Source organism: Salvelinus namaycush, chromosome 31, assembly GCF_016432855.1.
Source record: "Salvelinus namaycush isolate Seneca chromosome 31, SaNama_1.0, whole genome shotgun sequence".
NCBI classification, from domain to species: domain Eukaryota; kingdom Metazoa; phylum Chordata; class Actinopteri; order Salmoniformes; family Salmonidae; genus Salvelinus; species Salvelinus namaycush.
Genome location: NC_052337.1, coordinates 34,022,746 through 34,094,834, shown reverse-complemented (window position 1 = coordinate 34,094,834; position 72,089 = coordinate 34,022,746). Strand labels below are relative to the sequence as shown.

Below are 72,089 nucleotides of genomic sequence, written 5' to 3'. Positions count from 1 at the left end.
ACAAATAGCAACAAGTAGCTTTCTTGATTCATGTTTTTCTTTTTAATGCATTGTTTTTACTAATTCACGATCTCAGTCATGAGTTGGAGAGGTTGACACTCACACTACACACCAAAGCAAGTGTTGTCCAGACTATGGCAAAATCATTTCCTGCTCAATCTTTCGAGGGGTGCTACAGTATCTCTTTCACTTGACTGGTGTGAAATTGATGGGTCTTTCAGATGTCGAGTGTCTCTTTTAAGTTCCACTTTTTTTCAATTGAAAGGAAGAAAGAGTAAGACTGCTCAGTGAAAGTCATGACCTTACACTTCAAATGAGGGTGAACAGCACAACAGTAATGTCAAAATGCCTCCAACTGTATGTCATATATCAGTGTTGGTCTGTCTGTATACTCCTTCTGGACACTTAGTGCAGAAGGGAACAGGTCTGCAGTTTGTCTTTGCACTCAACACATTGCACCATGTAAATGAAGACTCCACGATAAGATGGACAGAAATCACCCAAAAAGAGGAAGGGGTCAGAACTTATGAAATGAATGTAAGTACACATCCTCTGCCAATAGCAGGGATATAGTGACAGATATTAATGTCATTCACCTACATTAAGATGAGTTCAAGAATGCTAAGTTTGCATGGAAACATTTGTGCTCCTGGTAATGACTGAGAAAAGAAAAAGATAAGAATATTTCACATTGTTTTCTTCTGATGTGAAGCAATGATAAGAGCCAAGACGATGAGTCCTACAGTAACGGTGGCATGATTTAGTGCTTCCTAACCCTTTTAAACATTGTGTGTTTGAGCTACAGACTGCTGTTTAATAATCTTGACAGCTAGTCTGTGTAGATGCAGAGAGCGAGTGCCACCCTGGCGGTTGATGTATGCCACAACAGATGTATTGTCTGTCCTGACTGGGATGTGACAATTACAGAGGAAGGGCAGAAAACGTCTTAGTAAAAGGAACACTGTCAGCAGTTCGAGGTATTTTATATGAGCGAGGCAGAGTTGTCGGGAACACACGCCGTTTACTGCTCTTACCTTGTAGACTGCACCCCACCCTGTGAGGGATGCGTCTCTTGACACGAACGCTAGAAGAGTGCCAGAAACAAAGATTGAGGGGCTCTTCTAGTGACGAAGACCCGAGAGACATTCAGAGGTTATCGTTATCTTTTGAGCGAGGTGATGTCGTGTACACAGACGATGGGCTGATAACCAATGATGGAAGTCTCTTGTTCGCAGAAGAACTAGTGATACAACTGAGATAGTGGACGCCATCAACCCCAACACTCGGAGACACGTTCGGAGCCTGAACCACAGTGCCTCTCCCTGTGGAACAGTAGCTGTCCGTGTAGCCGTCCGTCTGTGTAGCCCGATAAGAGAGAGAATCCAGCCGGATGCCTAGGTATTCTATTCTCTGTGTGGGCTCGTTATCTGGTTGATCTTGAGCCCTAACTCGGTGAGGTGGGTCACAAGGGAAGCCGTGTCTCGCACTGCTTGCTCCTGTGATGGGGAGCAACGTAGGTAATAGGCTGTTTAGTTAGTTATTGTCTTGTCAAGTGCCACTGAAAAATAGGTGTTTGACTAACATTTTTGTTGACGAAATTAACATTGAGCAAAAAAATACAACAAAGGGCAACTCGGTACAATGCTGCCAGGGGGAATTCTAGGACCACTGGCGAGCGAGAGTCATCTAACGTGGGCGACTCGCTACAATGCTGCCAGGGGGAATTCTAGGACCACTGGCGAGCGAGAGTCATCTAACGTGGGCGACTCGCTACAATGCTGCCAGGGGGAATTCTAGGACCACTGGCGAGCGAGAGTCATCTAACGTGGGCGACTCGCTACAATGCTGCCAGGGGGAATTCTAGGACCACTGGCGAGCGAGAGTCATCTAACGTGGGCGACTCGCTACAATGCTGCCAGGGGGAATTCTAGGACCACTGGCGAGCGAGAGTCATCTAACGTGGGCGACTCGCTACAATGCTGCCAGGGGGAATTCTAGGACCACTGGCGAGCGAGAGTCATCTAACGTGGGCGACTCGCTACAAGAGCAGATGGCGCACATGAAGCCAACCGTTTTCAACGGGATTCTAGCTTCAATAGCAAATGGCGACTCAGCTCGCATGCTAGAGCTGGAAATCTCTCATCTATTGAGCAAGGGCGCAATCAGAGCAATACCAGTGGAAGATAGCCATTTCAGCTTCTACTCCTTGTACTTCTTGGTTCCCATGAAGGAGAGGGAGGGTGAATGGGGCGTGCGCCCCATACCTCGCTGTCCCCTTCGGGCTAGCACTAGCTCCTCTGACATTCTGAAACTATGTGGTGGCAGTTCTAGCATCGCTGAGAATCAGGGGACTGAGAGTCTCCGCCTAAATAGACCAAGAAAAAACTACAACTAAACAAAAAATATTTTTCATTTCGATTGACGAAAACGAGACAAAATTATCTCTGTGACTAAAGTCCGACTAGTAAATGGACTGAACAAGAGTTCTTTGGAGAGATTGAGAGCTTTCAATGTTATTTATTTGGTCCAATCAAAAGCATGCATAACATTAGTAGAATTGTAAGGCTTTCTCATTGCAATGTTGCAATAGTGTTATTGGTGGAAAATAAATTAACCATGCCCAGGTCATTCATGAGTCACCTCTCTGCCCGGCAAACCGTTCTCCAATCTGGCGGCAACAAATTATTGATGCAAATAAGGCACAAGCCATGGCTACTCTCCTGGTTGTACAAGCTTCTGGTAGAAAAAGGGATGATGTTTGGAGCCACTTTTCCTATTGTATCGATACAAACAAGACCGAACACAAGTTAATGGGGAAAATTACTACCAACCTCAAGAGACATCTAAAAGCGCATCATCCCAATACACACTGAGTGTCACGACTTCCACCGAAGTTGGTGCCTCTCCTTGTTCTGGCGGTGTTCGGCGGTCGACGTCACCGGCTTTCTAGCCTCCACCGATCTACATATCTTTTTCCATTTGTTTTGTCTGTATTGTACGCACCTGGTTCCCATTACATTTGAATTATTTCCCTATTTAACCCTCTGGAGCCATCATGGTTTTGTGCGTGTTTATTGTTGTCAGTTGTCTCGTTTATGTGATTATGGATTTTCGTTCTCCTTGTTGGAAGATTATTTTGAATGAAGTTACTATTATTACTCATCTCTGTGTCCTGCGCCTGACTCCGCCTTACCCACATCACCTAGACTCTGACAGAAACACGCACCTTCAATGGAGTCAGCAGGTGCACACAGCCCTCCTCTACCTATAGAGGAGTGCGTCCAGCAGCACGCGACTATGCTGCAAAGTCTCGGCACAGCCATGGATCGCGTGCTGCAAACCATGGAGCGATGGGAGAGAGGGGGTTTTCCAGCAACCCCATCATCATCACCCCAGCTCCCACAACAACCCACACCCGGACTGGGCACCGGCGCCGAGGAAGACTCCGGCCATGGAGCTGAGTTAGCCGCCATGCCTGGACTGGGCACCGGCGCAGAGGAAGGCTCCGGCCTTGGAGCGGGACTGGACGCCGTGCCTTGACATCGGCGCAGAGGAAGGCTCTGGCCATGGAGCGGGTCTGGACGCCGTGCCTGGATCGGACATCGGCGCAGAGGAAGGCTCCTGCCACGGAGCGGGACAGGACGCCGTGCCTGGACTGGGCACCGGCGCAGAGGAAGGCTCCGGCCCTGGAGCGGGACTGTACGCCATGCCCGGACCGGGCACCGGCGCAGAGGAAGGCTCTGGCCCTGGAGCGGGACTGGACGCCGTGCCCGGACTGGACACCGGCGCAGAGGAAGGCTTCTGCCCTGGAGCTGGACTGGACGCCTTGCCGGGAAGCTCCGGACCGCGGACCGTCGCTGGAGGTTCCGGACCGCGGACCGTCGCTGGAGGTTCCGGACCGTGGACCGTCGCTGGAGGTTGTGGACCGTCGCTGGACACGCACTTCAGGGCACAGGCGAGGAGCAGGCACAGGACGTACCGGACTGGGAAAGCGCACTGGAGGCCTGGTGCGTGGAGTCGGCACAGGTGGCACCGGACTGGGGACACACACTTCAGGGAGAGTGCGAGGAAGAGACACAGGACGTACCGGACTGGGGAAGCGCACTGGAGGCCAGATACGTGGAGCCGGCCCAGGTTTCACCGGACTGATGACACATTCCTCCAAACGCCTGCGTTGCCGCATACTCCTAGCCAACTCCTTTCTCCGGTATCCCTCTTCACACACAAAAATGTTTGGGGGCTGTCCTTTGGGCTTCTGTTGTGGCCGCGAACCCCGGCGTCGGCGCTGTCCTCCCTTCTCTCCTTGCGTCTGCCTCCAAGGAAGGCGATCCTGTCCTGCCAGGATTTCCTCCAAAGTCCAGGATCCCTTCCCATCCAAGATCTCCTCCCAAGTCCTGGTCCTGGAGTGGTGGGATCTTCTGTCACGATCGTCGAAATAACATTCGGACCAAGGCGCAGCGTGATATGGGTTCCACATCTTTTATTTCATGAAACGCACAAAAACAATAAAAAAACAGCAAACGATACGTGAAGCTCTGGAGTGCTCACAGGCAGCAACACAAAAACGAGATCCCACAAAACACAGTGGGGAAATGGCTGCCTTTATATGATCCCCAATCAGAGACAACGATAAACAGCTGCCTCTGATTGTGAACCATACCAGGCCAACATAGAAAAAAACGACCTAGATTACCCACCCTAGTCACACCCCGACCTAACCAACATAGAGAATAAAAAGGCTCTCTATGGTCAGGGCGTGACAGGTAGAGTTAGACCCCTCAGTCTTCCCTGTGAGCGGATGCATAGAAATTTGCTGCTGCACGAGGTGTAGGGTTTTAATAACTCATTTATTGACGCTAGCTACCTTTAGTATCTTTAGTATCTTCTGGCTGGAGGACTTTTGTTAAGAGCCCTGATGAGGTACGGTTTTGTAAAACTAAGGAATGTATCTTTCATATCAGCAAGATTTTTTTTCAAAAAATGGCCGTATGTCCATGTTACAGTGTTTGTTTACGTAAGACAAAGGCGTACCTGTGCTAATTAGCTATCTGCGTCGCCGAACACCTGTGTATAAGCGTAAACAAATGTATCATCGGGCAATGATGCTCTGCCGAGGGCGGCAGAGGGCCCTGAGCTGCTGACTTAAGCATCCTCTTCCTCCTCCTCCTCTTCTAGGTGGAAGAGATTAGCCATGCCCCCGCCATGCCTTTCCCACCCCGCTCACTCGTTGCTATATCTTGAAACAGTGGGTGGAAGTCCTCGGGGTACACATCCATCACCTTGGCCCAGGTGAGTTGTGGTTTTGGGGTAGCCTCCTAGCCCGAAGGCTGTGAGGAAGATGAGCCTCCGGGAGGGATGCTCTGCACATTCTCCTTCTGAGGGTGGTCGGGGGAAATTCCCTACAGTGCACACATGGTTAGCAAGTACTGGCTTAGCATGCTCAAGAAGCCACAAGCAGGCAGTATACGCAGTTTGTGTGTGTGTATCCTTTCCTGCTATCATAGTCCCGCATGTACACAGGTGTGTCGGTGCTGGGGCAGGAGCCCTGCTCGATTCTCCCTGTGCAGGATCAGCAGACTCCATGGCTTCAATAACTGTATTCCTTTTGCAAAGCATAAGTTAGCTAGCGTTCGCCCCGTGGGCTAATAGCCTAGCTAGTTTTCAAAATGCTAGCCTTAGAAAGTGTGTTTTCTTGGTCTCTCGACGAATTAAGTGTTTCGACCGTCAAGCTGTGATGTAAGGGCAGTCAGTCTAGTCAACATGGCATGAGGGAACGTGGGTTGAACTAAACGAGAGAGACAGTACTGTTTTGCTAACACAGACTGGAATATGTTCCGGGATTCATCCAATGGCATTGAGGAGTATACCACCTCAGTCATCGGCTTCATCAATAAGTGCATCGACGACGTCGTACCCACAGTGATTGTACGTACATATCCCAACCAGAAGCCATCGATTAAGGCAACATCCGCATCAAGCTAAAGGCTAGAGCTGCTGCTTTCAAGGAGCGGGACACTAATCCGGAAGCTTATAAGAAATCCCGCTATGCCCTCAGACAAACCATCAAACAAGCAAAGCATCAATACAGGATTAAGATTGAATCCTACTATACCGGCTCTGACGCTCGTCGGATGTGGCAGGGCTTGAAAAGTATTATGGACTACAAAGGGAGACCCAGACGCGAGCTGCCCAGTGACGCGAGCCTACCAGATGAGCTAAATGCCTTTTATGCTCGCTTCTGAAGCATGCACAAGAGCACCAGCTGTTTTGAATGACTGTCTGATAACTCTCTCGGTAGCCGATGTGAGCAAGACCTTTAACCTCTCTAGGGTACGTGAGACGGTAACGTCCCACCTCTTCAACAGCCAGTGAAACTGCAGGGCGCCAAATTCAAAACAACAGAAATCCCATAATTAAAATTCCTCAAACATACATGTATTTTACACCATTTTAAAGATACACTTGTTGTAAATCCAGCCACAGTGTCCGATTTCAAAAAGGCTTTACGACGAAAGCAAACCAAACGATTATGTTAGGTGTGAGTGCCTATTCACAGAATAACACAGCCATTTTTCCAGTCAAAGAGAGGATTCACAAAAAGCAGAAATATAGATAAAATTAATCACTATGATAATCTTCATCAGATGACACTCATAGGACTTCATGTTACACAATACATGTATGTTTTGTTCGGTAAAGTTCATATTTATATCCAAAAATCTGAGTTTACATTGGCGCCTTACGTTCAGAAGTTCCAAAACATCCTTTGATTTTGCAGAGAGCCACATCAATTTACAGGAATACTCATAATAAACATTGCTAAAAGATACAACTGTTATGCATGGCATTTTAGATGCACTTCTCCTTAATGCAACCGTTGTGTCAGATTTCAAAAAAGCTTTACGGAAAAAGCAAACCATGAAATAATCTGAGTTGACGCTCAGAGCCCAATCAAGACACAAATATATCCGCCATATTATGCAGTCAACAGAAGTCAGAAATAACATTATAAACATTCACTTACCTTTGATGATCTTCATCAGAATGCACTCCCAGGAATCCCAGTTCCACAATAAATGTTTGTTTTGTTCGATAATGTCCATCATTTATGTCCAAATTCCCCCTTGTTGTTCTAGCGTTCAGTACACTTTCCAAACTCACGACGAGCGGGCAAGACCAGCGGAAAGTACGGACGAAAAGTTAAAGTTATATTACAGTCCGTAAAAACATGACAAACGAAGTATTGAATCAATCTTTAGGATGTTTTCAACATAATTCTTCAATAATGTTCCAACCGGAGCATTCTTTTGTCTTCAGAAGTGCGATGGAACAGAGCTCGCTCTCACGTGAACGCGCATGGTCAGCGCATGTTCAGGTCATGATAGACCTTACTCATTCCCCTCTCCTTCGGCCCCACTTCACAGTACAAGCATCAGACAAGGTTCTAAAGACTGTTGACATCTAGTGGAAGCCTTAGGAAGTGCAACGTTACCAATATCCCACTGTATCTTCAATTGGAGCTGAGTTGAAAATCGACCAACCTCAGATTTCCCACTTCCTGGTTGGATTTTTTCTCAGGTTTTTGCCTGCCATATGAGTTCTGTTATACTCACAGACATCATTCAAACAGTTTTAGAAACTTCAGAGTGTTTTCTATCCATATTGACTAATAATATGCATATTCTAGCTTTTATGGCTTTGTAGCAGGCCGTTTACTCTGGGCATGCTTTTCATCCGGACGTGAAAATACTGCCCCCTACCCCAAAGAAGTTAAACAGGTCAACATTCACAAAGCCGCGGGGCCAGACAGATTACCAGGACGTGTACTCAAAGCATGTGTGGACCAACTGGCAAGTGACTTTTCTGACATTTTCAACTTCTCCTGACCGAGTCTGTAATATCTACATGTTTCAAGCAGACCACCATAGTCCCTGTTCCCAAGGAAGTGAAGGTAACCTGCCTAAATGATTACCGCCTCGTAGCACTCACGTCGGTAGCCATGAACTGCTTTGAAAGGCTGGTCATGGCTCACATCAACAGCATTCTACCGGATACCCTAGACCCACTCCAATTCGCATACTGCCCGAACAGATCCACAGATGACGCAATCTCTATTGCACACCACACTGCCCTTTCCCACCTGGACAAAAGGAACACCTATGTGAGAATGCTGTTAATTGACTACAGCTCAGCGTTCAACACTATAGTGCCCACGAAGCTAAAGGTCCTGGGAATAAACACCTCCCTCTGCAACTGGATCCTGGACTTCCTGACGGGCCGCACCCAGGTGGTAAGGGTAGGCAACAACACATCCACCACTCTAATCCTCAACACTGGGGCCCATCAGGGGTGTGTACTTAGTCCCCTCCTGTACTCCCTGTTCACCCACGACTGCTTTGTCAAACACGACTCAAACACAATCATTAAGTTTGCTGACGACACAACAGTGGTAGGCCTGATCACCGACAATGATGAGACAGCCTATAGGGAGAAGGTCAGAGAACTGGCAGTGTGGTGCCAGGACAACAACCTCTCCCTCAATGTGAGCAAGACAAAGGAGTTGATCGTGGACTACAGGAAAAGGCGGGCCGAACAGGCCCCATTAACATCGATGGGGCTGTAGTGGAGCGGGTCGAGAGTTTCAAGTTCCTTGGTGTCCACATCACCAACAAACTATCATGGTCCAAACACACCAAGACAATCGTGAAGAGGGCACAACAAAACCTTTTCCCCCTCAGGAAACTGAAAAGATTTGGCATGTGTCCCCAGATCCTCAAAAAGTTCTACAGCTGCACCATCGAGAGCATCCTGACCGGTTGCGTCACTGCCTGGTATGGCAACTGCTCGGCATCTGACCGTAAGGCGCTACAGAGGGTAGTGCGTACGTCCCAGTACATCACTGGAAAGCCCATAAAATTGTTAGAGACCCCAGTCACCCTTGTCATAGACTGTTTTCTCTGCTACCACACGGCAAGCGGTACCAGAGCGCCAAGTCTAGGACCAAAAGGCTCCTTAACAGCTTCTACCCCCAAGCCATAAGATTGCTGAACAATTAATCAAATGGCCACTGGACTATTTATATTGACACCCCCCCCATTTGTTTTGTACACTGCTGCTACTCGCTGTTTATTATCTATGCATAGTCACTTCCCCCCTTGCTACATGTACAAATTACCTCAACCAACCAAACTGTTCTTGAACTGCACTGTTGGTTAAGGGCTTGTAAGTAAGCATTTCACGGGAAGGTCTACACTTGTTGTATTTGGCGCATGTGACAAATAAAGTTTGATTTGATTTGTTTTACTGTACATAGAAGCGAGTATTTGAAAGAGAACGTCTGTAAAGTCTGAACAGTTAGAAGTTTGTTAGAAGGTAAGGGTTCTTCTACATAGAAGATAATAGGAAATCCCAGGACAAAGTGTCTATAATACTGTAATAAGTTCACATAGTAGCTGTCACAAACTCCAAATTCCACACAGTTGTCACTGACAAGATGGATATTTATTTCCCACTGTGCATTCTTATAAATTCCATTTTTAACAGGTTTTTGCTTGGCAGACATTTTTTTTACTGACATTTGTCAATAAAACTCATGAATGCAACTGTTTATGTAAAACTGGTTTGTGTTGCACTAGTAGCCCTGGGTGTCCTGAAAAGAAAATGGTTAAACACTTCAATGTGAGGATAAATATTAGGGCGTAACAAGCAGATAAATGAAAGTAGTAAAAGAAAATGCAATTGGTTATTTAAAGGCAACATCCTTTTAAAGCTGAACTAGCTAACACCCGCGGTAACCACACATTCCTAACATAGAGACAGTTAAGAAAAAACAGGAACCAACTCTCTGCACTACATGCAGGAAGAGTTCAAACCAAAGACATAAAGAAATGGTATCATCGTGGATATGAGTCTCCTTGCTTTGTCATGCTGAGTTTGACTGCACGCTACAGTATTTCAACTTCAAGGTATCAATTAGCATCAGGTAATGTGCTATTATCTATTCACACACTTCTATTTTTCCAGTCATTACCTTACCAAGTTTGGTTGGGGAATTTGATCTAATGGCACCAGACCCATGTCTGACCTACAACTAGCATGAATACAATAAAACAATGTGTATGGAGAGAAACTGCAGGGTTTTACTATTTGGTTTATTCACTACATTTGCATTTTATGTTTCCCAGTCAAATCTCAAATCTTGCAATGGCAGCTTCCACATGGATTGGCCCAGTTTAAAGGCCTTCGAGTATGTAAAACTGTCCGACACTACCACCTGCTGGAGACATAATATCTTACACCAAATACCACAGACATCCATATTTGGGTCTCATAAACCACATTTCAATCCAAAGTTTTCATATGAGTAGTGGTGACCAGTCAATCAGGGCATGGTCCAAACACCAAGACAGTCGTGAAGAGGGCACGGCAAAAAGTATTCGCCCTCAGGAGGCTGAAAAGATTTGGCATGGGTCCTCGGATCCTCAAAAGGATTTACAGCGGCACCATCGAGAGCATCCTGACAGGTTGCATCACTGCCTGGTATGGCAACTGCTCGGCCTCCGATCGAAAATATTGATATAATAACCATCATATCAAAGTAAACATGCAGTTTATTAGGCTTCAGATGAAATAAATTATAACTGCATTGCTGGGTTTAGAACTGGCAAGAAAGGTATTTCACTGTACTCGTGCATGTGACACTAAAACTTTAAATGAAAATTAAATAAGTTATGATGAACTTCACAGGGTGGTGAAAGTGCAAGTTGATGAGCTTGATGCTCCTTTCCAATAAATATTGAGGGTCTTATTCTGGTGACATGATCATAGATGCTTGGCTGCTGTTTAACAAATAAAAATAATCTCACTCTTTTGTCCAAAATAATCTCATGTAGGCCATCTGCGCAGTGTGCACACTATCTGCATTTGTCAGAAAACCTTCAGTTAACTTGTATTTTTTATTCAGTACATGGGAATTTAGCTGCAAAATGTATTCTTATGCATACCCGCGGGAAGTAGGTGTGCTGAGGGTGCTGCAGCACCCCCTGAAAAATAGGGGGGAAATGGTGCATGTTTTTATATGGATTTTTTTTTTTTTTGCATGAAAATCTGTTGCCAATTGGATGGAAACCTAGCTAATGTTACACATCACTATCGACAACTCAAGTCAAGAAAGATGGAAAGGAAAGCAGACAGGCAGAGTAGAGAGATTAATGCGATTGAAAGAAACAGAATTTTCATCAGGATATTTTCTACTGTTTTTATTTGTTGGCTTTAGGCCTATGTATTTCACTTAGTTGATGATTGGCCTACTTCTGCATTGGCCTATAGGCTATCTCTGAATTCAATGTAATTTATTTGCGGATAATGGATAATCCTGGAAATGGTGGATAATCCCGGAAATAATGTGGAAGTTTTCCTGAGACATTGTTGCACGGAAAAGTTCTCTGCCAGTTTCTGCATCCCACAGGGATTCTGTGGATTCCCCATTGGATCTGAAAACACCAGCAAGGATAAGAACCCCAAAGTATGCATGTAAATGAGTTTGATCCATCTCCTTCCATCTCTCTCCAAAAACACGCCTTCCCTCCAAATTAGAGCTGTTCAGAATGATTTTATGGATGGTGTCTGGGATGAACAGTTCAAAACAAGACTATGTCCCGCACCTGAGTAACCACCATCCACGCCGGCCCTGGTTGCATCCTTATCACATTGGCAGCAATGGAGGGGTGGCTCATTCCTTGGGCAATAAGACCATTACATTTCACATTCTTTTTACATCCATATTTCTCCTCATGCAGGCTGCTGATGAGCTGGTTGCTGACGGGCTGGTCCTGGGGCTGGCTGAGGGTCAATCTCATCATCTTCTGCCAACTCCCTATCAGACTCTGAATTGACAGAGACAGTCTTCCACACTAGCTTCTCTCGCCGCAAAAATTATTTCTAAGGCCCTCAGAGCAGAGATAATTTTTGCCATACTGATTGATTGTGGTAAGGAGCCACGCATGCAAACCTATTTATTTGTTGTGTCCCCCCCACAATTTGCACCTGGCTGTGGTAGAGTTTGGGAAAATACAGATTTTTTTTACAATATATTGAAATAATGTATTGTAATAACATTGTGCAGGTTCCCGCAAGACATTGTGTAGTTTCACACAATACAAAGGGTACAGAGTGCGAGAAAAGCGGAAGACAGGCAGGGAGACAGACAAGTTCTTGGTGCTATGTTGAAACAGCAGGATCAGGGAGGAGGAAGAGAGTGGCACACAGCAAACCTTTTAGTTAAATTTTTACTGGTTTTCATCTACACACACACTTTTATTACCCTCGGGTCTAGTGGACCGAACACTACATATGTAATATAAATGTGTAGGAGGGTGCACTCAATGAAAACATGTTCTTCACAGAAAATGAGCAAAGACCAATGAGTCTCAGGTTGAAAAAAAGTATTAATTGTATCATTTTTCTTTTAGTAAACATTGAAAATGGGTCCCACAGACCCGAACCCAACACGGCACTGCTCTCCCTGGTACTCATGTCTGGAACCTTCTTCATTGCATTCTATCTGCGCAAGTTCAAAAACAGTGCCTTCTTCCCTGGCAAGGTAAGACACTGATACACTTTATGAGGTGAAGGGGCGCATTTCATTCTCACTCTAAGCACAATAGGGTTATCAGGGTGTATTTCAATTCAATACAAACTTAAAGGGATACTTCAGGATTTTGGCAATGACACGGGTTAAAGTCTACTGTACAATACTGTCATGAACGTCGTAGAGAGGAGACCAAGGCGCAGCGTGATTATAATACATACTTCTTTTAATAAAGAAATATACTGAACAAACTAATACAAAACAATAAAACGACCGTGACCGATATAAACACTGAGTGCAGACATGGAACATCACATAGACAATAACCCACAAACCAAACTGGAAAATGGCAACCTAAATAGGATCCCCAATCAGAGACAACGATAATCAGCTGCCTCTGATTGGGAACCAATCCAGGCCACCATAGACCTACATATGCCTAGACTACACACACACACCTAGACATACATAAACCCTAGACAATACAAAACAATCATATCCACTCTCGTCACACCCTGACCTGATCAAAATAATACAGAAAACATAGAATACTAAGGTCAGGGCGTGACACATACTGTACAGCACTCTACTAAATAAAACTCTGTCTGGTTCTGTACCGTACTGTACTCTACTATGCTCAACTGGACTGAACTGTGCCGTACTGTACTGTGTTGTTCAAACTTGTGAAACATAGCCTAGATGTCTATGATTCGTTCATGAGATTTGGTCTGGTCCGGACCGACCAAATGTGTAATTGTTTAGGGGCAGAGCTCATAATAATAATACCCAGTATGCTTTGCAAGTGTTTGTTTTCACATTTAGGTAATTAAGCAGATACTCTTATCCAGAACAACTTACAGTCACACTGGGCAAAAAGGGTCAATATCAACTAAGGTAGTTTCTCCTACCAACTGTGCTTGTTTTTTTGTGTATAATGTGCAGCACAGCTGGTTGGAGAAACCATTCGAGTTGCACAAAATGGAATATAACGTTGCAGATAAAGTTAGGAATTACTCAATTTCATTTTCACAACATCTAAAGACCTACATCACTACACTGAGAGCTTTGCTGTTTCTAAAATGACCTATTTGTTCATGTTTTCCATAGCTCTCATACTGCAGAACGAGCAATGAGGAAGTCTATTGCAGGTGGTCTAAGTGTCTCAAAACCAAGTGAAATCCCTTCTATAACATGCCATTTGCATCAAAAATAGTGAACCAATCCTTTAATGAGATTTGAAAGTGTGATGTAGCTAATTCTCCAGATGGTGGCAGCAGCTGCATTGAGAATTTGAAGCAAATGTTCTTGAGGACTGTAGATTCCTTCCATTTAATTCAAAGGGTGGGATAATAGGACAAAGCACTGTTTCTTCATTTTCTTCTCTCCAGATTCAAATATTTAAATCTCACCAGCCCAACCATTGTGTAACAAATTGTTTACTACCTGGATATCTTAAAACAATCATAGATATAGCCTAAGCTCCTGCAGTGATGCTGTAGAATGTATCAGGGGCTTTCATTAAGCGCCCTCACACCCTACTGCCAGTGCCCCCATGACGTCCCATGTGCCCCTTCCCAGAGTGGCAGCCCTAGAGCAGTTCAAGTTGCTGGGAGCTCAGACTCTGGAGGTGGACATTAAGGAGGCCGGTGACGGCCAAGGCGGCTACTCTAAGGAGATGTCCAAGGAGTTAATCACACACCTCACTACCGCTATCCCCTCCCATAGAGACAAATCTGTATCTCTTTGTCCTCTTCGACTTGCTTTACATCCCCTTTATATCTTCCTCTGCACTGCTGTCCTCCTAGTCTGATCTGTTTGTGTTCTGGCCTACTCCATTGTCATCATCAAGCCATAAGGAGTTGGCAAGAGAGCAGAAAGACTGGCAACCAGTCTGTTGTCATCCCTGATTTCACCCCTTCTTTGTTCTTCTTCAATCATGTACGAAGTGCATGTACTGCTATCATCAGCTTTTATCTGTCCAATCCTCTCAGGTTCTAAGCTGCTTTAAGGCTTCATCAGCTCAGTTACCTAGTGTAGTTAAGGTAGTGGTTAGGCCCTATCCATCTGGTTAACTCTGCCCCTCGAGGCTGAGTTGGTATTATTCCCTTCCTTAATAGTTTTTAACATGATTTTTAACATGATTTTTGAATTACTTCCTCATCTCTGTACCCCACACATACAGATAATTGTAAGGTCCCTCAGTCGAACAGTGAATATCAAACACGGATTCAACCACAAAGTCCAGGGAGGTTTTTCAATGCCTTGCAAAGAAGGGCAGCTATTGGTAGATGGGTACAATAATGTAAAAAGCATATATCCGTTTGAGCATGGTGAAGTTATTAATTACACTTTGGATGGTGTATCAATACAAGCAGCTACTACAAAGATACAGGCATCCTTCCTAACTCAGTTGCCGGAGAGGAAGGAAACCGTTCGCAGATTTCACTTTGAACCATTGGTTACTTTAAAACAGTTAGAGTTTAATGGCTGTGATGGGAAAAAACTAAGGATGGATCAACAACAATGTAGTTACTCCATAGTACTAACCTATTTGACAGAGTGAAAAGAAGGAAACCTGTACAGATTAAAAATATTCCAAAACATGCATCCTGTTTGCAACAAGGCACTAAAGTAATACTGCGAAAAATGTGGCAAAGCAATTCAGTTTTATGGGTGTGCTTGTAATCGACTGGGGAGTTTCAGGATAAAAAAAACTAACGGAATGGAAAACCTGGTTTCCACCAGACACTGGGAGATTAATTCACCTTTCAGCAGGACAATAACCTAAAACACAAGGCTACAGTGAATGTTCCTGAGTTGGCCTAAGTTAGTTTTGACTTAAATCTGTTTGATAATCGATGGCAAAACCTGAAAATGATTGTCTAGCAATTATCAACAACCAATTTGACAGAGCTTGAAGAATTTTGAAAAGAATACTTGACAAATGTTGCACAATCCAGGTGTGGAAAGCTCTTAGTGACTTACCCAGAAAGACTCACAGCCGTAATCGCTGCCAAAGGTGAATCTAACATGTATTGAATTTTTATTCTGCTTTGACATTAAAGTATTTTGTTTAGATTGTTGACTAATCAAAAGAGAACCATCGTACTCTCCCAGAAGCTTGCTGATGCGTAAAACCCGCAAATTCAGACAAACAAAAATGATTTGTCGTGGGCTATCTCATGAATTGATATCATGTATTTAGGTGAGTGGACACCTGGGGCAGTTGATTTGTGAGTTGCCTTTCGTGCCCGCTCCCATACCCTACAATTCTATATTTCTTTGTAACTCATTTGTGTACAGGTAGACCAGAAAAGCCACATCCCTGATTGGCAGAGGAGTGGCAAACCTGTTTAGAAGCACCTACTGCTCATCGGTTGTTCTGTACAAGTGCTGTTTTGAATTAAACAAAATTGTACCTAGAAGGCTGTAAAGCCGAAACATCTGTGTACGTAATCCCTGATGCAGTGAAAATAATTTTTAAAAATGTAATAATGAAGTAAGCTTTATGCGACATCTTTTAGAGTGCCAAGCCATTACAACTTTTTGTGTGTAGATCATTGACAAAAAAAACATAACAACATAACGTAACATAACAAAATGTGGAAAAAGTCAAGGGGTGTGAATACTTTCTGAAGGCACTCTCTTTTGTCATACGTTGTTTACATTGGTAGACGGCCTTGATAAGATATGCAGCTGTAGTTGTGAATGACATTTTCCTTTCTACTGACATGGCATGTGGTGTCAAAGTCATTGATGTTGTGTAATGGTCCCGTGTCTAGGACATGTATAGGGGACAGGATAACTAGCACTACAGGTCCTGTTAGGTGGGGAGCAGTGATGCAGTACTCAAAACCGGTTTTGGTTCCGAGACCACATATTGAGTGTCTCTGTGTCAGATACATTTTTACTCGGTCTTGACTCGGTCTCGGACAGTGAGGACTCGTAATTTCTTCTCGAGACCAGCCAAGACCAGCGGAGTAAAAAACACATAATTATCAGTTTCTATTCATTCAGCGCAAAACAAATGCTTCGCCAGGCCAAATATATACACTCCTTTCTTGAAATATTCATCTTATGGCCTATTGAAACCTGGGATTCCTACTTTACTCATAACTTCACTTTAATTTACTTTCGCTGAAAAATATCCTCAAACTTTGTCTGAATTTCCTTGACTCGTTCGTAGGGAAGAGTGGGGGAAATTCTGAGAAAGTTGCAGGTTCACTATTAGTAAGGAGAAACGGGGGGAAATTGTAACAGTATTTATATCTATTATAGACAGATTTGCGCAGTGCTGAGGCTATTGGGCCTTCTGTGTGTGACAGGCTCGTGATGCTGAAAGGACATCAACCGTAATACCAGTGCACTCTCAACTGGTTGTCGCATGGAGCAGCTCACAGAAGAATGGCATCGGTAGGAAAGATGTTTGAACTTATATCTACCAGTAAATGCTAACTGAGGCAACAATGGGTATGCAAACCAGGTATTGAAAAAGTTTTGTATGTAGTCTTGGTTAGTAGGTTATTTGCGATGCGCAATTTCAGTAATTTCAGTCATCATGTACTGTTTGCATGAGCATTTCTAAAGGCCTTGCCCAAAAAACCTTCCCAGTTAAATGTTGACCGCAGCGTAGGTCTACCAGACAGAATATACCATGCTGACTTTTATCAATGGGGAGGGCATTTGTTTTGCTCAATTGAATTAAAAAGGAACACTACACCATCCAAAAATATTTTCTTCGATTTTTCCCAGAACTCAAAAATTGGCTGCTGATGTGGTTTAAGGATTTTTGTGGACTTAGAACAACAAAAATGTGATGTTCTATTTTTATTTTAAAAAGTGTTATTTTGAGAGTGAAAATTCCCTTCACACAGGACCCACTTCACCACTGCATAGGGCCGATGGAAAGACAGCAGTCACACACGGCATGATGTTAAAGCACCACTGCATAGGGCCGATGGAAAGACAGCAGTCACACACAGCATGATGTTAAAGCACCACTGCATAGGGCCGATGGAAAGACAGCAGTCACACACAGCATGATGTTAAAGCACTACTGCATAGGGCCGATGGAAAGACAGCAGTCACACACGGCATGATGTTAAAGCACCACTGCATAGGGCCGATGGAAAGACAGCAGTCACACACGGCATGATGTTAAAGCACCACTGCATAGGGCCGATGGAAAGACAGCAGTCACACACGGCATGATGTTAAAGCACCACTGCATAGGGCCGATGGAAAGACAGCAGTCACACACGGCATGATGTTAAAGCACCACTGCATAGGGCCGATGGAAAGACAGCAGTCACACACGGCATGATGTTAAAGCACCACTGCATAGGGCCGATGGACAGACAGCAGTCACACACGGCATGATGTTAAAGCACCACTGCATAGGGCCGATGGAAAGACAGCAGTCACACACGGCATGATGTTAAAGCACCACTGCATAGGGCCGATGGAAAGACAGCAGTCACACACGGCATGATGTTAAAGCACCACTGCATAGGGCCGATGGAAAGACAGCAGTCACACACGGCATGATGTTAAAGCACCACTGCATAGGGCCGATGGAAAGACAGCAGTCACACACAGCATGATGTTAAAGCACCACTGCATAGGGCCGATGGAAAGACAGCAGTCACACACGGCATGATGTTAAAGCACCACTGCATAGGGCCGATGGAAAGACAGCAGTCACACACGGCATGATGTTAAAGCACCACTGCATAGGGCCGATGGAAAGACAGCAGTCACACACAGCATGATGTTAAAGGATAAGCAGTACATTCACTCTGACAAAATAAGCCAGTAGGTCCCAATCATAAAAACACAACCATTAGGCTACGCATTTCCCAATTGAAATGTACAACTATTACTTCCCATTGCAAAAAAACGTTTCACATTTACAGTAGCTCACAAGGTAACAGTGATCTAAAGTTTGAATGCAACAACGTTTCAGAGATTGCTAACGGCATGCGAGCATCCACTCACCAGATGATGATCATTTGAAACTTATTGAAAGTTAATCTTGAAAAGGGACAAGCTAACAAATTAGCAACAACATCTTCTTCGATAGCACCTGCTACAGCCGCTGCAAACTATCCTACAAAAAAGCTAGCTAGACCGTGGGAAAACTATTGCTCGCTATTGCACAATGGTTTGCTGGCCTTAGAGAAGGCAGAAACGTTTGTAAACATGGTCCCACCCCATTACAAGTCAATGTGATTGGTTGATTCCACAGTCACTCCAATAAATTGCCCTAATACAATTCATTGGCAGATGGTTTTATATCAAGCGTCTGATGGCCTAGCCAATGGCTGACTTAGCTAGCTAGCTAGATTTATCTCCCCAGAGACCACCAAAGAAAAATCCTGATTGGATATTTTTGGGATATTCTTTTTCTTCAACTGAAGAGATAAAATCGGAACATCATTGAAAATAATAATATTATTATTTTATAAATCCTTAGCCTTTCTCTGAAGGCATAGTAAGCCCACATTGTTCCCCACTGTGTTTGGGTTAGTAATAATGTGTAGAGTGGCTCTATTTTCCCTCAACATCTGTTATTTACTATTCTGAATGTCTAAAGAATCCATATGTTGTTCTGAAATATGAACACAGAAATACTGGACATTTTTTTTATTATGGTGGTGATTTGACAATTACAATTGGACTCTAATTTTTCTGGTCTTGGTCTTATCTCGGACCCATCGTCTCCCTCCCGGTCTCGGTCTTGACTCGGTCTCGCTTTAGGTGGTCTCCAACACAACACTGGTGGAGTGGCTGACTCCTTTGGTCTGGTCTACACAAGCCTACCCTAGCCTGATCAGTACTGCTGTGTCATATTCTGCCCAGTTCAACTTGACCTTGGAAGAGTTTCTCTGTGTTCTCATGACATCCGTTTACTTTGAAGCTAGTTTAAACTTCAGAAAGAACCCGAAAACATTGCCTAGCATAAACCGAGAACAACAAATTGCAATTTGTTTATTTGCCAGGGTTTGATTAATTGTCTTTAAATCTAGACTTTAAGACATTGTTGTACAAAATGCTGACTAAAAATAGAAAAACTGCTGTGCTGATTGAGCACCCTGCTGGCACTGCAGACAAGAAGCTTATTCAACATGGTGTTGACCTCTCTGACCATGGTGCTGTGTCCTCAGGTCGCAAGGCTCCCATCCTGATCACCAAGAACATGGCGGAGAGCATGAAGGATGGCTCTGTGGTGGTGGACCGTGCCTGGAGAACTCTCTGTACACAAGGTCAGTCAAGAGAATCTATTGTTATTCTCATCTTCAGTTTCATCATTTGTTTCTCTTTTGACACCGTGGTGAACCTGCTTATGCCCGTATCATTTGGATTGCCTAGACCTGGTACCACAAGGTTACCTACTAAAATAGTGTAAATCCTTTTCTAAAAGGTTGATGAGAAAAGAATCCACAATTTGTCTTTCAGTAAAATAGCTGCTTCTGTTATTTTTAGGGTGTGACCCACATAGGCTACGCTGACCTGCCCAGCCGCCTGCCTACCCAGTCCAGCACCCTGTACTCCAACAACCTGACCGGGCTCATCTGTGCAATCAGCCCTTCCACTGAGAACTTCCACTATGAGGTCAATGAGCAGTTTAACTACGCCACTATGGACCACGTCATCAGAGGATCCGTTGTCATGCAGGTGAGGTGAAGCAGCTGGGTTTGGTTACATCTGTTATTAGCACAACGAGGGAAGACTGGTTAATCAGGGAATCTATGATGAATTTACTTGCTCTACCTCTGCAGTTGGCAAATGAAATGGGTCTCAATGTTTGGTTATGGAAATTATTTTGGAAGATATTGGTCAAATGTGACTTTTAAACCCATAGGCTCCCTTTTGTTTTTTTTGTGATTGTTGGTAGTTCTAACAATGTTGTCCTCTCTATCTGCTGCAGAATGGAAACAACCTCTTCCCAGCTCCTCTGCCCGATAATATCCCAGTGGCAGCCCCTCCCAAACCCAAGAGTATGCAGGAGCTGGCCAAGGAGAAGGCTGCTGCCGTGTCCCCCGTCAAGGCTACCCTGACCACTGCTGGCATGTACTCTTTAGGTGAGACATACCAGCACTGACTGCACTGACTGCCTAGACACTTCATTAATTTATACTTACATTGCCTTCCAGGGTCATGTTCAGGAGGTACCAAATGGAGGAAAATGTAGTAAAATGATTAGACGCTACCTGGACTTAATGCTCATTTTCATTTTCTGTTCCACAATTTTTGCTACGGTGTGCCCTAATGAACACCACCCGGATCTAAGTCAGTTGTTTACTTAATTATAACGTAAGGGGAATAAAATGGCTGACACAGTAGAAAGCAGAGGATCCAGAGCAACACTGCTGGCTGTCAGAATAATGGCCTCCTAAACCGAGCCATGTCATGAGTCTCTGTGAGCTCGTATGGTGGTCTCCCTCTCTCTCGCTCACCCTGACCTGGGTTAACAGGACTATCGTGGGGGGTTAAAGCAGCCTGTTAGTGTTTTATTACCTTTCACATTCATTACATTGTTCTATTCTCTACTAACACTAGCAAGTCATCCGCATAGCTGACTAATGTGGGAAAGGTGAGCTGTAACCCCATTCTGAGAGCAGCACCAGCCGTGATTAGATATAAACGCTACCCTGAACTGAAATCTGTGCAGATTATTTCTATTGGTTACAGGCGGAGGCTCAGAGGTTAGTCTGTGTGTGTGTGTGTGTGTGTGTGTGTGTGTGTGTGTGTGTGTGTGTGTGTGTGTGTGTGTGTGTGTGTGTGTGTGTGTGTGTGTGTGTGTGTGTGTGTGTGTGTGTGTGTGTGTGTGTGTGTGTGTGTGTATGTGTGTGTGTGTGTGTGTGTGTGTGTGAGAGAGAGAGAGAGAGAGAGAGAGGCAGGAATGAACTGTCTTTTCTATTCTGGAATCAGATCAAAGAGACCCAGAGAACACAGCCTTCTTCCCCAACATTCAGATAAATGAGCCACAAACTGGGTTTGTATAAATAAATAAACACCCTGAGATAAACAAACAGGCACATTTATCTTTATGTCCTTTCATGAGTTAGTTCACTCCGTATCTCTGTCCCCTTCCTATGAAGCCAAGGAAGGAAGGTGCTGCTGGAACATCTTGATTTCCTGACCACCGGATCAACCATGCGAGAGGCCAGAAAGGCAAAATGGCGGTGAGCTCCTTTGAAATGAGGATTGGTCACCTAATTAGAGCTCAACCTAACCTGCCCCCCCCCCCCCCCCCCCCATCCCCTAAACTACCACCAGCAGCCTCTTAGTGCCAGGAAACTAGGAATAATAAAATGTGAGATGACGAGCCCTCCCTCCCCCTGCTGTGTCTGTCTGAAGTGGTGCTGTAGCTGTTTCCCACAGACCCCTGCTCTGGTAGTGGAGACTGTAGATGGCAGGCCTGTAAACCCCGTTCACACATTCCCCCCGAGCAGCTCGTTCTGGCTTGGCTGTGGTCGGCGCGTCGCCACCACTACAGTTTGGTTGCTGTAATTGCTGCCTAGCTGAAATGCTAATGGGATCATATCTGTCTCTTGTCCTCACTTAAGAAAATTAGCAGGCGATAGAAAGAGTCAGCATTTCTAGTGTGCCTCGCAGGCCTCATTAAATTCATGTCAACACCTCATGGGGTTTAGAGACCTGCTATTCAGTATGGACATTGGATATGTGGTGTGGTGTAGTGTTATTAAGTTATTAATTAACTCTCTCCCTCCTTTCCCCCTCTCAGGTCTTGGCACCCTTTAAGGCCTGGGCCTGGCTGCCCCCAATGCAGCCTTCACTCAGATGGTGACCACCTTCGGCCCTGGCTACCATTGTGGGCTACCACATGGTGTGGTGGGTGAGCCCAGCAGTTCACTCCCCACTCATGTCCGTCACCAACGCCATCTCTGGTCCGTGTTTACGAAGACTAATCTTAATGAACTGGATACAGAAGACTAAACAGATGCATGTCATTATTTTGTAATGTAGTATATTCAGGAATGTATTTATATATATATATATATATATATATATATACAGTATATATATATGAGGTAAAACTACTGAAGTAAATGCATCCAGGCCTAAGATGCATCACTTAGGATTTGGTTTCAAATGAGAATTTATCACATTTTAAAACCCAGATGTTATTCATTTGATTTACTAATCTCTCAAAGGCATTGCTGTAACTGTGCAGAGGAGATTCCTTCACAGAACTGGCAGCTGATTCTCCCTCCACCTCCACACCTGCAGGTGCTCTCCCCTCAGTGATGAGTAGGACCTAGAGGGAACAGGAAATGATTCATGCTCCTTGTAGTCTGGGTGATGTTAAAGTACTACTCTGGAGTGTGGAACCTCTTCAAGCAACTAGGTCTCAGGTTCCACTCTGTGAATGCAGAAGAACATGGGCTAATAAATTATAGAAGAGGAATCTGTAATTGAATATGTACTCTGCAAATAAAAGAGAGACTGATTATTAGGCTGATACAATTGTAAATCAATGTTTGGATAGTGGCGAGAGGAAATTTGATGATTACTTAGTCCTAGTTGCAAAAGACATTCATTTGCCACCATTGCAAATGAATAGTTCCTGATCACTATTAGTTGCCCTTTTCCCCCTTTCCCACCCTCCACATCTACTTCATTAACAGGAAGTGTTACAGACGGTGTGTGTGTGTGTGTGTGTGTGTGTGTGTGTGTGTGTGTGTGTGTTCGCAGCATGTTGATTACTCTTGACACGGGCGGAAGTGACACGCTGGCTGTGATATCTACTGCTTTCAAGGGTGATGTGCCTCATTAAGCTTTTTCTTGTTCCTCCCGGCGGCGGTAGGGCACTGCAGTCAGGGCAAGGGTCTGGGTCCAGGAACCAGGAAAGGCTTGAATGTCTTAATGAGCCCATGGTGGTCCAACATTAAAGCCTTCATGTCGCCCCAGATGCTAACTTCAGAAGAGGCATGGTGGTGGCATCCAATGGAGCAATTATCCTTCTAGACCTACTGCACAGTTCCTGTGCACCACTTTATTAGTCCACACTATACATACAGTGGCAAGAAAAAGTATGTGAACCCTTTGGAAATATCTGGATTTCTACATAAATTGGTCATACAATTTGATCTGATCTTCATCTAGGTCACAAAAATAGACAAACACAGTCTGCTTAAACTAATAACACACAAACAATTATATGCTTTCATGTCTTTCTTGAACACACCGCGTAAACGTTCACAGTGCAGGGTGGAAAAAGTATTTGAACCCTTGGATTTAATAACTGCTTGACCCTCCTTTGGCAGCAATAACCTCAATGAAATGTTTTCTATAGTTGCGGATAAAATCAAATTTTATTTATAAAGCCCTTCTTACATCAGCTGATTTCTCAAAGTGCTGTACAGAAACCCAGCCTAAAACCCCAAGCAGCAAGCAATGCAGGTATAGAAGCACGGGAAAAACTGGCTGGGAAAAACTCCCTAGAAAGGCCAGAACCTACGAAGAAACCTAGAGAGGAACCAGGCTATGAGGCCAGTCCTCTTCTGGCTGTGCCGGGTGGAGATTATAACAGAACATGGCCAAGATGTTCAAATTTTCATAGATGACCAACAGGGTCAAATAACAATAATCACAGTGTTTGTCGAGGGTGCAACAGGTCAGCAACTCAGGAGTAAATGTCAGTTGGCTTTTCATAGCCGATCATTCAGAGTATCTCTACTGCTCCTGCTGACTCCAGAGAGTTGAAACCAGCAGGTCTGGGACAGGTAGCACGTCCGGTGATCAGGTCAGTGTTCCATAGCCGTAGACAGAACAGTTGAAACTGGAGCAGCAGCACGGCCAGGTGGACTGGGGACAGCAAGGAGTCATCAGGCCAGGTAGTCCTGAGGCATGGTCCTATGGCTGAGGTCCGAGAGAGGAGAGAGAAAGGAGAGAAAGAAAGAGAATTAGAGAGAGCACACTTAATTTCACACAGTACACCGGATAAGACAGGAGAAATACTCCAGATATAACAGACAGACACTAACCCCCCGACACATAAACTACTGCAGCATAAATACTGGAGGCTGAGACAGGAGGGGTCGGGAGACACTGGCCCCATCCGACGATACCCCCAGACAGGGCCAAACAGGCAGGATATAACCCCACCCACTTTTCCAAAGCACAGCCCCCACACCACTAGAGGGATATTTTCAACCACCAACTTACCATCCTGAGACAAGGCCGAGTATAGCCCACAAAGATCTTCGCCACGGCACAACCCAAGGGGGGCGCCAACCCAGACAGGAAGATCACGTCAGTGACTCAACCCACTCAAGTGACGCACCCCTCCTAGGGACAGCATGGAAGAGCACCAGTAAGCCAGTGACGCAGCCCCTGTAATAGGGTTAGAGGCAGAGAATCCCAGTGGAGAGAGGGGAACCGGCCAGGCAGAGAGAGCAAGGGCGGTTCGTTGCTCCAGTGCCTTTCTGTTCACCTTCACACTCCTGGGCCAGACTACACTCAATCATAGGACCTACTGAAGAGATGAGTCTTCAATAAAGACTTAAAGGTTGAGACCGAGTCTGCGTCTCTCACATGGGTAGGCAGACCATTCCATAAAAATGTATCTCTATAGGAGAAAGCCCTGCCTCCAGCTGTTTGCTTAGAAATTCTTGGGACAATAAGGAGGCCTGCGTCTTGTGACCCTAGCGTACGTGTAGGTACTGTATGTACGGCAGGACCAAATCGGAAAGATAGGTAGGAGCAAGTCCATGCAATGCTTTGTAGGTTAGCAGTAAAACCTTGAAATCAGCCCTTGCCTGGAGTAATATGATCAAATTTTTTGGTTCTAGTCAAGATTCTAGCAGCCGTGTTTAGCACTAACTGAAGTTTATTTAGTGCTTTATCCTGGTAGCTGGAAAGTAGAGAATTGCAGTAGTGTAACCTAGAAGTGACAAAAGCATGGATACATTTTTCTGCATCATTTTGTACAGAAAGTTTCGGATTTTTGCAATGTTATGTAGATGGAAAAAAAGCTGTCCTTGACACAGTCTTGATATGTTCGTCAAAAGAGAGCTACGGGTCCAGAGTAACGCAGAGGTCCTTCACAGTTTTATTTGAGACGACTGTACAACAATCAAGATTAATTGTCAGATTTAACAGAAGATCTCTTTGTTTCTTGGGACCTAGAACAAGCATCTCTGTTTTGTCCAAGTTTAAAAGTAGAACATTTGCAGCCATCCACTTCCTTATGTCTGAAACACAGGCTTCCAGCGAGGGCAATTTTGGGGCTTCACCATGTTTCATCGAAATGTACAGCTGTGTGTCACCCGCATAGCAGTGAAAGTTAACATTATGTTTTCGAATGACATCACCAAGAGGTGGAATATATAGTGAAAACAACAGTGGTCCTAAAATGGAACCTTGAGGAACACCGAAATTTACAGTTGATTTGTCAGAGGACAAACCATCCACAGAGACAAACTGATATCTTTCCGACAGATAAGATCTAAACCAGGCCAGAACTTGACCATGTAGACAATTTGGGTTTCCAATCTCTCCAAAAGAATATGGTGATTGATGGTATCAAAAGCAGCACTAAGGTCTAGAAGCACGAGGACAGATGCAGAGCCTCGGTCTGACGCCATTAAAAGGTAATTTACCACCTTCACAAGTGCAGTCTCAGTGCTATGATGGGGTCTAAAACCAGACTGAAGCATTTCGTATACATTGTTTGTCTTCAGGAAGGCAGTGAGGTGCTGCGCAACAGTTTTTTTTTGTTGAGAGGAATGGGAGATTCGATGTAGGCCGATAGTTTTTTATATTTTCTGGGTCAAGTGTGAGTTTAGTGTGAGTTTGGTGCACATCCGGTGGCTAGAGAGCCGTTTATTATGTTCAACATAGGAGGGCCAAGCACAGGAAGCAGCTCTTTCAGTAGTTTAGTTGGAATAGGGTCCAGTATGCAGCTTGAAGGTTTAGAGGCCATGATTATTTTAATCATTGTGTCAAGAGATATAGTACTAAAACACTTGAGTGTCTCCCTTGATCCTAGGTCCTGGCAGAGTTGTGCAGACTCAGGACAACTGAGCTTAGGAGGAATACGCAGATTTAAAGAGGTGTCCGTAATTTGCTTTCTAATGATCATGATCTTTTCCTCAAAGAAGTTCATGAATGTATCACTGCTGAAGTGAAAGCCATCCTCTTAAAGAATGCTGCTTTTTAGTTAGCTTTGCCACAGTATCAAAAAGACATTTTGGATTGTTCTTATTTTCCTCAATTAAGTTGGAAAAATAGGATGATCGAGCAGCAGTGAGGGCTCTTCGATACTGCACGGTACTGCCTTTCCAAGCTAGTCGGAAGACTTCCAGTTTGGTGTGGCGCCATTTCCGTTCCAATTTTCTGGAAGCTTGCTTCAGAGCTCGGGTATTTTCTGTATACCAGGGAGCTAGTTTCTTATGACAAATGTTTTTTGTTTTTAGGGGTACGACTGCATCTAGGGTATTGCGCAAGGTTAAATTGAGTTCCTCAGTTAGGTGGTTAACTGATTTTTGTACTCTGACATCCTTGGGTAGGCGGAGGGAGTCTGGAAGGGCATCTAGGAATCTTTGGGTTGTCCGAGAATTTATAGCCCGACTTTTGATGATCCTTGGTTGGGGTCTGAGCAGATTATTTGTTGCGATTTCGAACGTAATAAAATGGTTGTCCGATATTCCAGGATTATGAGGAAAAACATTAAGATCCACAACATTTATTCCATGGGACAAAACTAGGTCCAGAGTATGACTGTGGCAGTGAGTAGGTCCGGAGACATGTTGGACAAAACCCACTGAGTCAATGATGGCTCCGAAAGCCTTTTGGAGTGGGTCTGTGGACTTTTCCATGTGAATATTAAAGTCACCAAAAATGGAATATTATCTGCCATGACTACAAGGTCCGATAGGAATTCAGGGAACTCAGTGAGGAACACTGTATATGGCCCAGGAGGCCTGTAAACAGTAGCTATAAAAAGTGATTGCGTAGGCTGCGTAGATTTCATGACTAGAAGCTCAAAAGACGACAACGGCTGTTTTTTTTGTAAATTGAAATTTGCTATCGTAAATGTTAGCAACACTTCCGCATTTGCGGGATGCGCGGGGGATATGGTCACTAGTGTAACCAGGAGGTGAGGCCTCATTTAACACAGTAAATTCATCAGGCTTAAGCCATGTTTCAGTCAGGCCAATCACATCAAGATTATGATCAGTGATTAGTTAATTGACTATAACTGCCTTGGAAGTGAGGGATCTAACATTAAGTAGCCCTATTTTGAGATGTGAAGTATCACAATCTCTTTCAATAATGGCAGGAATGAGGAGGTCTTTATTCCAGTGAGATTGCTTAGGCGAACACCTCCATGTTTAGTTTTGCCCAACCTAGGTTGAGGCACAGACACAGTCTCAATGGGGATAGCTGAGCTGACTACACTGACTGTGCTAGTGGCAGACTCCATTAAGCTGGCAAGCTAGCTAACAGCCTGCTTCCTGGCCTGCACACTATCTCATTGTGGAGCTAGGGGAGTTAGAGCCCTGTCTATGTTCGTAGATAAGATGAGAGCACCCCTCCAGCTAGGATGGAGTCCGTCACTCCTCAACAGGCCAGGCTTGGTTCTGTTTGTGGGTGAGTCCCAGAAAGAGGGTCAATTATCTACAAATTCTCTTTTGGGAGGGGCAGAAAACAGTTTAACCAGCGATAGAGTTGTGAGACTCTGCTGTAGAGCTCATCACTCCCCCTAACTGGGAGGGGGCCAGAGACAACTACTCGATGCCGACACATCTTTCTAACTGATTTATACGCTGAAGCTATGTTGCGCTTGGTGACCTCTGACTGTTTCATCCTAACATCGTTGGTGCCGACGTGGATAACAATATCCATATACTCTCTACACTCCAGTTTTAGCTTTAGCCAGCACCATCTTCAGATTAGCCTTAACGTTGGTAGCCCTGCCCCCTGGTAAAAAGTGTATGATCGCTATATGATTCGTTTTAAGTCTAATACTGCAGGTAATGGAGTCGCCAATGACTAGGGTTTTCAATTTGTCAGAGCTAATGGTGAGAGGCTTCGGCGTCTCAGACCCCGTAACGGGAGGAGTAGAGACCAGAGAAGGCTCGGCCTCTGACTCCGACTCGCTGCTTATTAATGGGGAGAACCGGTTGAAAGTTTCTGTCGGCTGAATGAGCGACACCGGTTGAGCATTCCTACAGCATTTCCCTCCAGAAGCCATGAGAAAGTTGTCATGCTGCGGGGACTGTGCGAGGGGATTTATACTACTATCTGTACTTACTGGTGGCACACACACCGTTTCATCCTTTCCTACACTGAAATTACCCTTGCCTAATGATTGCGTCTGAAGCTGGGCTTGTAGCACAGCTATCCTCGCCGTAAGGCGATCGTTCTCCTGTATATTATGAGTACAGCGACTGCAATTAGAAGGCATCATGTTAATGTTACTACTTAGCTTCGGCTGGTGGAGGTCCTGACGAACCACGTCCAGATAAAGCGTCCGGAGTGAAAAAGTTGAATGAAAAAAAGTCGAGCGAGGGAAAAACTAAAAATATAAACGGTAATTAAAAAGTAAAAACCGTAAAGTTGCCAGGTAGCAAAGTAAGGTTAGCAACAAAACGCACAGCAGCACGTAAACAATTCTGCAAGTTGTGACCGGAAATGACGAAAGTTAGGCTAGTCTGACAATTACTCACCTGCACAACGGTCAGGAGTAATTTTGGACCATTCCTCTTTACAAAACTGTTTCAGTTCCACAATATTCTTGGGATGTCTGGTGTGAACCGCTCTCTTGAGGTCATGCCACAGCATCTCAATCAGGTTGAGGTCAGGACTGACTGGCATTCCAGAAGGCTTATTTCTTCTGTTGAAGCCAATCTGCTGTGGATTTACTTCTGTATTTTGGGTTGTTGTCCTTTTGCATCACCTAACTTCTGTTGAGCTTCAGTTGGCAGACAGTGAGCCTAACTTTCTCCTGCAAAACGTCTTGATAAACTTGGGAATTCATTTTTCAGTCGATGATAGCAAGCTGTCGAGGCCCTGAGGCAGCCCCAAACCATTATGCTCCCTCCACTATAGTGTATAGTTAAGATGAGGTTTTGCTGTTGGTGTGCTTTGCATTTTTTTCTCCACACATAGTGTTGTGTGTTCCTTCCAAACAACACAATTTTAGTTTAATCTGTCCACAGAATATTTTGCCAGTAGCTCTGTGTAACATCCAGGTGCTCTTTTGCAAACTTCAGATGTGCAGCAATGTTTTTTTTGGACAGCAGTGGCTTCTTCCATGATGTCCTCCTATGAACACCATTCTTGTTTAGTGTTTTACGTATTGTAGACTCGTCAACAGAGATGTTAGCATCTTCCAGAGATGTCTAAGTCTTTAGCTGACGCTCTAGGATTCTTCTTAACCTTTGCGCTGTGCTCTTGCAGTCATCTTTGCAGTACGGCCACTCCTAGGGAGAGTAGCAACAGTGCTGACATTTCCCTATTTATAGGCAATTTGTGGACTGATGAACATCAAGGCTTTTAGAGATACTTTTGTAACCCTTTCCAGCTTTATGCAAGTCAACAATTCTGAATCTTAGGTATTTTGAGATCTTTTTTGTTCGAGTCATGGTTCAGATCAGGCAATGCTTCTTGTGAATAGCAAACTCAAATTTTGTGTGTGTTTTTTATGGGGTAGGGCAGCTCTAACCAAAATCTCAATCTCGTCTCATTGATTCGACTCTGGGTTAGTTGACCCCTGACTCCAATTAGTCATTAGTCTAGGGGTTCACATACTTTTTCCAACCTACACTGTGAATGTTTAAATTATGTATTGAATATAGACAAGAAAAATACAATCATTTGTGTGTTATTAGTTTAAGCACACTCTGGTTGTCTATTGATGTGACTTAGATGAAGATCAGATCAAATTTGATGTCAAATTTATGCAAAATCCAGGTAACTCCAAAGGGTTCACATACTTTTTCTTGCCACTGTACCCTGGTCCCCGCACCACCCGAGTCATTCTCAGTCTCTCTGCTCACACATTGTCTCTTAGGTGTGTTCCCCACATATTTGGCATTACCTAAACCATTCCTTTTATCTTGGTCATGCAAAGAAGTGGAAACATTGAAGCCATTGGAGTTATTGTTATTGCTGTGCCAAATGTAATAAAGCTAAAAGAGCCGATCGAGCCCAAGACGTTAGTGAAGTATATTGGAATTTCAGATTCTTAAGAGGGAGAGAGAGAAGTCTGTGTCAATCTCTGTCTGGAGCGTTGGGTTACTTTTGATGGGGAACCCTTGGTTTTGCCCAATGGCTGGCACCATCCTCACGACAGCTCTTTAATCTACCTGAAACTGTTGAGTCACAATTAGCTAAAGTCTTTCCCTTCTGAAGTCCGCCCTGAGTGGGATGTGACGAACAGACGCTTCTGGGATAACTGTCATCCTATTGTGTGTGTGTGTGTGATCAATATAGACATGACTGGCTGACTATCTAAGAGCTGTCTTGATAAGTCAGTGGTAGGTAGGTGGTATTGGTGTCTATTTGGTCAGGCATGTCTGTGATCTCTATGGCCTGAGTATGACGCCTTTGTTTTCCAAAAGTATCTCGCCCTCTTTTCAAGGGAGGGAAACTTCAGGCGGGGATCTGATGGCATTAAGGGCTCAAAGTTCACCTGGTGTCTAGAATACGTGAGCAGCATGTCTCGCTTTTTTATGAACATTTTATTTTTTTAAGTACTTTTTTTCCTTTTTCTCCGCAATTTCGTGGTATCCAATTGGTAGTTACAGTCTTGTCCCATCGCTGCAACTCCCGCACGGACTCGGGAGAGGCGAAGGTCGAGAGCCGTGCATCCTCCGAAACACAACCCAGCCAAGCCGCACTGCTTCTATGACACGATGCCCACTTCACCCGGAAGCTAGCCACACCAATGTGTACACCTGGCGACCGTGTCAGCGTGCATGCGCCCGGCCCGCCACAGGAGTCGCTAGAGCCCGATGGGACAAGGACATCCCGGCCGGCCAAACGCTCCCCTAACCCGGACGACGCTGGACCAAATGTGCGGCGCCTCATGGGTCTCCCGGTCGCGGCCGGCTGTGACAGAGCCTGGACTCGAATCAGGATCTCTAGTGGCACAGCTAGCACTGCGCTGCAGTGCCGTAGACCACTGCGCCACTCAGGGGGGGACACCATGTCTCTCTTTTTGACAGAGTGTGCGAGGTGATGTTTCTAGCCTAATTGTCTGCTGTATGTATTTCCTGTGACACTGAGGTAGCGTGCAGTCACCTTTTAATTCAAACCTTGGCCTGTCTCTGTGACTAATTGTTACTGTGGAGTTCCAGAACGGGACAGCCAGGAAAAGCTCACTCATTCAGTCAGACACATAAACACATGACTGGGAGCCTGTTGGCTCTGTCTGACCAGCCTGTTGTTGTGTTGTTCACTGCAGTACAGCAGGCTGCATTTGTAAGTCATTATAGGGCTGATGGTTATCAGGACTCCCTCTGCGCTCTGACATTTTCCTCATTAAGCTGTGCTGCTGTGCTCGAATGCAATGTGTAAGAAACATGCCTCTCTATACAGCACATCAAATGTTATAGAGCTTTGTTTGTCTGACAGGGCAATGGGTAGAGAAGCAATAATGTTTCAGTGTTTTGTCATTGTCATTTGACATTCAACACATGTGGGACTAATTGAAAAACATGTCTGTAATGTGATCTAAGCTGTGCTTACTGTGTGTGTGTGTTTATTCCAGGTCTGACTGCTGTGGGCGGTCTGTCTCTCATGAGGGGGGGCATGTTCGCTGGTGAGTGACTCTGGACTAAACCAGACAGTAACTGTGAAAACAGATAGTGAATGGAGCAGACAAGCTCCTCTTACCTCAAAATTGTACCCCCTTTGGAGACCTTATATAAGATCGTAGAATACGTACGATACGTGGATATCAGAACCCTTTAGGGCCATTTATTTCACTTGACTATCTATTAAGAAACTGCTTATTGCTCCACTGTGCCCTCTTCCTCAGCTTTGACCGTTAGTTGGCCCATGGACCCTGTTCGTGCCCTTCCCTAACTCGCTTTAGGTGGAAAAGAAGGAACTTCACACATGAACTGGAAATGACTGAGTAGTCTTCAAAAGAGCCATGGCCATGCAATAAACCAGGCTTAGTCTAGCTCTGCTGAGAAGAAATGAGGGAACGTTGTTAATGGTAGTGTCGGGAAAGTCTTTGGTGCATCGTTCTAGACAGCCACTGAGTCACTCATTCAAAGGCAACCGCTGCAGCGGTCCAGAGGTCCCAGTCTGTGCGAGGGCGCTCCAACAGGCCAGAACACTGAGCAGGGTCAAAGATCATGGCAGGGATTTAAATCCCTCATACTGGGGCATTCTGGCAGATTTGAGCCATTTGCTGTAATAACCAGTTATTATGACTCTCTCAGATCTCTTTGTGCATATGTTCCAGTGTGCTTAAAGTGCACCTCTTTATATATATATTTATTTTCTTTAAAGAGCAGGTGTTTAATTTAGTTTTAAAGTCCCTATTGGTTTCCATTCCACATGCAACATTTCTTAGTGGTCTACCGCACCACCCATAAACCTTCAGTAACATAAAAACAGACATTCCACCATTTGTTTCCTAGCCCTTCTTCTACAATTTTTATATTGTCAAGTGAATACACCAAAAAATTGCCCTCCAATTTAGTTTCAATAAACTAGCCCTGGAATTTATAGAGTACCTGCTCCTTATACAACGGGTTGAGGAATAGTTTTCTCTTCGTCTGGCTCTTGCCACAAAGCCTTTTGTATTGTGACGTGTTTTTATAGCGGCAGCACGGAAAAATCCTGTGCATGCTTTTCTTCAATATCTGCCCTTTGCATTCTTGAATCTGAATGTATTGACTCTGAGCCTCAAGTCTGAAATAGTTTTTTTTTATTATTGGTGTGTTTAAGTGATTGAGGTCTGGGCTGGGCTAAAATTAACACGTACAGCTGAAGTGGACAGATGTTAGCCACTGGATAACCTGTCTGAGTGTGGGGGTGTAGTGGCGATGTAGAGAACCCAGAGGTTGCTTTTGGAATGTAATGCGATCCGCCCCAGCAGAATGAAGTGCTCCGTCTGGTCGTTATATCAGGGGATCGACTCCACCAAGAAAACCCCCAGCTACTACATTCACTGAGTTGGCCTTTAGGAACCTTTTGTGTGCACACTTTTAATGTGTTACTCAAATATCAAATAAGGGTGCTATAAATATTTGAAATATGACCGTCTACACCCTGTTATGCCTGAAGCGTTCCAAAAAGAGTGTATGTGCAGACCGTTGTCTACCAGATTGAGTTTGACTGGTTTTGTTCTCTTTCTCTCTCAGGTGGTTTCCTGGTCACCAAGAAGATGCTGGACATGTTCAAGCGTCCCACTGACCCTCCAGAATACAACTACCTGTACCTACTGCCCACCGGGTTGTTTTTGGGGGGCCATGGAGTTGCCATGCAGGCTGGCTACAACATTGAGCAGGTGAGCATCACCTAACCCTCCCACTATGTACCACCAATCAGGTGGGCTCAGGCGTTGTGTTCATTCGGCTGTGTTAAGTAGGCAGAAAACGTGACTAAAATGGGCATGTATTACCTGAACCTTTTAATTTAGAACAGGTTTAAAGTTTTTGCTACAAAACTTTTCGCTACGCTGTGCCCTACTGACCATGGACCAGGTCTAAGGCACTACAGTGTGTCTCTCTCTCTATCTTTCTCTATCTCTCTCTGTAGATGATGTACCTGGCCTCTGGTATGTGCTGTGTGGGAGTCCTGGCTGGTCTGTCCAATCAGTCCACTGCATGCCTGGGTAATGCCCTGGGCATGATGGGTGGGGCAGGGGGCATCGCTGTCACCCTGGGCTTCCTGAAGCCCACCCCTGAACTCCTGGCACAGATGAGTGCCGCCATGGCTGTGGGTGGCATTGCTGGTAAGTGTGTGCGTGCTTGAGTTTACAAAACATTAAGCATAGACTGACCATGACATAGACTGACCAGGTGAATCCAGGTGAAAGTCATTATCCCTTAATGATCTCACTTGTTAAATCCACTTCAATCAGTGTAGATGAAGGGGAGGAGACAGGATAAATAAGGCTTTTCAAGCATTGAGACAATTGAGACATGGATTGTGTATGTGTGCCATTCAGAGGGTGAATGGGCAAGACAAAGGATTTAAGTGCCTTTTGAACTGGGTATGGTAGATGGTCCCAGTTTGAGTGTGTCAAGAACTGCAATGCCGCTGGGTTTTTCATGCTCCACAGTTTTCCGTGTGTATCAAGAATGGTCTACCACCCAAAGGACATCCAGCCAACTTGACACAACCGTGGAAAGCATTAGAGTCAACATGGGCCAGCATCCCTGTGGAATGCTTTCGACACCTTATAGAGTCCATGCCCCGACGAATTGAGGCTGATCTGAAGGCAAAAAGGGGTGCAACTCAATATTAGGAAGGTGTTCCTAATGTTTTGTACTCTGTGTGTGTGTGTGTGTGTGCGTGTGTGTGTGTTGGATTTGCATGCTTGAATGATCTGAACCACATATGTTATTTACTGTAGTCGACATGTGTTGTCTCCTTCAATCATATGAGTAATTGCTTACTGCTCATACTGCAGCAGTGCTGAGGTAATGGTCACCATCATGTCTTAATCATGTCATCAACTACTTTTCAGACAGAGTTCAGTGTGTCAAATCGGAGGGCTTGTTGTCCGGTCCTCTGGCAGTCTCTATGGGGGTACCACAGGGTTCAATTCTCGGGCCGACTCTTTTCTCTGTATATATCAATGATGTTGCTCTTGCTGCGGGCGATTCCCTGATCCACCTCTACGCAGACGACACCATTCGGTATACTTCTGGCCCTTCCTTGGACACTGTGCTATCTAACCTCCAAACGAGCTTCAATGCCATACAACACTCCTTCCGTGGCCTCCAACTGCTCTTAAATGCTAGTAAAACCAAATGCATACTTTTCAACCGTTCGCTGCCTGCACCCGCCCGCCCGACTAGCATCACCACCCTGGACGGTTCCGACCTAGAATATGTGGACATCTATAAATATCTAGGTGTCTGGCTAGACTGTAAACTCTCCTTCAAGACTCATGTTAAACATCTCCAATCCAAAATCAAATAGAGAATCGGCTTTCTATTTCGCAACAAAGCCTCCTTCACTCACGCCGCCAAACTTACCCTAGTAAAACTGACTATCCTACCGATCCTTGACTTCGGCGATGTCTTCTACAAAATAGCTTCCAATACTCTACTCAGCAAACTAGATGCATTTTATCATAGTGCCATCCGTTTTGTTACTAAAACACCTTATACCACCCACCACTGCGACCTGTATGCTCTAGTCGGCTGGCCCTCGCTACATATTTGTCGCCAGACCCACTGGCTCCAGGTCATCTATAAGTCCATGCTAGGTAAAGCTCCGCCTTATCTCAGTTCACTGGTCACGATAACAACACCCACCCGTAGCACGTGCTCCAGCAGGTATATCTCACTGATCATCCCAAAAGCCAACACCTCATTTGGCCGCCTTTCCTTCCAGTTCTCTGCTGCCTGTGACTGGAACGAATTGCAAAAATCGCTGAAGTTGGAGACTTTTATTTCCCTCACCAACTTTAAACATCTGCTATCTGAGCAGCTAACCGATCACTGCAGCTGTACATAGTCCATCTGTAAACAGCCCACCCAATTTACCTACCTCATCCCCTTACTGTTTTTATTTATTTACTTTTCTGCTCTTTTGCACACCAGTATCTCTACTTGCACATGATCATCTGATGATTTATCACTCCAGTGTTAATCTGCTAAATTGTAATTATTCGCTCCTATGGTCTATTTATTGCCTACCTCCTCATGCCTTTTGCACACAATGTATATAGACTCATTTTCCCCCCCTACTGTGTTATTGACTTGTTTATTGTTTACTCCATGTGTAACTCTGTGTTGTTGTCTGTTCACACTGCTATGCTTTATCTTGGCCATCTTATCTCGCAGTTGTAAATGAGAACTTGTTCTCAACTAGCCTACCTGGTTAAATATAGGTGAAATAAAAAAATAAAAAAATTACAAATGATCCAGTCAGGTCAATCTATATTCTTCCTGGAATCAAGTTGGAACCTAGACTAAACCATCCGTTCAGACCTTAGCCTGTTTGCTTTTCCAAATGCTCCTATTAACCCCGTCCATGTCTGCAGGGTTTTAAGAAGAACACGCACACCAGAACACACACACACGGAGGTGCACTCACAAACAAGGAATTTCCCCCCAAACATCAGCCATACCTGTGCCTCAGGACTGCCCGTTTCCCAGCAGTCCTTAGGGTGTGTGTCTTTGCGCACGTCTCTGTGTGTGTTGACCGGTCCTCATCCCCTCTGCCCCCCAGAGTTGGGTATCGCTAGGAAGATCCAGATCACAGACCTCCCCCAGCTGGTAGCTGCCTTCCACAGCCTGATGGGTCTGGCTGCAGTGCTGACCTACGTGGCAGAGTACATGATCGAGTACCCTCACTTTGCTACCAACCCGGCTGCCAACCTCACCAAGATCATCGCCTACCTGAACACCTTCATCGGAGGGGTCACCTTCAGCGGATCCCTGGTGGCTTATGGGAAACTACAAGGTGAGGACGGACGATTGTGATTGGGAATAGTGATGCATTATATTTGAGTCCTATGTAATACTATGGGATTGGGGAGGTGGACGTGTGATGTAGTTTTTGTTGGGAGCTGAAAAAGGGTAGGAAATCCTAGGCCCTGGGTTTTTACGGTTCCACTTTAACCTACATTTCCTGTCAGCAAATGAGGCAGGTAAAGCAATACATATATTCCTTATACAAATTCATCATCACGGCCCATTGATGTGATTCATTTGTCCACAGATGTTATTATTCATACACTATTGTAACGGCAGTCTTCGTTCTCCTCGTCTGAAGAGTAAGAATGGTCGGACCAAGATGCAGCGTGGTGAGTATTCATATTTATTTAGAATACTTTCAAGAACGAACAAAAACAATAAACTGACAAAAATAACCGAAGACGCTACAGTCCCGAAATAGTGAACACAGAACAACGGAACACACGAACAGGAACAAATCACCCACAACCCACAATACAAAACAGGCTACCTAAATATGGTTCCCAATCAGAGACAATGACAAACACCTGCCTCTGATTGAGAACCATATCAGGCCAAACGACAAACCCAACATAGAAACACAAAACATAGATAACCCACCCAACTCACGCCCTGACCATACTAAAACAAAGAAAATACAAAATAACTATGGTCAGAACGTGACAGTAACCCCCCCCCCCCCCCCCCCCCCAAGGTGCGGACTCCGGCCGCAAAACCCGAACCTATAGGGGAGGGTCTGGGTGGGCATCTGTCCGCGGTGGCGGCTCTGGCGCTGGACGTGGACCCCACTCCACCATTGTCTTAGTCCGCTTCAGTAGCGTCCTTCGAGCGGCGTCCCTCGCCACCAACCTTGGCCTGGGAACCCTAATAAATGGGCCCACGGGACTGAGGGACACCTCTGGACTGAAGGACGCCTCTGGACTGAGGGGCAGCTCCGGACTGAGGGGCAGGTCAGGACTGAGGGGTAGCTCAGGACTGAGGGGTAGCTCAGGACTGAAAGGCAACTCCGGACTGAAGGGCAGCTCCGGACAGAAGGGCAGCTCCGGACTGAAGGGCAGCTCCGGACTGAAGGGCAGCTCCGGACTGAAAGGCAGCTCAGGACTTAGGGGTAGCTCAGGACTGAGGGGTAGCTGAGGACTGAAAAGCAGCTCCAGACTGGCAGGCGGCTCTGGCAGCTCCTGACTGGTGGACGGCCTTGGCGGCTCCTGACTGGCGGACAGCTCTGGCGGCTCCTGACTGGCGGGCGGCTCTGGCGGCTCCTGACTGGCGGGCTGCTCTGGCGGCTCCTGACTGGCGGACAGCTCTGGCGGCTCCTGACTGGCGGGCGGCTCTGGCGGCTCCTGACTGGCGGGCTGCTCTGGCGGCTCCTGACTGGCGGGCGGCTCTGGCGGCTCCTGACTGGCGGGCGGCTCTGGCGGCCCCTGACTGGCGGGCGGCTCTGGCGGCTCCTGACTGACGGACGGCTCTGGCGGCTCCTGACTGATGGACGGCTCTAGCGGCTCAGGACAGACGGGCGGCTCTGACGGCTCAGGACAGACGGGCGGCTCAGACGGCGCTGGGCAGACGGGCAGCTCAGGCGGCGCTGGACAGGCGGGCAGCTCAGGCGGCGCTGGACAGACGGGCAGCTCAGGCGGCGCTGGACAGACGGGCAGCTCAGGCGGCGCTGGACAGACGGGCAGCTCAGGCGGCGCTGGACAGACGGGCAGCTCAGGCGGCGCTGGACAGATGGAAGACTCTGGCCTGCTAAGGCGCACAGTAGGCCTGGTGCGTGGTGCCGGAACTGGTGGTACCGGGCTGGGAACACGCACCTCAGGGCGAGTGCGGGGAGCAGGAACAGGGCATACTGGACCCTGGAGGCGCACTGTAGGCCTGGTGCGTGGTACCGGAACTGGTGGTACCGGGCTGGGAACACGCACCTCAGGGCGAGTGCGGGGAGCAGGAACAGGGTATACTGGACCCTGGAGGCGCACTGTAGGCCTGGTGCGTGGTGCCGGAACTGGTGGTACCGGGCTGGGGACACGCACCTCTGGGCGAGTGCGGGGAGCAGTAACTGGAAGCCTGGTACGTGGCGCCGGCACCGGAGGGCTGGTGCGTGGGGCTGCCACAGGAGAACTGGTGCGTGGGGCTGCCACAGGAGAGCTGATGCGTGGGGCTGCCAAAGGACGTGCAGGGCTAGGGAGGCGCACAGAAGGCCTGGTGCGTGGGGCTGGCACAGTCTTCACCAGACGGCTAGCACGCACCTCAGGACGAGTATGGAGAGCTAACTCAGGTGACATCAAATCCCGGACACGCTCCGTCGGGCGGATGTCGTGCCTCATGCACCAACATAGCAACTCCCTCATTACTCTCTCCTCCAATCTCCCCATTAATTCCTTCACTGTCTCTGCTTCGCTCCCCTTGTTCACCTCCAATTCCACCCCGACTGGCTCTGGTTCCATCCTCGACTCCTTACGGTAAGCACGGGGAGTTGGCTCAGGTCTCCTACCTGACTTAGCTACACCCCCCGTGTACCCCCCCCAAGAAATTTTTGGGGCTGCCTCTCGGCTTCCATCCGCTTTAGCTGCCTCCAGCTCTTCACGAGGGCGGCGATATTCTCCAGCTTGTACCCAGGGTCCCTTACCGTCCAGAATTTCCTCCCAGGTCCAGGAATCCTGCGATCGCTGCTGCTGCTGCTGCCCGTTATCACGCTGCTTGGTCCGGTTGTGGTGGGTGATTCTGTAACGGCAGTCTTCGCTCTCCTCGTCTGAAGAGTAAGAATGGTCGGACCAAGATGCAGCATGGTGAGTATTCATATTTATTTAGAATACTTTCAAGAACGAACAAAAACAATAAACTGACAAAAATAACCGAAGACGCTACAGTCCCGAAATAGTGAACACAGAACAACGGAACACACGAACAGGAACAAATCACCCACAACCCACAATACAAAACAGGCTACCTAAATATGGTTCCCAATCAGAGACAATGACAAACACCTGCCTCTGATTGAGAACCATATCAGGCCAAATGACAAACCCAACATAGAAACACAAAACATAGATAACCCACCCAACTCACGCCCTGACCATACTAAAACAAAGAAAATACAAAAGAACTATGGTCAGAACGTGACAACTATATGCAAACGTATGTGGACACCCCTTCAAATGAGTGGATTCGGCTATTTAAACCACACCCGTTGCTGACAGGTGTATAAAATCGGGCACACAGCCATGCAATCGCCATATACAAACATTGGCAGTAGAATGGCCCGTACTGAAGAGCTCAGTGACTTTCAACGTGGCACCGTCATAGGATGCCACCTTTCCAACAAGTCAGTTCGTCAAATTTCTGCCCCGCTAGAGCTGCCCCGGTCAACTGTAAGTGCTGTTATTGTGAAGTGGAAATGTCAAGGAGCAACAACTGCTTAGCCGCAAAGTGGTAGGCCACACAAACTCACAGAACGGGGCCACTGAGTGCTGAAGTGCGTAGCGCGTAAAAATTGTCTGTCCTCAGTTGCAACACTCACTACCGAGTTCCAAACTGCCTCTGGAAGTAACGTCAGCACAATAACTGTTCATCGGGAGCTTCATGAAATGGGTTTCCATGGCTGAGCAGCCGCACACAAGCCTAAGATCACCATGCACAATGCCAAGTGTCAGCTGGAGTGCTGTAAAGCTTGCCGCCATTGGACTCTGGAGCAGTGGAAATGCATTCTCTGTAGTGATGAATCACGCTTAACTATCTTGCAGTCCAATGGACGAATCTGGGTTTGGCGGATGTCAAGAGAATGCTACCTGCCCGAATAGATAGTGCCAACTGTAAAGTTTGGTGGATGAGTAATAATGGTCTGGGGCTGTTTTTCATGGTTCGGGAGAGGCTCCATTCTAGACTATTCTGTACTTCCAACGTTGTGGCAACAATTTGGGGGAAGGCCCTTTCCTGTTTCAGCATGAGAAAGCCCTTGTGCTCAAAGCGAGGTCTATACATAAATGGTTTCTGGCCTGCACAGAGCCCTGACCTCAACCCCATTGAACACCTTTGGGATGAATTGGAATGCTGACTGCGAGCCAGGCCTAATCGCCCAACATCAGTGCCCGACCTTACTAATGCTCTTGTGGCTGAATGGAAGCAAGTCCCCGCTGCAATGTTCCAACATCTAGTGGAAAGCCTTCCCAGAAGAGTGGAGGCTTCTATAGCAGCAAAGCAGGGACCAACTCCATACTAATGGCCATGATTTTGGAATGAGATGTTCAATGAGCAGGTGTCTACATACTTTTGGTCACGTAGTGTATATACGTATATTACACGCAGACATTTTACTGCATTTTCAGGAATGTTCTGATCATGGGCACCACATCTCAATTTAGACAGCTTGGGTTTGATCCAATAACCCTCTGGTCAGTAGTAAACCAGTAGACCAGTAGTGGTCTGGGTCCTTCAGGTTGATGCCTGAGCGTCTGTACCCGAATCTGCACCCCTCCTCTCAGTCCCCTGTCCCAGCCGTGCCACCCAGGCCCCCCTGCTCCAAGCTAGGCCAGGCGGAACCTTTCCCAGTTTGGCACTAATTAGCCTCACCGCCCCCAGTCATTTTCCACTTGTTCCCGAAAGCTGGAACGCATTATCCCAGGGAGCGTTCCCACTCCACAGTCCCACTGGAACCTGGAAAACCTGCTCTGATAAAAGATTAAAACGTCCATTTTCCGCAAAATGCACATTTCATGCTAGATACGTTTTTCTTGTTATTTTCTTTTGCATTTTGTTTTTCAGTTGTGGGTTTGTTTTGGAAGGCTTTCAAAATGAGGAAAAAAGTTAATGAAACATTACAATGCGTCCCATATCACAGGTGGTGGAATCCAGATGCTGGCTCTGTTCATTTGATTATCAACATGTATTCAGTTTCAATTTAGCATGAAACCACCTCATGAACACATTTCAGTCTCTGAAATGAAAATCAATTCTCTGTTATCTTTCTACCTGCCTGCCAAGGATTGAATTAGTTCAGGGATGAATGTACAACTCCCTTTTTAATCCATACAGCATGTGTGATAGTAACATCCTTGGATAATAAATAAAATGCTCACTTTCAGATTGTTCCTCAAAAGTGGATGAGGACTGAATACTTGTAAATGAAGGCCATAATAAATTAGATGGGCAGCGCATAGTAATGTCCTGACATGCATTTAGCTCTATATGTCCATGCCTACAGTCTTTCTTCTCCTCCTCTCTCCAGAGGTGCTGATGCTATGAACGCTGGGCTGATGGTCTCCAGTGGGTGCCTGATGATCCCCTACGTGCTGGAGCCCAGCTACACAACAGACTCTGTGTCCTCTCTCTCGGCCGTCATGGTACGACCTACACGCCGCCTCTACCCTAATCAAATAAATAGAATTACTGGGACGGACATCCCCATTCAAATCAATGTTTCAAGTTATGAGGGTGCAGTGACATTTGTATGGTTTGAGAGTCTTTTCCTGTTCTACTAATTCTATATCTATGGCCCTAATATCCACCAACCTGGACTGACCTGTAATCTTTGAACTGATTTTTAGAAATACGATGGAAGTCGTACCTCCTTTTGAAATCCTGTGCTCTAGCCCATTTTAGGTAGGCTTCAGTTCAGCTATCCTTCAATAAAAAGCACTCTGCTCACAATCCTGCTCCACTGTTGGCCCTTAAGGAGAGTTTTCATTGGAAGCATTAACCACAGGATCAATCCATAATAAGATGATAGATGGAAGGTAAACTAAGATGATGAGGTTTTGAAGCAGCGCTGAGAGAAGGTGGTTCTGGTTAAAACTGTTGTGAATGTTGGCTGCTCAGGCCTCCGTGTGGTTTTTGACGTTGGATAAATCAACGGATATTCATTTTTTAGTATACAATATCACACCACTCTGACTGATAAGGTGTAGCTAAACAATCACCTGTGCCTGAGCGTGAATGCCTTTAAGGGAGATCTGATATTGTTCAAGTCCTGCCCTCACTGTTTGTTTGATGGAGTGTATCGTTGCATAATGTGAGGTAGCTGGCTCTGGTTAGAGCCTTTCCCTGAGTTAGGGATCTTGGAGAGTAACACTAGGATGATATCATAGAGAGCACTTGAAATGAATACTCCTTGTTTTGACAAACACCTAATGCACTGACTGAGGCCCACTGTGACCTGATAGGGGTTAAATACACTACATATTGATGATCAGATTTCTCTATTTACCATTCAATAATACAGGTTGTCTGCTTATGCCCACATGTTTCAGGACAATGCAGACGTGTGAGTTTATATAGGCCAGGCCTACTACACATATGACACATGCTCTATGTATACCTTCTTTTGTATGGACAATATATTGAATTTAGCAACACATTAATGAATTGCCTTGTTTTATTAACCCCACTGCCATATCAACCTTCAGTCTAACGGTAGTCTTGCTCTTCTAGGGCCTGACGCTGACAACAGCCATGGGTGGTCATCACGGTGCTCAGCAGCTACTCCGGCTGGGCCCTGTGTGCTGAGGGTTTCCTGTTCAGCAACAACCTGCTCAACATCGTAGGGGCCCTCATCGGCTCCTCAGGGGCCATTCTCTCCTGCGTCGTGTGTGGTAAGGAAGTCCGTTGGTCTGTATTTTCAAAGTGTCACACATCCTATAGAACAGGGGTATTCAACTCATACCCTACGATGTCTGGAGCCTGCTGGTTTTCTGTTCTACCTGATAATTAATTGCACATACCTGGTGTCCCAGGTCTAAGTTAGTCCCTGATGTAGAGGGGAACAATGAAAAAACGCAGTGGAACTGGCTTCGAGGTCCAGATTTGAGTTTGAGGGCTATAGAATGATTAAAGTATGGAGCCTATAGTCCTTCCGTCTGTCTGTATTTAGTAAGTGTTATACATCAGACAGTATGGGATACATAGGCCGCATCAGCTCATAACCTACATGTAAACCTTGAAGATGCTAAAATGTGCAAGAGGCAGTTTCTGTGCTTCCAACGTTCTCCACTAGGAGGAACTCTAACTGTACTTAAATGCCTTCTTGGCTGCATTGACTGCCTGAAAGAAACTGGGTTCACTGAAAAATGCAGTTGACTCAAAAAGGCTGAGCAGCTTTTGATCCTATCCATCTCTGTACTCCCCCTCCTCTCTCTCCTCTCACCCTGGCTAGGGGCTCGGCCATGAACCGTTCCCTGGCCAACGTACATCATCCACTGGGTCAGGCAAGCCCATGGAGATCGTAGGAACGTGGACCAGACTGTCAAAATGATCAAAGGCGCCCACAACATCATTATCACTCCAGGTAAAGTAAAAACCCAGCAACACACACACACACACACACACACACACACACACACACACACACACACACACACACACACACACACACACACACAAACACACACACACACACACACACACACACACACACACACGCACACACACACACACACACACACACACACACACACACACACACACACACACACACAGCATTAACGCAGTGATACTTACACACACCGGAGCACTGACAGGGTAGGTTCATGTAAACCACCCACGTACACAGGGTTCAACTGACAAATGTTTTTAAGACCTAGAGAGTAAGTGTGTTGTGGCCAAAGGTCTTGTGCAGAAAGTAGAAAACATGGTCCTTTGCCATCCACATTTTTCAGAAATTCCCTAACTTTTTTTCTATGTTTAGCTAACCTCTGTTGACCTTGTTACATCACCAGTTAATTTGCTCAACTTCATTGGGGCACCTTTCGAGTAGGGCCCGTCAGGCATGCAGGCCCACTCTATCCCGAGGTGGTCCAAGAGCCTGGGTCGTGTTTTGGAGTAGGGTTTATTGAGACTTTGACAGACCTCTGTATAATCTCACTCTCTGTCTTTCCGCTCTCCCACCCTGTCTGAAAACCCGTCCCCTGACGACAGCTCTCTGCACATTGCTTCTCCAACCTAGTGGCAGAGTGAACTGTTGAGTGAGAAGTCAGCTTTATCTCTCCTGCCTGGCAGTGCAGCCTCAACCTGTGCTGGTCCATACAGTATGCTGCTTCCAGAGAAAATAAAGGAGGAGGAGAAAAGAAGGCTCTTTTTTATGGGCTTTAATATGCAGTACCCATAGGGCTCTGGTCAAAAGTAGTGCACTATAAATGGAAATAGGGGCCCTGGTCAAAAGTAGTGCACTGTAAAGGGAATAGGGTACCATTTGGGACACAACCCAACCTAGTGGCTGGCTCTGCTCTTCTAAACAGCTTGGTTGTCTGTGGCTCGGCTTGACCTCCTAGGCCAGTAAGTGTAATGGCCTCCAGCAAAGCTTATGGCTCTGTCTGTCCTCTGTCTGCGTCGGCATCCACTTTGTTCTCTACAACAGAGAACTGGACCATTATGGGCAGACAGGACGAACAGATGGAGGGGCGATGAGATGTGGGAGGATGAATAAAGAGAAGGGGAGAAAGGATGATGAGCGTGGCACTCCAGAGTAAACAGGCGTGCGCGGCCAAGCACAACAAGGAGATGGCTCCTTCATTTAAAACATGGCCATGGACATAGACAGTAGACGTTTAGACCCTATCTATCTAACATGGATCTACACCATGGGCCCATGTAGACAGTGGGGGAGATGTTACTATATCTATTGTGGAGGATGTTCTGAACTTCTAAAGTACACAGTTGTCTAACTGACTACTGCAAACCCAGACTTGTTTTTGTATTCAAACATTTTCAAGCATCTTCTCCAAATGTAACCAAATTAGCCGGTGTTTGTGTGCCAGGTAGTCCTGCCAGACTGAAAGGTGATCCTCAGCTTCCAAGGCCTGGTATTATGGTGCACTGTTCCACAGTTGCTCTCTGTGTTGTCAGTGGGTCCCAGATTCTCCTGCTGACTGCAGTGCACTACACTACACCAGGCCCGAGCTGGAACCGGAGCTGTCTTGTTTTCCTTTTCACGTTTCCTATAATTGGACCAGTCACAGTCACTTTGCTTGATTGACATCAGTGGAAACATTTAAGACTTTTTTTTGATAAACACTGGCCTTGTCTGGACAGGGTTGTTTTCGTTAGGAGAAAAGCTTGTGTTTGAGAGTCTGCATGAAAAAGTTGAAAATCATTAAGGAGCTAGTGTGGACCGTAGTTATGCTCAGTGCAACATGCTGTGTTGAAAGCAGAGTATTTGACGGCTGTTGTGACAGGCCTATCAAACGTTGTAAACAGCAATTGAGGCTTTAGATTGTCCATTTGCTGTGAATTATTGTTTCTCTTCCTTGGATGGTGGTCATTTCAGTAAGAGGCTTCTCAACTCTGCATGGGGCAGATGAAAGATAAGTGTTGATGGTCCTTGTTGTGTTTGACTGGCCTAGATTGGCTTTGGAATGGTGAAGACCAGTGAATAAAGGCTTTTGAGTTAGAAATGTCCTGTCTACCACATGTACTGGAGCAATTCATGTGCACTTGGACCTGATCAATGTACGTGTAAGAATATCCCAATATATTTTTTGGGCTATAAGTACGATCATCCTTAAAGGGGAAATCTGCAGTTGGAAAACCAACAAAACCCACACCACGCCACTTGTTTTTGGTAAACGGCTGAGGGATGGAGCTGGAGAAATGGAACCACTCTCAAATGTATAGGCAGAGCTATGGATGCAAGGACTGACCATCATGAGATCATAATTATTTATAAGTTATATTCTTCAAGACTGAATATATAATTTATTTATACATCTAAAAATGGATGTAGCAACTAAGGATTCTAGCTTTAAGAGTAACATAATTGATTGATTGCTCCAGAATCCTGCACATGCTCCCACTTTTCTGCTTCAGATAAAAGGATTGAAATCATTTCACGACTGATTCTTTTTTTGTTCAGCCTTGATGTCCTTTATTTATTTTACGGTGTTTGTTTATTGTGTTTTAAAATAACAGGCTCAATTATTTCACCTCCGGTCTTGTTGAAATGAGAGGAAAGAGCTCCCACTTGTATTTAGGATTATTATCAAAACCATATTCTGCTATTTGAGACAATACATGCAGATAAACTAGGTTAGCATACTTGTTTACACCTGAGCCCTCAGACATCCTCTGTTCCTATGGGGATTCACTGGTCCTCTAAAATTATACTCTACAGAAAAACTCGGGACTTCCCTATTGCTGGGATAAGTTGGTTTGAATATTTTTCTTGTTAGATTTTAAATACCTGGTGTGTCAAAACTAAAAACTGAGAAATAACATTTAAGCAAATATAATTGATTGGTTATTTCCTAAATGTTAAATGTGTTTATATAAGGATTATTTTATTTTTTTAAGCACGTTTGATAGGGCTTATGCAAATGTTTGTGTTTTTAGCATCAGAATATCAATATCCGGGTAAGAATCTCTGGGATTGTCTGAGTTTTTTTGCTATTTATACAAGCATTTTTGATCACTGTTCACAGGTGGTCGTCAGTTTTGGACTTCTATTAAGATGTGCCAGTCAAAGTCGAGGCAGACTGTGTTCTGAAGTTTTATTGTGTTCCCTCCTTTTTTCAGACATTTTATACAGACAGCAGTTGACAGGTTTTCATAGCAAGTAAAAGTAGAGTTCTGTCCTAACAACATTCAAGCACCCAAACTAACTGGCTAACTTCGGCTAGCTTGCTAGCTACTTCCAGACACAAATGAGAGAACACCTCACTCTGACCATTTTACTCACCCTAGCAGAGCTGGTTAGGCTGTTTTTATTTTATACAGAGCATTGGTGACTGCAACTGTACTGATGGCAACAATTTAATTACGCTTTTTTGCCAACGTTTACTGACACCGTGTAACGGCAGTCTAAGTCGTCCTCCTCCTCAGACGAGGAGAGGCGAGAAGGATCTGAGGACCAATGTGCAGCGTGGTAATTTTCCATGATTTAATTAACACAAAACAAGACACTATACAAAATGACAAAACAAACTAACCGTCACAGTCCTAGCTGGTGCAGACAAAACACAAAGACAGGAAACAACCACCCACAATCCCCAACACAAAACAAGCCACCTATATATGATTCTCAATCAGGGACAACGATTGACAGCTGCCTCTGATTGAGAACCATATTAGGCTGGACACAGAAACAGACGAACTAGACACACAACATAGAATTCCCACCCAGCTCACGTCCTGACCAACACTAAACAAGCAAAACACATAAGAACTCTGGTCAGGACGTTACAGTACCCCCCTCCTGAGGTGCGGACTCCGAACGCACCCCTAAAACTCAAGAGGAGGGCCTGGGTGGGCATCTGTCCGCGGTGGCGGCTCCGGCGCAGGACGAGGACACCACTCCACCACTGTCTTTGTCCCCCTCCTTAGCGTCCTTTGAGTGGCGACCCTCGCCCACGACCTTGGCCTAAGAATCCTCACCAAGGCCCCCACATGATTTAGGAGGTAGCTCAGGACAGAGAGGTAGCTCTGGACTAGTGGCAGCTCCGGACTGAGTGGCAGCTCCGGACTGAGTGGCAGCTCCGGACTGAGTGGCAGCTCCAGACTGAGTGGCAGCTCATGACTGAGTGGCAGCTCATGACTGTAGGGCAGCTCATGACTGTAGGGCAGCTCATGACTGTAGGGCAGCTCATGACTGGAAGGCAGCTCATGACTGGAAGGCAGCTCATGACTGGAAGGCAGCTCATGACTGGAGGGCAGCTCATGACTGGAGTGCAGCTCATGACTGGAAGGCAGCTCATGACTGGAGGGCGGCTCTGGCAGCTTCTGACTGGCTGACGGCTCTGGCGGCTCCTGACTGACGGACGGCTCTAGCGGCTCCTGACTGACGGACGGCTCTAGCGGCTCCTGACTGACGGACGGCTCTAGCGGCTCCTGACTGACGGACGGCTCTAATGGCTCGGGACAGACGGGCGGCTCTGAAGGCTCGTGGCAGACGGATGGCTCAGATGGCGCTGGGCAGACGGATGGCTCAGATGGTGCTGGGCAGACGGATGGCTCAGATGGCGCTGGGCAGACAGATGGCTCAGATGGCGCTGTGCAGACAGATGGCTCAGATGGCGCTGGGCAGACGGATGGCTCAGATGGCGCTGGGCAGATGAGCAGTGCAGGCAGCTCAGACGGCGCTGGGCAGACGACCGACTCTGACCTGCTGAGGCGCACAGTAGGCCTGGTGCGTGGTGCCGGAACTGGTGGTACCGGACTGGAGACACGCACCTCAAGGCTAGTGCGGGGAGCAGGAACAGGGCACACTGGACTCTCAAAGCGCACTATAGGCCTGGTGCGTGGTACCGGCACTGGTGGTACCGGGCTGAGGGCACGCACCTCAGGGCGAGTGCGGGGAGAAGGAACAGTGCGTACAGGGCTCTGGAGACGCACAGGAGGCTTGATGCGTGGTGTAGGCACTGGTGGTACTGGGCTGGGGCGGGAAGGTGGCGCCGGATATACCGGACCGTGCAGGTGTACTGGCTCCCTTGAGCACCAAGCCTGCCCAACCTTACCTGGTTGAATGCTCCCCGTAGCCCGTCCAGTGCGGGGAGGTGGAATAACCCGCACTGGGCTGTGTTGGCGAACCGGGGACACCATGCGTAAGGTTGGTGCCATGTACACCGGCCCGAGGAGACGTACTGGAGGCCAGATATGTAGAGCCGGCTTCATGGCACTTGGCTCAATGCTCAATCTAGCCCGGCCAGTGCGGGGAGGTGGAATAACCCGCACCGGGCTATGCACACGTACAGGAGACACCGTGCGCTCTTCCGCATAACACGGTGTCTGCCCGTACTCCCGCTCTCCACGGTAAGCATGGGAAGTGGGCGCAGGTTTCCTACCTACCTTCGCCACACTACCCTTTAGGCCCCCCCCAAGAAATTTTTGGGGTTTCTTCACGGGCTTCCAGCCACGCTTCCGTGCTGCCTCCTCATACCACTGCTCCTGGGCTTTAGCTGCCTCCATCTCTTCCCGAGAGCGGCGATATTCTCCAATGTGAGCCCAGTGTCCTTTACCCTCCAGAATTTCCTCCCATGTCCAGGATTCCTGTGTAGTGGGCCGCTGCTGCTCGTACTCACGCTGCTTGGTCCGAGTTTGGTGGGTGGTTCTGTAACGGCAGTCTAAGTCGTCCTCCTCCTCAGACGAGGAGTGGCGAGAAGGATCTGAGGAGCAATGTGCAGCGTGGTAATTTTCCATGATTTAATTAACACAAAACAAGACACTATACAAAATGGCAAAACAAACTAACCGTCACAGTCCTAGCTGGTGCAGACAAAACACAAAGACAGGAAACAACCACCCACAATCCCCAACACAAAACAAGCCACCTATATATGATTCTCAATCAGGGACAACGATTGACAGCTGCCTCTGATTGAGAACCATATTAGGCTGGACACAGAAACAGACGAACTAGACACACAACATAGAATTCCCACCCAGCTCACGTCCTGACCAACACTAAACAAGCAAAACACATAAGAACTCTGGTCAGGACGTTACACACCGGGCATATTCAACGGGTGTTGAGCGTTCGTAAATTCGTCAGTTATTCTGAGCTCTGGCACACTCAGACGGGAGTGCTCTGGAATCGGAGTAGATAGCCAGAGCGAATTTACCAGCTATGTCTATCAACAGCTGTCGCAGTGACATCATGAACATTCTATTGAAATGCATACTTGCATAGAAGAGTATTTTGTTAAGACATGTAGCTAGCTAGCTAAAAAATGTACCATAATCCCAACTCATGACGTTACTACCCTGAATGAATCTGCAGGTAGCTAACCTACCAGGTTCAATGTTAGCTAGCTAACATTAGGCTATAACCTGCAAAGCATATGGCTCTGAGATACGAATAATGTTACGACACAGATCATACACGTAACGTTAGCTAGCGAGCCAGCTAATGTTAGCTAGCTAGGTTAATGGTTCGAATCCCCGAGCCGAGTAGGTGAAAAATCTGTCAGTGCTCTGGAGCAAGGCACTTACCCCCCTAATTGCTCCTTTAAGTCGCTCTGGATAAGAGCATCTGCTAAATTACTAAAATGTCATGTAAAACGTGGCACTCCTTTCTTCCATCATGGAGTGCTTTGAGAGGCTGGTTTAAGGATCATGTCACCTCCACCTTAGCCGACACCCTAGACCGACTACAATTTGCATAGCACCCCAACAGATCCGCAGATGACGCAATCGCCATTGCACTGCACACTGCCCAATCCCACCTGGACAAGAGGAATACCTCTGTAAGAATGCTGCTAATTGACCACAGCTCAGCCTTCAACACTATACTGCCCTCCAAGCTAGTCACTAAGATCAAGGCCCTGGGTCTGACTTCCTGACGGGCCAACCCCAGGTAGTGAAAACAGTCAACAACACCTGCGCAACGCTAATCCTCAACACGGAGGCTACTCAAGGGTACGTGCTCAACCCCCTCCTGTACTCCCTGTTCACCCATGCCACACACGTCTCCAACTCAGTCATCAAGTTTGCTGACAACATAACAGTGGTAGGCCTGATTACCAACAGGGAGTGGTGCCGGGAAAATAACCTCAATGTCAATTAAATGAAGTAACTGATCGTGGACTACAGGAAACAGCAGAGAGAGGCTGAAGAAATTCGTCTTGGCCCCTAAGACCCTTACGGACGTCTACAGAGGCACCATCGAGAGCATTTTGTCAGGCTGTTGCCTGGTATGGCAACTGCACAACCCACAACCGCATGGCTCTCCAGAAGGTTGTGCGGTCAGCCCATCGCATCATCTGGGCCACAGTGCCTGCACTCCAGCACATCTACAGCACTCGGTGTCACAGGAAGGCCAAGAATATCGTCAAGGACCTCAGCCACCCAAGCCACGGCCTGTTCACCCCACTACCATCTAGAAGGTGGAGACAGTACATGTGCAATGCTGTTTTACATACTGTCTTACCCACTTTATACACTTTAGACTTTATACTTTCTGAAGTACCTTCAGAAAGTATTCACACCCCTTGACTTTTTCCAAATTTTGTTGTATTACAAAGTGGGATTAATTGATTTCATTGTAATTTTTTTGTCAACAATTTACAGGAAAAATGTTACGTGTAAATGTTATTTTTATTAAAACACTATCTTGATTAGATAAGTATTCAACCCCCTGAGTCAATATACACTGAGTGTACAAAATATTAGGAACACCTACTCTTTCCACGACAAAGACTGACCAGGTGAATCCAGGTGAAATCAATGACCCCTTATTGATGTCACTTGTTAAATCTACTTCAATCAGTGAAGGGGAGGAGACAGGTTCAACTCCAAGTACAGTTAGGACACATGGAAAGGAATTTTCTTAGGCATTAATCATGCAAACACATTTATTTTTTGTGGCACAGTGTCTGTAAGATTGAAACTTATGCTCTTCTGTTCCCTATCCATGGAATTAGTCCACTGCACCACCAGGATGGCGCTAGCTTGCCATGTTTTACTTTTTACTCATACCCCAAACCCCATTTCAAAAGAAACAAGCACTCATTAAGATCAGGTGTGGCCAATGAGTGGGCACCCAACCCACCTGAACACACTTAACAAGATGAAGGATAGAGAGTTTTGTTGACGCTGAGAACGGAATGTATATGTTTTAATAAGAGACCGTCTTTAAAAAGCAATGAGTCCCTTTGAAAACTATGTGGCATCGATATGAGTTAGAAACAGTTATTCTAGTGTCCAAATCGACTACAAAGTGTAAATAGGATAATTTTCCAAATAAAGTCAGTCTCGTCTAAAACTGAGCAAGGAACATCCGTGCGTCACAATGGGTAAATTGAGTTTGGGTTTTCATTTGACGATGTACATTTGCCCAATAACATGGGGTGAACAGCTTTAGTGATGGCTCTCTATCCAATAGCATAGACCGTGAGATAGACCTGCCCACCCGCCCGGCTTTGTTTACATTAGACAATACGTTGCGCTTTTATTTTTACTTGAGAAATACTGCACCAAACACCTTTGTTAGATGTAAAATTGCGCAACTAAAACATCCTCTGTAAAAACATAAAAAATAATTACAGATTTCAGATTTATCTTCGATTCATTCTGATGATTTTTAGGAAATGAAATAGGCTTCCGCATCTACAGTGTCTCGTGGGGGACAAACATCATTAACAAATGCGGAATCGGCCAGGAAACACACCTCCAAGACTGAAATCCCATTTTTCTAATGCGCAACAGAAAAGACACGTGTCAATTGGCATGTTGGCATGTTCTTTAAATAATTCTTAGAACGTTTTTTGAACATTACTAATGTTTTCATGGAAAGTTTTCCTAATGTTCTGAGAACTTAACTTTGAATAAAACCATGAGGAAACCTGTAGAAAACGTTATGCTGAAGTACTGAAATTCCCCAAAAAAGAATGTTGTTTCTTAATGTTCTCGGAACAATTTAAGAACATTACTTTAAATAGAACCATGAGGAAACCTGTAGGAAACGTTATGCTGAAGTACTGAAATTCCCACCTAAGAAACCTATGGTTCCCAGAACGTTATGTGCTAGCTGGGAATGGACCTACTGTATACAGTATGTTTTTTCTGGCCTGCAAATTGATTTGGACGAACAAATCTGTGCTATTTTGAAATCGCGATGTGGCCCTCGAGCCAAAATGATTGCCCACCCCTGCCCTAACCCCTTCATTACCCCTGCCTTGCCAAGGCACCACTGGGGTGATGAAGAGGTAAAGCCAGGAGGGGAAAGGACAGGGTTGAGGCTCACTGTGGAGAGAACAGAGGAAGGTGAAAGGGAGGAGAGTGAATGAGAGCAGAGCAAAAGTAGGAATAGGCACACCGGAGAGAGGAAAGAGGAGGGAAGGGAAAAGGCACACCGGAGAGAGGAAAGAGGAGAGAAGGGAAAAGGCACACCGGAGAGAGGAAAGAGGAGGGAAGGGAAAAGGCACACCGGAAAGAGGAAAGAGGAGGGAAGGGAAAAGGCACACCGGAGAGAGGAAAGAGGAGGGAAGGGAAAAGGGACACCGGAGAGAGGAAAGAGGAGGGAAGGGAAAAGGCACACCGGAGAGAGGAAAGAGGAGGGAAGGGAAAAGGCACACCGGAGAGAGGAAAGAGGAGGGAAGGGAAAAGGCACACCGGAGAGAGGAAAGAGGAGAGAAGGGAAAAGGCACACCGGAGAGAGGAAAGAGGAGAGAAGGGAAAAGGCACACCGGAGAGAGGAAAGAGGAGGGAAGGGAAAAGGCACACCGGAGAGAGGAAAGAGGAGAGAAGGGAATAGGCACACCGGAGAGAGGAAAGAGGAGAGAAGGGAAAAGGCACACCGGAGAGAGGAAAGAGGAGGGAAGGGAAAAGGCACACCGGAGAGAGGAAAGAGGAGGGAAGGGAAAAGGCACACCGGAGAGAGGAAAGAGGAGGGAAGGGAAAAGGCACACCGGAAGCTTGTGTAATTTTCCTTCATTCGTTTGATCTGGGGTTCCAGCAGCTGCTGCTACTTAGAGCATTTGCAGTTGATTAGAGGGGGAAGTGGGTGGCCAGAGAGTGGCCAGATTCTGTAGTCCTGTCCCCCCTCCCCTTCCCTCTCGGCTGGATAATTGGGTGGGGGTGTTAGGCTGCTATGAGGGCGGGGCATGGGGCTGCCACTGTTTGGAGCCCCAGAGGTGGATATTGTTCCTAATGTATCTGTAATGTAATATAATTCACACAGTGTGGTGTTGCTCTGGTTAGCCTCTCTTGTAAAGGCCATGCCTCCTCCCTCTCTCACCCCCCCCCCCCCCCCCCCCCCCATTTCAACACTGCAACATGTGCACTGCATTGCATTACATGAAGTACCTAACGGGTTAACTCCACACACTGCTACACACGAGGGTATTCAAAGTTCCTAAGGCAACTGTGGGTAACAGCCGTGTGTGTGTGTAAATTGGGGACTGATTCATAATGGCAGGAGATCACAGAGGGTCTGGGTAGAGCAGGAGAGGGGGAACGAGACACCTCAGGCAGTATGAGTAGAGTGCAGCTGCTCTGATCTCTGCTTTTACTCTCTGGTCATAAACCTGCTGCTCCAGTGTGTATCCGTAGGGCCCTCTCGTCCTCCGTCCTTAACCCATTTCCCCTGCTTCTCAGGCCCTTTATGACCTCTGACATTAACCTAAACCGCCCCCAGCACTAACATCATGGCCCCTCCATCTTGTACTTCTGACTGAACTTTTGTCAATAGCCAAACTATTATGATTCTTTTAAACCACAAGGGTTTTCTCACCCTTCTCGTCCTTGTGATTTGCCATATAGATGGAGGTGAATAAGATGTTAATCCTTCTCTCTTACCAGTTTGGTATCCACCCAGAATGCCTGGGCAGCTCAACGTGCTATTGGCCGAGGCGGGCGTTCCCTATGACATCGTGCTGGAGATGGAGGAGATCAACGAGGACTTTGCTGGTATGTTTGGTTTCACCTACTCTTGTCCTTTCACGTGTTCACCTCTTGTGTTTCGGTCTATAGACAATATGCACCAAATTTTCTCTGTGGTTTGCTGTGATCTCTTTTTCTATGTCTCAGAAACGGACCTGGTTCTGGTGATTGGTGCTAACGACACAGTGAACTCTGCAGCCCAGGAGGACCCCAACTCCATCATCGAATCCATGAAGAGTGAACGAGTATACACTTCAAGGGGGACGAAAAGGTAGGGAATGGGACTGCAGCCCCTGTCAAATGTTGACTGTCACAGAATGGCTTGTTGGAAGTTGAGCTGATTTACTCCGGCTCTCCAAATGGTGAAGGGTAGTATTGTAGCGGGTAACTAACATGGGCTCAGAAGGAAGCTATTCGTCTTTAGTTCTGTTCAAGTCCTAGACTTCCAGATTCACCGAGTCCACAGGCCACGTCCTTAGAGGGGGACGGGGCCTCTTTCTACGTACAAGCACTTGCGTTTGCACACACGCATGCACCCTGTACTCTTTGTTACTGAGGCAACAAGGCCCTTACCCAGGTGTACTAGCTCCAGCAGGCACAGATCTCACACGGCTTCCATTAGCGGTGACTCGCTCCCTCTGGAATGATGACATTTTGGAGCATCCGAGTGGAACTTTTCCGAAATGTGGGATTCATATGCCTCACCACCCCACTTTAAAACGCCTTAATTTCTACAGGTTCCCTTGGGAAATCAGAGTTTGTGAGCTTTAATACTACCAGCACCCCAGCCCTCTACTATACTGGGCTGTATTAACATGACGTGTGTGTTTATATCCCTCGGACCTGCTGGACTGTTGAAAATGTTATTTTCATTGTTCTTAAGTGACTCAGACACTTTAATTAATAACCTTCCACTTGTGGCTCATGTTTATATGACGCTGTGTGGGGCCGGTCAGGCTGTGGTGCGGATGGGTGTGCTGGGCCGGGCTGTGTGTGTAGTCTAACTGTAGATATAAACAAACCAGGAGGGGCTCCTCAGTGCCACCATAGCCAAGCTTGTCAGAGCAGACAGAGGGCATTCCTCTGGTTCAGTACCCTCGCCTCGCCTGGCGGACGGTTAGGTGGCTGGTGATTCAATGGTCCAGGCCTAGCCCGACTGTGCCATAGCCACATCCTCTGGTGCTGATTGCCAGACTGAGATTACCTCTGTTTGCACCCTACCCCTGTCCCAAATAAAACCATCTGTCCCATGTATTATGGATGAGGAGGTTGGGAGTCTGGACTGGGATGCCCTGCCTAGAGAGGCCGGCTAGGGTAGGCCTGGGTGTCCCAGACCCTTACTCTAACCCCGGCCTGAAGCACAACCATAGTGGGATTGATTTACACTCTTCTCTCACAGGAGGGTGTTTGAGTCAGTGCATGCTTGTATGTGTGTGTTTTGTGTTAAGAGTAGTGTTTGTGGGTGGGGCCGCGCCATGGGAACACTACACTGTGTCTTGAGTCACCTAGCCACTACTGACCCTTTCCTGCCTCTCTGAGTAGATTCGGACGGTCCTCCTGTTGATTTTTGGGTCTCAGTATGACAGAGGTTCTGTTCCAAGTATCTTTCAGCGTGTCAGATAGCAGGGAATAAAAGTCTAGTGGTGAGAGCACCGCTCTGGTTTTACTTATTCAATTATTGTGCTGCGTTCTGTGCCTCCAAAACACATGCTCACAATCACAGGATACTCCAATCCATTTCCCAGGTCTCTCTCTCTCTCTCTCTCTCTCTCTCTCTCTCTCTCCCTCTCTCTCTCTCTCTCTCTCTCTCTCTCTCCCTCTCTCTCTCTCTCTCTCTCTCTGTCTCTCTCTGCCTCTCTCTCTGCCTCTCTCTCTCTCTCTCTCTACAGACACTAATGATGCTTAATTTTGTAAATGGCCAACACTTAAATGCCCATTAGTTGTGGGACAAACTTACTCTTCTCCTCCAAATGGAGCCCTTCCCCCTACATCTTCCACTTACATGCAGGTGCATGCAACATTTAAACCCATGTTGAGGTATGTTCATGGATCAGTGTTAAATGTTTACCAAACTAGACAAAAAGAGGTGCTATCACAGTTGGGGTTGGCTTATTTACTATAGTATGTTTAGTTTCAGAAAAAAAACACTGATTGCTTTTGATTATTTGTAAACATACAGTGCCTTCAGAAAGTATTCACACGCCTTGACTTTTTCCACATTTTGTTGTGTTACAGCCTGAATTTAAAATTTATTAAATTGAGATTATTTTGTCACTGGCCTACACACAATACCCCATAATGTCAAAGTGGACTTATGTTTTTCAAAATTGTTTTAATTACTACAAAGATACAGGTATCCTTCCTAACTTCGTTGCCGGAGAGGAAGGAAATCGCTCAAGGATTTCACCATGAGGCCAACGGTGACTTTAAAACAGTTAGAGTTTAATGGCTGTGATACAGTAGGAGAATTCTGAGGATGGATCAACAACATTGTAGTTACTCCACAATACTAATCTAATTGACAGAGTAAAAAGAAGGAAGCCTGTACAGAATACAAATATTCCAAAACATGCATCCTGTTTGCAACAAGGTACTAAAGCAATTAAATATTTGTCCTGAATACAAAGTGTTCTGTTTAGGGCAAATCCAATACAACACATTACTGAGTACCACTTTCCATAATTTCAAGCATAGTGGTGGCTGCTTCGTATTATGGGTATGCTTGTAATGGGATAAAAAAGAAACGGAATGGAGCTAAGCACAGGCAAAATCCTAGAGGAAAACCTGGGTGTCTGCTTTCCACCAGACACTGGGAGACAAATTCACCTTTCAGCAGGACAATAACCTAAAACACAAGGACGGATCTACACTGGGCTCCCTAGTGGCGCAGCGGTCTAAGGCACTGCATCTCGGTGCTAGAGGCGTCACTACAGACCCTAGTTCCAGGCTGTATCACAACCGGACGTGATTGGAAGTCCCATTGTGTAGCACACAATCGGCCCAGCATCGTCTGGGTTAGGGTTTGGTCAGGGTAGTCTGTCATTGTAAATAAGAATTTGTTCCTAACTGACTTGCCTAGTTAAATAATGGTTAAATAAATAAATACAAATAAAATACACTGGAGTTGCTTACCAAGAAGACAGTGCTTGTTCCTGAGTGGCCGAGTTACAGTTTTGACTTAAGTCTGCTTGAAAATCTATAGCAAGACCTGAAAATGGTTGTGTAGCAAGGACCAACAACCAGTTTGACAGAGCATGACGAATTTTGAAAATAATAATGGGCAAATGTTGCACAATCCAGGTGTGGAAACCTCTTAGAGACTTACCCAGACAGACTCACAGCTGTAATCGCTGCCAAAGGTGCTTCTACAAAGTATTGTCTCAGGGGTGTGAATACTTAAGTAAATTAGGTATTTAATCAATGCATTTTGCTACAATTTCTAAAACAGGCTTTCACTTTGTCGTTATGGGGTATTGTGCGTAGATGGTGAGAAAAAAAAATATTTAATACATTTTGAATTCAGGCTGTAACACAACAAAATGTGGAATAAGTCAAGGGGTATGAATACTTTCTGAACACACTGTAGGATCGAACAATGTATCAGGCGTTCTTTCTCGGTTGTGTAAATGGCTGCAGTCTATGCTGAGCCCCTGTGTCCATGTCTTTTTAGGTGGTTGTAATGAGGCGTTCTCTGGGAGTGGGCTATGCTGCATTGGACAACCCCATCTTCTACAAGCCCAACATAGCGATGTTGCTTGGAGATGCTAAGACGACCTGTAATGCTCTACAGGTTAAAGTCCACAAGGCCAGCTAGTGAGCCGTGGCTGGTCCAGGAGGGCTCGGGCCTGTCTGACTGAGCAGCAAGTGGGATGGAGAGGTTGTGCAGAGGTCCAGGGCACCACAACACACACACCCAGAGGGAGAGAGTAATGGGCACAAACAAGCTAATAGTTAGACATAGCATTAATGTATTGATGTTGTCGTTTTCCTCTCCTGGCAACAGGGTTTCCTCCTCCCTTTTTTTTCAGAACAGTTGTTTGCTCTGATGATGAGTAGGTGTTCTCTTCTTTCTTCTTTCTTCTTTCTTTGTGACAACATTGTTGTGCCATGAGTATTTTCTTCTCAGCCTCTTTTTCTAAGCAAGGGGACAAAAACAGTGTCACGCTTTTTATACCGTAGTTAGATTTTTGTACTTGACTAAGTGTCAAAATCGTTTGCGTTTAGCTCCTCCTGGCTTAGCAGCAACTGTTGCGTGATTAAGTACAATGTAAAGCCATATTCAGTAATGGCAACTCTTAACTGTGTGCTTTTTTTGTGAAACATGTGTGCTTACAGTGTAATGACTAGCTTTGTGTTGTAGCACTAATGTTACATGTGATTATAACCTTTCATATGAAGGATTTTGTGAATGTGGCTCCAGTTGGCCCTCTGCCACACAGCTAAGCTCTTCCTCTTAGCACTAGAGGGACGTTGAAAGAACAGAGCAGATATGAAGTAAAGGCAAAAGAGTTTAATAAGACATGGACATCATAATATAACTGTTAGAATTGATAATCAATTATGAGGTGATGGCTTGATTTAGCATTGATACGTTTATGAGTTGCCGATTTTGTCAAATGGTTAGAGTGCAAGTCCTGCCATGTCTGTGCCAAGCTCTTTCCTTATGCCTTCATCTAGATAGAATCCCTGTCTAATGCAGTAAAGAGAACAATCGAACTCGACCAAAACAATGGGAACGCCACTCACGCGCCCCCCCCCCCCCCCCCCCCCCATCAAAATTAGCCTACATTTAGGCTATTGATTATATGTGTATTTCACGCTATTTTGGGGTAACAATATACAGTATGCTCATGTCGTCGTCACCAATCAACTGCATTACACTAAAAACAGCTTCAAGTACCATCGCTGATTTCTATACGCTAGCTATGCTACCAGTTTCTATGGACGGGAGTTAGCATTTAGCAAACATTTTTTAACACAAAAACCTGGACGGATTTGTAAGATCATATTTTTTGAATGTGCGTCAGTGACGCCGTACTTGTTCGTTCCCCTACCGTCTGCGTTCCATTGAACTCTTTACCGCATGTATTCTGTCTTTACAGACTTGTATTTATCTTGTTATATTTTGCTTTGCGCTGACTAGAAAGGTTAGCGTATGAAGGGCTGTTATTCACTTACACATGGTGTCATAATAGACAGCCAAATCATATGTGTTAGATTGCCATTTGCCATATTTCTGTCCAGTTTTCAGTCATAAAGTAAAGAACAATATATATATATTTTTTAGACAAGACCCTATTTGTAAATTGTTAAGGCTAAGCAGGCTTTGCTGCACAAAGAAAATTTCAGAAAATGTATAGTGTCATGGTGGGGAGATACAGTGAGTGTTTTCCTCTCTGGTTTATCATGGAAGATCAATAAACCTTGATTTAAAATATGTTTTTGCTTGTTTTGACTTTTCTTCTCTCAAACACACTACAACAGTTTGAGGCTTGCATCATTTGAGCACATTTATGGAACTTGGAAGGTCAAGTCTCCACGCTTTCACTAAGTTGTTATAGCTTTATATACCCATTTCATGGCTCTCTCTGTGTGTGTGTGTGTGTGTGTGTGTGTGTGTGTGTGTGTGTGTGTGTGTGTGTGTGTGTGTGTGTGTGTGTGTGTGTGTGTGTGTGTGTGTGTGTGTGTGTGTGTGTGTGTGTGTGTGTGTGTGTGTGTGTGTGTGTTGATGTGATGTGTGAGACAAATACATGGGTGGAGTTGCTGGCATGGAAGTGAAGATTTCAAATGAATAGGATTGCATGTGTTTGCTATGAGGGTCACTTCAACGTATAACAAGTAGCACTCAGACACCCTGCTATCTCTGCTGATCCTCCTGACAGACATGTGAGGGCGTTCAGGGGGAAACCGCCTCTTGTTTGGGGAGAAGTGATGTTACTGAAATAAGGGTTAGGTGGTGGGCGTACTGTACCTCCTCTACTTAAGGCTGTCTTTTGTTTGGCCAGCAGAATTTTTCCAGGGCCTGAGGATAAGAGGATAGCCAACATGTTCTATGGTGACAATCCACCCTTATCCTCACCATCCACTTGGGATTGCCTTTCATTTCTGTCTTGTTGAAAGCCAATTGATTTGTTTTCCTTGGCCTAGCATGCGATTTCTCAAGAGGGTATTGCTGCGTTACAGTATGTTTGCACTGTATGATAATCAAATGTTATTTTTTTTTAAATCTGCAACATCTGGATCCGTCTATTGCTATTTGGGACCTTCAATTTCAAGTCCAGTTCAATGATACCCCTTTCTTGCCAACATGCGCGCACACAATATAAAGTTACCCCAGTTATCGCATGAATTCTCTCCTCCCCAAAGCCAAGGAATCCTTCATCACCACAAAAGTAGCTCACTGGTTCCTTCTGCAGTGACTCTGGCCAGCAGTCTACGTAAATGAGTTCTCTGATGTGCGTATGATTCCACTGGAAGATAACAGCCCCCAAACCTTGTATAGTACCTTGTAAAAGAATGGGACAGCACCACATGGAACTATGTGTGATTGGAGCGAAGGCGTACATGGTTCCTTCACCACAAATGTGACTGGATTGCACTGTGGTTTGTCTCCGTGGACACCGAGGATGTGGCTTCTCTCTGTTGGGCCTTGTTCCTCAACCAACCATCATACTGGGGGAGCATCATCATCTTTAGAACACCTCTTTTCATATCATAAAATGATCATACAGGCTACCTCTTGTCCAAAGGATACATAGAATAGGTATTTGTGTACATCTGGCCCCCTACTGCTTCAAATCAAGCTTTACTTCAGTATTTGCTATAATAAAATCAGCCCTTTATTCTAAAGGATAAATGAAATAGGTCTACTTGTATACATTTGGCCTCAAATGCTTCTTCTACCAAAGCATGTTTTACTTCAGTATTTCATCCGTGTATTTGTCGCGCTATACCTCCTGTCCTGGACCTACTTTTAATGGGACATTACTGAGCCAACGTAAGCATTTAAGCTCTACTGCCAGAAGGATTCCTTTGATCATTTTTCTTATTTTACTTCTCCACTCAATGCCCATCCATAATGCGCTTGGACAGTATCTCATCTGAAAACAGCTTGTTTAAAGAATTGATGTATTGGGGATTCTCTTTAAAAGCCCTAGCCAAAACTGTTCCACTGTGAAGATGAAGATAAACGAAGACACGCTAGACCCCTGCTTTTACTGTTCAATTTCCTTAAGCTTGAAGTTGAATAACATAAACATGTTTGAGTGTCCTTTTTAAGATACTTTTATTGACCAGCTGCTCTGAATGTAAATGTTGGGCTGGGGGAATTTGGGGTGGTTAATATACGAGATCGAGGGGGTTGTCTCTGAAGCATTGCAGGAGTCTTAAGAGCTGTAGTGGCTGCATACAGTATATGCCTCAAGAAAGAGGCTGCCTTTAGTCATGTTAGAATCAATGGCAGAGGCAACACCGATCTAAGTGAGAATGCAATTTAAGAGTTTGAAGCATGTCCCCAGCAAACCAAAATTGCTTATGTGAAAGTTCCCAGAACATTTGTTAGGTTGTGGCAAATGTTCTCATAACACAGAAACTGTCCAGTCGTCCTGATGATTATACAATGTTTGAATAAAACATTTGTCTGATGTTGCGTACATTCCCAGAATGTTGCTCTCACATTTTGTTGTGACAGTGTGTTCTGAAAACATTACTGGTACATTGTCTTATTACATTACCTGGAAACCTAATGAGAATGTTTGGGGAATGTTCTGGGGTAGTTGTTACAAATGTTATGCATTGTAGTTAATGTAAGGAGAACATTCCAAGGATATTTGATTTAAAGCTTCAATATGTAACTTTTTGGGTGACCTGTTATATTGAAAGCAAGTCTAAGAAGCGGTAGATAGGTTCTATGTGCGCCATTTCTATGCATCCTGCTTTTAAGTTTTGTACACCAGTTTCAAACAGCTGAAAATACAATGTTTTTGGAAAATATATTTCACAGCCCTTTAGATGGTACAATGATTCTCTAACCTATAATTGCTTGTTTTCTCACATAAACTGAAATTAGGCTAACTATTCTAATTTTAGCAACCAGGAGATAGTGGGGCGATTTCTGCATAGTGCACCTTTAAAACATTTTTGGAAAGTTTTTGGAATGTTATCATCCTAATGTTATATGAAAACCTTAGCTTATGTTCTGGGAATGTTCCCGGTTTGCTGGGTCTTCTTCAATAGTAAGCTGACTTTCTTCTACTGTTCACCTCAGTATCGTGGGTATAAGAAGACATTTAAACAGACACACTCGTCCTTCTGGACCAGAAACTATGTGTGGGAAACTATGTGTAGGATCTGTGTCCAGCAAAATCACCAAACCCCTCAGTTTGGAACGCGAAACATAGATCACACCATAAATGACCTGTCTACTTTTCCTGTGAGATAAGATGCTCCATTTTTACGAGCTTCAAAGGAATGTGGCAGAACGTCGTCTCCAACTGAGAGAAATGGGTAAACGGTGGTGTGATGTGTGATGTGGCTAAGGTCTGCGTTGTTGTGTCTGGAGGAAGTCTATTACAACCTCAATAAAACCTCCAGGACACAAAGGTTGAGTAGGCATACACACACACACACACACACACACACACACACACACACACACACACACACACACACACACACACACACACACACACACACACACGCGCACACACACACACACACACACACACACACACACACACACACACACACACACAGGTGGGCGCCCTCGTGCACACACACACACCACACACAGAGGAGGTCCTTACCATGCCCTAGGTTCTCAGTATACGTAGGTGGTATAGCTTTAGTAGTTTATTTAATACTGAAGAACAAATGGCAGCGCTTTACGAGTGCATTTAAACTAATTAAGAAAACAGGGCTGGATCATCTATTGTCATTTATAATTGAGGGTTAATTAAGGGGTTGATACAATGAATGGTGGTCTGGCTTTTCACGTTATTCAGCATTCAAAACCACTCTGAGCTATTGCATTCTTTGAGGTTAAACCCAGGCAGCCACACAGGTGCGTAACCCTAAAGCGCTTACCAGAGTCCAAAACGTGTATCTGTACGCACAGCCGTCTTCTAGAATATTGGACCGTTGGCTTTCATACTCATCTAATTCTCAGCGCGGCTTAAGCAAAACTCCAACCGGTAACACTGGAACGTCTTGGTTGGGAGTTTGGGATGGTGAGCCGTCGGGCTGTGCGTCCCTCGCTGATGGTGGTCCCAGAGCCGCGTAGCTATGTCACAATGGGATGCTGGACTATCGCGTCTCAGCAACTGTGGACTTTACGCAATGGTGGAATTACGTTTATGGGTCATGCATCAGATATCCAACTGAATCTGATTCACAGTCTGAACATGGAGGACTTGCTTTCTAGAAAGTGATAAGGTTGGTGTCCTCAACTAAGGGCGGGTGTCCTCAACTGAAGGCTGATGTCCTCAACCAAGTGGACCACCAATAGTGCTGACAGTCTCCCTACATCAAGGCCCTAGAGCTTTTCCATCAACTCATCATATTTAACCAACATGTCAAATATGATAAGCCCTTCCACGTCTCAGTGGGAACAACCAGAGAGGTCATTTATGGACACACAGCTTGCTTGCTCACTACATAATGACGCTGACTCAAAGCCCCAAAAATGATGCATTTTGGTGGAGAAACATCAGGCTTGATGAATTGTAAGTTCAACAGCGCTCAGCTCTCTGTGAAGTGTTACTTATGATGAGATGTTAACAACAGGCTAGCTAGGAACTGCCGTCCAGATCTCTCCCCTCTGGTCTGGCCTGCCTGTGTGTGTCTCTGCTGGGTGTGGGGGAACTGATGACATGATGTTTCTCCTCAGACATAGGGATCTAGACCTCGGGGACCTGTACTGGACAGCAAAAGCAGAGTTCAAGCATGGCGTTGCACGGCCACGGAGGTCAAAGGTTTAGGGAAAGGGGGATACCTAGTCAGTTGTACAACTGAGCGGGAGGCTCACTTAATTGACATCCATGTCTTCGGCTCCCGGGGAAGAGTGATTTAAATCTGGGGCAGAATGATAGATTTTTACCTTGTCAGCTCGGGGATTCAATCCAGCAACCTTTTGGGTACTGTCCCAACGCTCTAACCACTAGGCTATCTGCCGCCCGTGTTTAGTGGTGAGCCCGGCAGTTCCTGGTTAAAATCTGTCTCTCAGTGTGTCATTAGATATGACGTCATCGACCCTTCCTGCATTTCATATTCCCTGTGGTCAGGGCTCAGACCTAACTTGTTGACTAGCATTGCTGCACCAAGGTCAAGGGTTTAGCGTGGATCCCAGAGCCAAGCCCCCAGCAGTCTGAGTGCGCTCCAGGACGAGTAAAATGCCTCATCTCAAGACATGTTTGGAGAATTAATGATGCTGCATGGTCTGACGTCGCTCTAACCCTCCACAATGGGAACGATAACATTCTTAGCTGCCTGTGGTATTATTGCATTGCTGGACCATAGCAAGAAGGCTGGTTGTTCTGAATCTGCATCGTTTGCATTTTGTTTTTTGCATACTCTATTTAGAGACACTGTTGTACGTATTGGGGTCATCCTTAGTTATCTATTCAGTAGGTAAGACTACAGTATAATCAGATGAATTGCCTACAGAGACAGTCACACCGACCTTTTCCACATTTTGTTATGTTAGACTTATTTCAAAAATGTTTTTTCCTCATCAATCTACACACAATACCCCATAATGACAAAGCGAAAACAGGTTTTTACACATTTTTGCGAAGGAAAAAAAGAAGAAAAAAGAAACCTCATTTACATAAGTATTCATACCCTTTTCTATGAGACTCAACATTGAGCTCAGGTGGATCCTGTTTCTTTTGATCATCCTTGAGATGTTTCTACAACTTGATTGGAGTTCACCTGTGGTAAATTCAGTTGATTGGACATGATTTGGAAAGGCACACACCTGTCTATATAAGGTTCCACAATTGACAGTGCACGTCAGAGCAAAAACCAAGCCATGAAGTCAAAGGAATTGTCCGTAGTGCTCCGAGACAGGATTGTGTCGAGGCACAGATCTGGGGAAGGGTACCAAAACATTTCTGCAGCATTGAAGGTCCCCAAGAATACTTCTTAAATGGAAGAAGTTTGGAACCACCAAGACTGTCACGGCTGTCGTAAGAACGGGACCAAGGCGGATGTTGAGGATGTTGAGTTCCACATATTTAATTCAAAGAGAAACTTAAACAAAACAAAATATATCAATAAACGAACAACTAAATGTGACTACGTGGTGCACATGCACAAACACAAAACAATATCCCACAAACACAGGTGGGAAAAATAGCTACTTAAATATGATCCTCAATTAGAGACAAAGATTATCAGGTGCCTCTCATTTGGAATCATACAAAACACCAACATAGAAAATATAAACTAGAACACAACATAGAAATGATAAACTAGAATACCCCCTAGTCACGCCCTGACCTACTACACCATAGAGAAACAAGGGCTCTCTATGGTCAGGGCGTGACAAAGACTCTTTCTAGAGCTGGTCTCACGGCCAAACTGAGCAATTGGGGAAAAAGGGCCTTGGTCAGGGAGGGGACCAAGAACCCGATGGTCACTCTGACAGAGCTCCAGAGTTCCTCTGTGGAGATGGGAGAACCTTCCAGAAGGACAACCATCTATGCAGCACTTCACCAATCAGGCCTTTATGGTAGAGTGGCCAGACGGAAGCCCCTCCCCAGTAAAAGGTACATGACAGTCCACTTGGAGTTTGCCAAAAGGCACCTAAAGGACTCTCAGACCATGAGATGAGAAACAAGATGTTCTGCTCTGATGAAACCAAGATTGAACTATTTGGCCTGAATACCAAGCGTCACGTCTTGAGGATACCTGGCACCATCCCTACAGTGAAGCATGGTGGTGGCAGCATTATGCGGTGGGGATTTTTTTCAGCGGCAGGGACTGGGAGACTAGTCAGGATCGAGGGAAAGATGAACGGAGTAAAATAGAGAGAGATCCTCCAGAGCGCTCAGGACCTCAGACTGGGGCGAATGTTCACCTTCCAACAGGACAATGACCGTAAGCACACAACCAAGACAATGCGGGAGTGGCTTCGGGACAAGTCTCTGAATATTCTTGAATGGCCCAGCCAGAACCCGGTCTTGAACCCGATCGAACATCTCTGGAGAGACCTGAAAATAGCTGTGCAGCGATACTCCCCATCTAACCTGACAGAGGAGCTGCAGAGAAGAATGGGAGAAACTTACCAAATAAAGATGCGTCAAGCTTGTAGTGTGATACCCAAGAACACGCGAGGCTGTAATCGCTGCCAACGGTCCTTCAACAACATTCAGAGTAAAGGCTCTGAATACGTATGTAAATGTGATATTTCTGTTTTTTTATGGGAAATATGGAAACTATGACAAGCATTTGTACACTTGCTCTATGTCTTCACAACTATTTACATTGCAGTTAAGATAATCTACTGACATTGCCAATTTTTATCAAATAATGCTGGGATAATTTGTGAAACATTTTTTGCTGCGTATTTTTTTGAACATCAATGTTTATATTAAGAGTTTTTGAATACTAACTTTATTACTAGTCTAATCTCTGATGAGACTGTCATAAAATAATGATGGAAAATACCCTCAACCATTACTGTAAAATCTGAAATAATATTACTAAGTCATCCACTACTTTGAGTCTTTGACCTTTTGAATAAGAGAATGTTTCTCTAGGTCAATACATAACACTGCAAATTCCATTTTAGTGACATTTATTAGACTCCATTAAACAGTGAGGAGTTGTGTTGGTATAAAACAGCTGTGAGCTGTTTCAGTCTTACCAGAATGTTGCTTTACTCAGTGCCCCTCCCCCCAGCCCTTATCTCCCCCATCACATTGCAGCCACTTTGGGTTGTCACAAGAGGTGCCTCTTATCTGGGGAGTTCTGAAGATTTCCGTGAGAATCTCCTAAGTAATGTCTTAAAAGGAACCTTTGGAATGGAGTTGAAATCCCATAGGAATGATCTGACAGTGGTATCCTGTAGCTAGGGAGGCCTGGCCCTGGAGAGTCCGTTTTTGCTGGCTACTCAGGTGTGTGTGTGTGTGTGTGTGTGTGTGTGTGTGTGTGTGTGTGTGTGTGTGTGTGTGTGTGTGTGTGTGTGTGTGTGTGTGTGTGTATGTGTGTGTGTGTGTGTGTGTGTGTGTGTGTGTGTGTGTGTGTGTGTGTGTGTGTGTGTGTGTGTGTGTGTGTGTTTGAGAAAAAGAGAGCGACACAGATAGAGACTATTCCTTCAGAATTCTGTGGGTGAGAGTTAAGAACACACACTCTGATCAGACTCTACAGCCGTACCTGTCCAGAATGCTGTAAGGCCTTTTAGAAAGCTCTACCTGAGAGTCTGTTTATCTGTGGAGGGGGCCTGGACCTTGGCATGGTGTTACCAGTGTGTTCTCTCTGTCTCCGTCTGGGTAGGTAGCACAGAAGTGACGAGCGAACAAAGGAGTGAGAGAGCATAGCTTCAATGGGAGTCGGGTATCAAGAGGATAACCACCACAGTGTCAAAGGGGCCCGCCACTGCCATACACAAAAGAATGACTGACACCATGAAAGAGGGATGGAGTTTCAGAGCCTGGGCATAAAAAGGAAAACATTCTCTCCCTCTCTCTCTATCTCTCACTCACTTTCTTTTTCTTTTGTGTTTGAAAGCTACAAAAAAACAAATCAGCCCCTCATGTGGGCAACAATGTGTCACCGCTGAAGGTATTTTCACTTCTGAAGAGTCACAGGAGCAGCATACCTTTGCTTTAACTTTCTTTGAACTCTTTTTTCCCCCTTCTAGAATGGCTCACTCAGTGATTAGATGGTCTTGCGAAGCAGCTTCTGATCATAGAAGTGGGATTTTGATGAAGCACGCGGGAGATTAGCTGAAATGATTTAAAAACAACACCTGTCCTGCTCTTATCGTGGTGGGGTTCCCTTTGTTGTTTGTGGGCGGCGGAGGAAGCCTCAAGGCAGGCTTGGAATCACGCCGGTCTTGTGTTGCCCTCATCCCACACGTCTTTGTGCACGATGAGGTTATCTGGCGGGGCGTTTCAAAGGTGGGGGACAGACAATACCTTTCCGTGCCACGAGGAGAGGGTGTAGGGTTCTACAGTCATCCCTGAGCGTGCGACGATTGGGTCAGGAACATGGGACAAAGAGACAGATTCTACACCTGCAAACAGGATTAAGACTCCCAGTCAGACCGAGACATACAGACTGTTTGTATATTATGTGAGTTTCCCTGGTACCAGGGGGAAAAAATACCTGCCACCGGCCACAGACCACAACACCAATACCAATCAACTTTTTATACTGCAGAAAAGCACAATCTGTTGCGTTTGATTTCCATAGCTGCCTTATCGCCTGTATCTCTCATAAATAAAAGTCAAACATAACCTTTATCTGAGTATCTTAACAAGGTTTTGTTGAATACAGCATCTGACTATTGAGGTAACAGGAAAAGGGGCAATGGTCTGATGTAACCAATGTGATGGAGGCCAATGATACAGCCCAATCTAATCTCATTTCCCACTTGAGATGTCATCATTATTGACCTTCCCCACTTTCATGGTTAAAGAGAAGGGATTTGAGCATTGGGTTCATCTCTGACATTTTAAGGATGGATGTTCTTTTCTGTTGACCTACTGTCCCAAAGTGTTAATAAATTCTGTATGGACAGAATTTAACACTATGGGGCAGTTATTCTCCTCCTTGCACTGGATTCAAAAGGCTTTTTCATTCCCCGGCCTTAGGATAGGCATAGCACTCAAATAAATACAAAATACATTTCAACTGTAAACATTGACTTGAATGGGGCAATTATTCTTGATTACATAACTGGACATTGGCAGAAGGATTCTAAAATCTGAACTCCTACTTGGCTTGTATACCCTTCATCACAGAAGGGGAGTGTATAGACATCCTATCAAATAATTCATAGCATCACAGGCTATTAAGTCATAACAAGTTTGATAAAGATCTTCTTTCAAGTATGTACGGTACATGGCTTTGCATTTGTATCCATGCACGCTGCAACGACAGCAAAATGCAATTACATAGAAATGGTTGCTGTCCTATCTTCATGCTTACGGACAAACAAGCCCATCACTGTTGAAAGGTTCTTTGACTAATTTGATTTAACCTTTGGCGTAATGTTGAACTATGTAGCTACTTATCTGATTATCCACATGGAAGATGGTCTAAAAGGCTGGTCCGTCCAGTGATGTATACCTCTCTAGGAAGAGAGTGAGCGGGAGAACGAGAGAGCGGGAGAAAAGACAGCACAGAGAAAAGGAAATCCTCATTAGTGTGATTGTCCAATGACTCACCCCCGCGCTGGAACTGCAGTGCAAACTTAATTTAGTGGTTTGAGAAAACATAGTATATGCTCAGCCCACACACCAGAGCAGGCAATGCCAAGAGCCCAATTACAGGTCGTGACCTGAGTCGGTCCTGTTCCTGTCATTCCCAGCCAGGCCTAGATGCTTTTTTTGGGGGGTGGGGGTGGAGTTACTGGAGTATGGGAAATGTGTTTATTTGCAATGGAGAGCTTTACAAAGGATTTCAGACAGAGCAATGTTTTGTCTTGGTTGTTGTTGTAGAGGTCACAATTTCCAAAATATAGTTGAGTAGGAGGATGGAAACTTGTAGAGAAATGGAAACTTGCAGAGAGAATACCAATCAGCCTTAAATCGGCACAGTCAATCAACCAATTCATAATTCACTATGTGGGGAAGAAAAGGATGATTGATTTTGATGTGAAAGACTAATTGGTAGATATATTCAAGTATGAATATGCTAGTATATTCTATTATAAAAATGGCACACAGACACACAAAGTTAGCCATAACACCAACAAGAAACAAGAGCAAAAGAGCAACAGTTTGCTTAGAAACTAGCTATGATGGAACAGTCACAGAAAATTGGATCAACAAAGCAATCTTCAAAAACAGACCAACTCTGGGGTCTTTCTGGAGCCAATGTTATGCGGAAAGATTTACAATATATTAGTTACTAACAGTTTAAGTGTGGTATATTTGAGCAATAAGACACGAGGAGGTGTGGTATCCAGGCACTGCATTGCGTCATGGAACAACCTGTGGTATATTGGCCATATACCACAAACCCCCGAGGTGCTTTATTGCTATTATAAACTGGCTAACAACGTAATTAGAGCAGTAAAAAATAAATGTTTTGTCATACCCGTGGTATACGGTCTGATATACCATGGCTGTCAGCCAATCAGCATTCAGGGCTCTAACCAGCCAGTTTATAGTACCCCTCTTGAGAAGTTACAAAGAGAGCATACCGCAATGACCATAATATTACCGCAATATTTATAATATCTGGAGATTTTATGAATGAAAACTGTCCTGACATAGAAATCGAAGTGCAGAGCAATCTGTCATCTGTACAATTATCATTGGAATATTAGTTTATTTCTTTTGAGAATCATGCAATTACAAAGCATTTGTAGGAGGCCGTACCCA

At 45.5% G+C, this 72,089-nt stretch overlaps 1 pseudogene; it reads left to right on the top strand.

Annotated features, from left to right (window-relative positions):
* Positions 1-14,141: 14,141 nt before the first annotated feature.
* Positions 14,142-59,347, top strand: LOC120025567 (annotated as a pseudogene).
* Positions 59,348-72,089: the final 12,742 nt, after the last annotated feature.